General features: G+C 63.4%; 3 protein-coding genes across 24 annotated transcripts; all 3 read right to left on the bottom strand.

The window, feature by feature from the left end:
• Positions 1–4,027: 4,027 nt before the first annotated feature.
• Positions 4,028–13,500, bottom strand: MBD3 (methyl-CpG binding domain protein 3). Of its 3 annotated transcripts, none has more exons than XM_032847055.1 (7): positions 13,401–13,500; positions 8,862–9,021; positions 7,671–7,808; positions 6,951–7,041; positions 6,387–6,564; positions 4,707–4,910; positions 4,028–4,604 (listed from the first exon to the last, which is right to left on the bottom strand). In XM_032847055.1, the coding sequence occupies exons 1-6, from the start codon at positions 13,412–13,414 to the stop codon at positions 4,712–4,714; spliced, it is 780 nt and encodes a 259-aa protein (XP_032702946.1). In that variant the 5' UTR covers positions 13,415–13,500; the 3' UTR covers positions 4,028–4,604; positions 4,707–4,711. The 3 variants fall into 3 exon arrangements, with proteins under 3 accessions (XP_032702946.1, XP_032702945.1, XP_032702944.1); XM_032847054.1 differs by having other exon boundaries at positions 4,028–4,393; positions 13,305–13,429; XM_032847053.1 differs by having other exon boundaries at positions 13,305–13,429.
• Positions 13,501–18,893: 5,393 nt separating this feature from the next.
• LOC116860808 (cytochrome b-c1 complex subunit 10) lies at positions 18,894–21,275 on the bottom strand. 2 transcript variants are annotated; one of them, XM_032847073.1, is made up of 3 exons: positions 21,144–21,275; positions 19,679–19,823; positions 18,894–19,058 (listed from the first exon to the last, which is right to left on the bottom strand). In XM_032847073.1, the coding sequence occupies exons 1-2, from the start codon at positions 21,191–21,193 to the stop codon at positions 19,703–19,705; spliced, it is 171 nt and encodes a 56-aa protein (XP_032702964.1). In that variant the 5' UTR covers positions 21,194–21,275; the 3' UTR covers positions 18,894–19,058; positions 19,679–19,702. The 2 variants fall into 2 exon arrangements, with proteins under 2 accessions (XP_032702964.1, XP_032702963.1); XM_032847072.1 differs by having other exon boundaries at positions 18,894–19,107.
• Positions 21,276–27,589: 6,314 nt separating this feature from the next.
• TCF3 (transcription factor 3) lies at positions 27,590–58,047 on the bottom strand. Of its 19 annotated transcripts, XM_032846943.1 has the most exons (19): positions 57,920–58,047; positions 56,140–56,253; positions 53,083–53,155; positions 42,153–42,226; positions 41,866–41,944; positions 39,800–39,867; positions 38,589–38,718; positions 37,892–37,941; positions 36,741–36,843; positions 36,503–36,666; positions 36,292–36,424; positions 35,809–35,867; positions 35,622–35,700; positions 34,796–34,869; positions 34,297–34,458; positions 34,092–34,215; positions 30,737–30,872; positions 30,112–30,347; positions 27,590–27,812 (listed from the first exon to the last, which is right to left on the bottom strand). In XM_032846943.1, the coding sequence occupies exons 2-19, from the start codon at positions 56,209–56,211 to the stop codon at positions 27,670–27,672; spliced, it is 1,959 nt and encodes a 652-aa protein (XP_032702834.1). In that variant the 5' UTR covers positions 56,212–56,253; positions 57,920–58,047; the 3' UTR covers positions 27,590–27,669. The 19 variants fall into 19 exon arrangements, with proteins under 19 accessions (XP_032702834.1, XP_032702841.1, XP_032702835.1 ...); XM_032846950.1 differs by lacking the exon at positions 57,920–58,047 and having other exon boundaries at positions 36,825–36,843; positions 56,140–56,461; XM_032846944.1 differs by lacking the exon at positions 57,920–58,047 and having other exon boundaries at positions 34,297–34,455; positions 56,140–56,461.
• Between the last annotated feature and the right edge of the window lie 9,287 nt (positions 58,048–67,334).

Consider the following 67,334-nt stretch of genomic DNA (forward strand, 5'->3'; position numbering starts at 1 on the left):
ACCAGCTCCACTCTCCCCGGTCGACACCCTGGGCGGTTCTGTCGGCCCCCGTGTTGGGCCGCCCTGCGCCGCCAGCCCCTGGGACCAGGTTGGCCTCCTTCCGGGGCTTCACGGCGACGGGCTGGCTCTGCGGGGTCTCCCGGCGCACGGTCGGCACGTTTCTTGAACTCAGCCTAAGTTAATTTTTGTCTTTTTTTAAAGATCCCTGGCCGGGCAGCTGTGTGTCGGCGCTGCAGGCCGCTAGCTCCCCCTGTAGCCGTGGCGGGGGACCCTCCGTCTCCTTCCTAAGCGGCTGGGGTCTCTGCACACGCTTTAGGCTCCCGAGACCCCGACGTCTTCCAGTCGTTGGAATCGAGAGGTAATTCGTGTGCATCCCAGGTTGGCCTTTTTAATTAGTTGAATTTACTTTTTAGTAAATTCGAGAACTTGTGTGATCACCAGACTGTCGACTTTAGAACATTATCGTTATGCAGACAAGAAACCACGTCCCCATCGGCAGCGCCCCGCTCCTAACCCCTGAGCCCTGGTGCCTGCGAACTGGCTTTCTGGCTCGGTGGATTGACCTGTCCTGACCTCTCATGCACAGGGTCGGGGGCGTCCCCGGGGAAACAGAGCGGTAGACTCAGGACAAGGACACTGGCTCCCCGGTTATGGGTCGCGCTGAAGACCCGAGAGGGTCTGAGGCGTGACCAGTCCTCATCCGTGGCTGGGGCCGTCCGAGGCAGGACCAGGCGTTCGGCTCAGCTTGGGGAGGGGGAAGCGGTCTGCCCTCCCTCCACCTCGGGTTGCATTCAGGCCCCCGGTGGCTGGAACGGGTGCCCACGTGGACCAGCAGAGGTCTCCTCTCCGTCTGCTGAAGAAAAGCCCATCTTCTGGGCGCTGGGTGGCTCAGTGGGTTAAAGCCTCTGACTTCGGCTCAGGTCATGGTCTCAGGGCCCGGGGATCGAGCCCCACATCGTGTTCAGCGGGGAGCCTACTTCCCCCCCTCCACCTGCCTCTCTGCCTACTTGTGATCTCTGTCAAATAAATAAAATCTTAAAAAAAAAAAAAAAGAAAAAAAAAAAAAGAAATGCTCATCTTTTTCCAGAAACAGCCGCGGGCACCCACAGAACTCACGTTCACCAGCTGTCTGCGTGTCCCTCAGTCTCAGCAAGTGACATAAAATTAACACCACACTGGAAAAAAGAAATCACAGTGGCTTTCTGTGTCTGGGTCTCTCCCCAGGCGTCGTGGGCTCGGGGTCAACCCCCGGGGCAGCGATGGGCGCCTCGCTCCCACTCACAGCCGAGTTTCCGTTTGTTGAGACCCTGTGGTGGTTTCCGCGTTCTGAAGGCCTGAATCTGGACCAAGCCCTACGGGATCTTCCAGGCAGCGTCTGAGCGGCACCCCCCACCTCCCGGCTCTGGCCAAGGCTGAGAGTCCCTGGTTTAGAACGGTACTGGGCAATAGAACTTTCCAGGTGATGGAATGTTCTCCAGATGCTGTGTCTGGTCTAGGAGCTGCCAGTGCTGTGGGGGGGGAGGGTGTCAGGTATTTTGGTTTTAACTAACCGAAACGGAGTCCTCTACGGCTGGTGGCCATCCTGTTGGACTATTCTAGAAATCGGAGCAAGCTGGTCCCTCTGCTCCAGCCCTTCTGGCCAGGTCTGGACCAATAAACTCCCAGCCTGTTCTGTTCATGTCACTGCCTCCTGTCACCCCTAGGGTCCCTTCCTCCTCAATTCGGTGGATCCTGAGCCGACCGGTTCCCGGGCTTCTGAAGCAAGTGCTCACACCCTCGAGGGGCCAGCACGGGCAGAGGACCCAGGACATGTCCCCTCCTGTGGCAGAGGGGCCTTGTCACCACCCCGAGGTGGGGGTGACCCTGGGTTCCTGGGGTGCCCAGCATCCTCACCAGAGGGAGGCAGAGGGCGGGGGTCCCAGAGATGGGCAGACCCCATGCTGCTGGCGGGGAGGATGGAGGGGAGCCGCGGGCCAGGAAAGAGCAGGACCCGGGTCTCCCTGGGGCCTGGGTGGGGGCAACCAGCCCTACCTGCGCCACTAGGACTTCCGAGCCCGGAACTGTGAGAACCCATCCGTGTGGTTTCAAGTGGCCAAGTCGCTGGAGGCTTGTCGCCACAGCCGCGGGAGGCTCGCACAGGTGAGGTGTCCCAGGACCCTTGACGGCGTCGGGCGGGGGGAAACATGGCCTGGAGAGCTCTGTGCCTTCCCTGGGAGTGGGGGTGACTGGGCAGACCAGGCAGGGACCGGGGGTGGTTCTGGTCTGCGGTCCCGGCCCCCAGCATGCGGCGCTGGCAGACACTGAAGCTGGATGCAGCAGGGGACCGGGCTGTCTGGGAGTCCCCTCCTGGGCCCTTGCCGCCGGGGTCTCTCTGGGAAGAGAGTTTGTGTGGGGGCCCCAGCTCAGGGGTCAGCATGGGCTCTGGGGCGAGGGTCCTGTTGTGGGGGTGGGGACGCCAGACCACTGTCCTGTCCACTGTGTGGCTGGACCCTTGGGCTGGGACCCTGGGCCCGTCCTAGTTTCTGAGGTTCCCAGGATTCGTGGCCCCTCAAGGCCTCTCTGGGTCTGGACTTGGGGACTCAGGGAGACCCAAGTTCTCAGCCAGAATGGTCCCTCCAGCTGGGGCCCCTGGGCAAGCCCGGTACCCTGAGCCTGTCTCCCTTCCGGGAGCTGAGCCCCTCCAGGAGGGTGGGGCTGACTGCAGGGTAGAGCCCAAGCCTGGGAGGAGTTTGGGGAGGCTGGGGCTGCAGGCCAGGCTTTGACCGGCTGTGAGACGGGTACAGAAGACCTGCTGGGTCCAGGCAGCAGACCCTCTGCGGCCTGTGCGTGGGCAGGCGGCAGCCAGGCACTGGGCCCAGTAGGGTCACTTCCCTACGGGCGTCCTTCCCGGTCATCCTGCCAGGGCCGGCCCCAGGGGGACCCTCACTGCAGACTCGGGGTGGATGGCACGCGCGCCCTGGGGGCTCTGAGCCCGGTGCTGGGAGCTGAACCCCATCCTCCCTGGGAAAGGCCAATTGATCCCCCGGGTCCCCTTTGGTCGTCCAGCTCACGATACGGTGACCGACATGAAACCGGGTGCTGAAGGCTGGCCTGGGGTCCATCCCCCCAGACACAGCGCTGCGGTCTGCACAGTGAAAGCTCCAAACCGCACTCATGGAGACGGCTTTATTCAACAGTCGCCCGCAGGACACGGTGCCTCCCGGGCCCCACAGTCCCCCGCTGGGCAGGGGCCCCCCGCACCTGGACCTCAGGCCCACGCAGGGGCCAGCCCCAGACAGAGCTCCCTCAACAGCTGTGACCTCTGAAGGGCAGGAGGCCATGTGGCCGCAGGGGAGGGGCCCTCCTGGGGGCCGGTGGTGGCCCGCGCCCCCCTGCGGGCCTGCACGCACTCCCACGCTGGTCCCGGAGGATTTGTGCTTTGATGGGCCGGGCACCATGCTGCCGTGTACCGAGCTGGGCCGGCGTCCTTGGACCGCCAGGTGCCTCCCACTACCTCCCCGACCCTCCGCATCAGCCAGGGTGACAGCCACACACGCAACAGCCCAGGTCCCACACAACAGTCTCGGGCTGCGGGCCGGGGCTGAGCAGGGACAGGAAGGCTCCCCTCACCCAAGGCACTCCGGCTAAGAGGTGGCAGGCGGAGTGACACGGTTCCAACAGCCTCCGCACCCCGAGCTCCTCCGAGGCCGCTGCTCTGGGCACCAGGTGCTGGAAACGCTGGGCCCACAGAACACAACCCAGGACAGGACGCCCGAGAGGCCGTGGCCCCAGCACCAGCTCTGGCCCTGAGCGCCGGGTGTCACCGTTCCCGCCACCGGGGGAGGGGGATGAGGAGCCCTGGCCGGTGGCACAGCTGCCTCGGAGCCCCGGCCCGGGACGTTGGCCAGGAGTTGGCTGGTGTCGGTGGCCGGCTGACCGCGGGCAGGGTGGGCTGCGCTGTCGACGGTGAGCTCCCCCGACACAAAGGCAAAGTTCGCCTCCACGTGCAGCAGACACATGGGCTGAGCAGTCGAGCGGACGTCCAGCCTCGTTTGTACATGGGTTTATCGAAGGAAAACGTCTGGGCTGTGCGTTTGCCTTCAGATGAGCTCGGAGCGGTCATGGCCTCGCCTGCCAGTGGGCGCGCAGGGCAGCCTTCCCGCACCCCCTTCCTGGAGGGCTAACGTGCGGACCCTGGAGCAGCGTCCCTCACACGCTAGGAGCAAGGAGCAAGACTGTTCCAAAAAACATTTCTCCAGCCCCTTGGGGACCCTCACAGGCCGCCCCGCGGCAGCTGTCCTGTGTGATGTGGCCGTGGGGACGAGGCCGGCCCCGAGTCCAGGGTGGGGGGAGGGCTCCAAGGAGGGCCCACTGCAGCCAGGCCCAGGGCGACGGGCGCTTCTGGACCCAGACCCTTCAGAGGAGAGCAAACATGGGGGGCCCGTCAGGCAGGAACTGTCCTCCAGCCGTGCCCCCATGGACCCGGGGGAGGGGATACGCCTGGGAAGGCCTAGGAGGGGCTGCCATCATCCCCGGCCTGGTGGGCCGGGCCCCAGAGCCTGGTCCAAGTGTAGAGACAGCGGAGTCTGCAGGGGGCTCCCCGCATGCAGGCCTCCACGGAGCCTCTGGAAAGACGGGGAGAGGGCGCCGTCAGCACCCTGGCTGGGAGCCGCCCCCCCGCATGGGGCACGTCCTTCCTCCCCGTGGCCCCGTCCAAGCGCCAGCACCTGCTTTACACGTGCTCCATCTCCTGGTCCTGGTCGGGCTCGTCGTCGTCGTCGTCATCGTCGTCGTCGTCGTCGTCGTCGGCACCAGCCTTGTCCAGCGGTGACTCGCCGTCCCGGGCCAGCTCCTCCACGTGCGCCAGCATGTCGGCCATTAGTGCCTCCTCGAGCCGCTTGCGCACCTGCTGCACCAGCTCCTCCTGCTTCCTGCGGACACACGGGCTGCGCTGGCCAGGGCACGCGCCACCCCGGGAGCGTCGTCTGCCCTCACTCCCTCACCCCGGCTGCACAACGGCCTGCGCACAGCCCGCGGCCCTCTGGCTCTGCTCCTGGGCCCTACACTCCGCCTCCGCAGGCGGACACTGGGGGCAGGGGTCCCCCCACCTGACTGCCTCCCGTGGCTGCCCAGCACACCTGTCTGCCGTCCACCCGGGGCCCGGTGCATGGGCATGTGTGACACCCCTCACTGTTGCTCGAGCGCGGTTTGCAAAGAGAAAAGGGACAAAGGTGCTTGGTCACCACAGCTAGCCAGGGCCACTCATCCAGTGAGTGGCAGAATTTTGGTGGAGAATTCTAGATGGGGAACGACTTTCTTGGGTTTTTTGCCTTGTTACAGCTGTCTAGAAGGCCACCAGCCTAGGCCGTGAGACCCTCCGCGTTCCCTCCCTGTGGCCGAGACCCTCAGCAGAATAGGAGCCGGCACGCTGTCTGGCGCCAGGCTGGGCCGGCGCCGGCTCCATCTTCCGGCAGCCCCCCATCTCCTCTCCAGACGGGCCCAGACCCACTACCTAACCCATGACGTGACGTTCTCCTTTCTGTGGCTTTTCCTATTTCTAGACATTCTCCTCGGCTTTAAAAACCCGCTCGTCTTTGCAGACAGTTGTGTTCTTTTCCTACACTTTCCATTCCCTGGACACGAGCTCCTCTACGGGCTGGTGGGTGACTCTGTGTCTTCCCCACACGGACACGGGAGGCACATTCACCTATGACCCCAGCTGTGAGCCACTCCCGGCCATGGCGCCGGCGCTCCCAGCCCTTCTGTGCGTGGGCTCCGGAAAGCCATGAACTTGTTCTGAACTCAGCGGTGTGTTGACACTTGAGCTGTGAGAACACATGTCCCTCTCGGCTGGAGCTTCTAGAGGTTTCTGACCCTGCTGCCAGCTCACACTATCTCCTCCCCAGGACGTCTTCCCAGATGGCTCTGGCACGTGGGGGCCTCCTGCCCAGAGCCCACCTGCACCAGGCTTGGCTGGGAAGCCCCTCTGAGGCCCAGCAGCCGCAGGGTCCAGCCTAAACCTGGGCTGGCATTCGGGGCCTGAAGCGTGTCTGGTGGCACCCCTCTCCCCACTGCTCCCCAGAGCCCGCCCAGCAGGCACCTGCAAGACCTCATGAGCCCAAGGACGGGCAGGCCACGCTGTGAGCCTGTCCGCACAGGTCAACAACCACTTTCTTGTCCCAAGAACGTCCCGAGAGAACACGCACGCTTCCCATTCCCCTCTGCAGGCCGCCTTGCCTCTGGCCTGCCCCGAACTCAAGACTCGCGGGAAAGCTCCTGCCGGTGCTTTTCAAATCTACCCTCGCTGTGGCCACGTCCGCTCGAGACCCGGAGTGCGCCGGCACAGACGCGGGACTGCGGGAGACGGGGGCGCTCACACAGGGCGGGGGACGCATGCACGGCAGTACCTGATGTCCTCGTCGGTCACCATGAAGGCCTTGCAGAGGGGCTGGGCCGTGTTCAGCCACACCCCAGGGTTCTTCTCCACGGCGGCGGAGAGCTGCCCGGTGATGGGCATGGTGCTGGTGTGCAGGGCGCTGGCGATGGCCGACAGCAGGGTCTCGTCCGTGCAGCCTGGCCCCACGCCTGCCGGCACAGCGGGATGGTCACCACCAGGCACCTCAGGCCCCTCTCCCAGAGCCTCGGGTCTGACCCCGATCTGCTCTTACGGACGCTCGGCCCCCTCGCGACGGAAGCAGAGCCCGCCCATGACAGCGCGGCAGTGTTTCCACGGTGCGGAAGCAAAACCACATGTGCCCCGTCTTTGCCGGCCGCCCCCCGCAGCCCGTGCGCCGCCTCCCACCTGTGCCGCGGCAGGCCCGCCGGCTGGTCTCCAGGATCGGGGGCCCGGGGCCCGGACCAGCCCCGTCCTGGACGGAGGGGAGCCTCACCCCTGCGGGGCCAGACACTGGGCCCCCCACCCGTCTGCCTGTAGGCGCACTTGCGCCTGGCACCCTCGCCCCTGCGGTTACCTTGCAGGCCCTTGGGGAGGTCCATGGTCTTGACGAGCTCCTCGGCGATGTCGAAGGCATTGAGACCACTCAGCTTCTTCTCCCAGAAAAGCTGTCACCAGACAGACAGACAGACAGAGCTGACGGGCGTGTTCCCACAAGCGGCCGCCCTGGCCAGTCCCGACGAGAGCGGAGCCCTCCACACGTGGGGCAGGGGTCTCAGTGCGACCTCTGACCCCCCCATGCCAGACCCACCTGCCTAGGAGCGAGGGGGCGGCGGGACCCGTGGGATTTCCCGCCAGACCCGTCCTCCGAGGCCACAGAAACCGCGACCCGGGCTGTCAGCCCTGCCATCGATGCTGACCATCGACAGCTCCCAAACCACGGCGCAACCCCAGGGACACAGAACCCCCTTCAGGCTGAAACTTCACTTCTCAGTCCACCGTCCACCCAGGGCTGAGCTGCGAGGCCCCCCAGAGACCACACCACGGCCGGGCGGCACGTGTGAGGCAGAGGACGCCGCGGCCCCACAGAGCGAGGAGCTCACACGCCCAGACGGCACCGCGGGACTCTGGGGACAGCGTGCGGAGAGGCACGGTCCAAAGCGTGGGAGCAGACACACAGGTCTGACTAGTCATTTAGGTGGTGATGCCCCGATGACCCTGGGGGGACACGAATGACACGGGACCCCACCACCCACAAGGACCCGGCCTGGGGCTGTGCACGGGGCCTGGGGCTCACCTGCCGAGGCTGCTCCACGGCCTTCTGTGGGTCACTCTTCACCTTGTTGCTGGGGTGGTTGGTGATCTTGGTCACCGGCTGCTTGAAGATAGACGCCGTCTGTCTGACGGGGAGGGCCGTGTTCAGGTCCGGCTTGCCCTGTGGAGACATGGAAGCTGGCACGGCGGCCCCGGGCCTCAGTGGGCTCTCCCAGGCAGTGGGAAGACCCCTCCCTGTGGGCTTTGGTGAACAGACCCCGTGCCCCTCAGTCACCAGTGTTCCCCGCAGCGTCCCCAGAGCCAGGGGTGACAGCATGCGCAGCCCAGTCTCCTCGCTGCCCACAGTGGGGGCGTGCTGGGGCTCTGGGCGAACCCCACCCGGCCTCCTGTACCACGCTCTCCCCAGAGCACGGTGCAGAGGGGGCCCTGCCACGACTGTCCTGCAGCACACACGCCCATCAGAGACACAGGGTCCCTGGGCACCTGCGTGTGGCCCACCGGCCACTGAAGACGGGCTGCCCTCCAGTCCTTGCAGGGACGCCAGCACGGCCAGGTTTGGGGGGACAGAGGGACAGGCACACCGGGGACGGCCAGGGGCCGCGGACCTGTGGCCTCTCCCAAGGACGGAGTGAAGGTGGGTGCTCTCCTTCCTTCTACTTTTCTGTAGCTTCCAAATTTCTCTCAGCAGACAGAGACGACCTTAGTAGCATGACAAACTGAATCGTGGAAACCTCTCTCTCCACCCAAGAGTAGAGTTGCTTTTTTTTTTGAAAGATTTTTTTTTTTTTTTTTAATTTTAAATTTATTCATTTGAAAGCTTGTGCAGTGAAAGCAGGAGGGAGGGGCAGAGAGAGAGAGAGAAGCAGGCTCACCACCGCGCAGGGAGCCCGACGCGGGGCTCCGTCCCAGGACACTGGGGTCACGACCTGAGCCGGAGGCAGACAACCAACCACTAAGCCACGAGGTGCCCCAAACATTTACTGATCCACGAGGGAGAGCCTGGGCAGGGGGAGAGGGAGAAGCCGACTCCCGTGCTGAGCACAGAGCCAGAACCCTGGGATCACGACCTGAGCCGAAACCAATGGTCGGACCCTCCACTGACAGGGCCCCCCAGGCGCCTTCATTTGTGGATCATGTGTTAAAGCGATCCCTGCGCCCGCCAGCCCGCGAGGAGGGCCGCACACCGGCCGCCCTGCCCCACCCCGCGGCTCACCTTGGCCTGGCTGGCAGAGTCGTAGCGGACCCTCTGGCGGCTCCGGTTCATCTTGCTCACAAGCATCTTGCCCGTCCGGAAGTCGAAGGTGCTCAGGTCCATGGAGCCCCCCAGGTACCGCGCCAGCTGGGGTTTGCTGCGGAACTTCTTCCCACTGGGGCTGCGGACGGACGGGCGGTCAGTGGCGGGCAGGGCGCGCTGGGCCGGCCCCTTCCCTGTCCCCAGGGCTGCCTCCCGGCCAGAGCCCCCAGCAGACCTTAACGCTGAGAGCGGGGCTCAACACCCTGATGCAGAAGGGTGGGGCCCAGTCCCAGGAGCCTGGCTCGCGTTTCAGAACATTCCAGAAACACAACTAGGCCACGTTCTTGTGAAAGACCCCAGGATCGCAGGTGGCTGAGGGACAACCCCTAACCAGTCTCCTCCCTGGGGGTACCATGGATGGACTAGGGCATCCTGGGGGTGCGGTCAAATCTCAGGTTAGGCTTCTGGGCCAGGACCCCAAGAGCTGCTCGGCAGGACCTGCTGGGAAGTCCAAGGCCAGGTATTCTTAAGTGGGGACGCTCGTGATCCCGCTCAGCTTGAGGACGGTGTGGGCCTGTCTCTCGGGGATGAGCGCCGACCCTTGGGGGCCCTGCCCAACGCACCAACAGCACCGGCGGGCGTCAGTAACCGCTGGGCGTGCCGCCTGCCGCTTGGGACACGGACGGCACGGCAGCCCCGCGCACCCAGCGACCTGACGGGAGACACCCGGTGTTCAGAGCGGCGGACTCAGGGAGGGCGTGAGGTGAAAGCGGCCGAAATGTGCACTGGGATGGGGAAACGGGTACACACACGGTCCCCCATGCACAGGAGCGTCCCTGGCCGCGAGCGGGAGGGAGGACGGACCATGGGCCCACAATGCACAGGGAGGGAAGCGGACACAGGCCATGCAGGGTGTGAGTCCACGTGTGTGACATGTCCACGGACGGGAAGGGGGCTCGTGGGGGCCAAGGGCTGGGGAAGGGGGTGGTCACCGCTAATGGGGACGGGGCCCACCTGGGGAGGGGGAATGTCTTAAGGTTAGCCCTGGTGAGGACTGCACGACTGTGACATAGGGCTCAGCCGACCTGCACGCTTCCAGCGGGTAAACCACCGAGCTGCCAGAGAGAGCACTCGTGTGGGGCCCAGCAGGCCCAGTGCCTCTAACCCGGGCAACAGCACGTCTGCCCCCCCAGCCTCCCAGGGACCATGGATGGCAGCGTGGAAGCGCAGCAGAAGGAAACCCCTCCTCTCCAGCACCAGGACCCACGCAGCGGCCGGCTGCACTCGGCTCTGGCACCCCCACCAGGGCCTCTGGACAAGCAGGGCTGTGGCTGCAGGCCGGGCGATACCCTGGGGCCCGGGCGCCTTTGCGAGGACCAGGAGCCCAGCACACAGGGCCTCGGACTCCTGGCTTCGGGACGACTGGCTGCTCCACCACACCGGGCCGGCTCGCGGGCACACTGAGCCTACGTGCCCAGGACAGCAGGAAGGCACCAGGGTCAGATACGGCCACAGAGGAAGGAGAGGACCCCCCGGAACGCGCCAGCCTTTCTCTGCCTCCAGTCACCCCCGCCCCCCGCTACATGAGAACAGCAAATGGACAAGGAGCACAGGTAAGAGACCGTGGATACAGGGCACTGGCGGTGAAGGGTCTGGGGCTTTCGGGATGAGGTAAATGTGGAGGTGGCCACACCTGTCTGTGAAAGTGCTAGAAACCGGTCAGTTGTGCACTTCAAACGGGAGAACTGTCCGCACGTGAATCGTTCTCTCAATGAAGCTGTTCAAGAGAGAGAGACTAGCTCCCGGGGGCTGGGGCAGTGATGCTAATGGACATAGGGCTCATTTTGGGGTGATGGAATGTTCTGGAGCTAGACAGAGGTCATGGTTGCACAACTCTGTGGGTGCACTAAAAACAGCACTCCATGGTGCGCGCTGCTGACAGAGCGCGGACGTATCTCAACTTGCGAAAGCGGTTCGCGGCCCCGCTCTGACGCCGGAAGACGTCGCTGCTGGCCCACCGAGAACCACCACCCCGCATGGCTCTGAAAGCGCACGTGTGGAAGTAAGAGCACTGTGGCCTCTCTGGGAGCGGGGCCGAGGCTGGAGGGCACACACCAGCAGCCAGAGGTGGGGGGACGCAGGGCTGCGGCTGGCCCGTCAGGTGGCCGGTTGAGGCGCGAGGAGCTGCGCCCCAGCCTTGAGCCCCAGCCCTGGAGATGGCTGCAGGGCGGACGCGCAGCCTGGCCTCCCATCACAGGAAGGGCTGCTGCGGGGGTCGCCAGGAGCAGTGCACGGGCACCCACGACACCCCAGCAGCAAGGTACAACCTCAGCCTGCTGCCCCAAGGAAGGGGGCCACTGTGCTAAGTCCCTCCTGCTCTTCCTGAGTATGGTTCTACTTCTAACATGAGGTTCCCTGGAGAAGGCCTCCCTACTCCGTACCCCTCCAAAGACCTATCCCCGAGGTCAGGGTACTGACCTGCCACAGCCCCTCAAACTCCTGCTGGACAGAAGACGTCAGACACGACTTTCACCAAAAAAATGCACAGTTGCAGACCAATGTTCCAGCCCCCCCGAAACAATCTGTGGGGTCGCTCCGCCTCTCCTGCATGACAGTCTTGCCAAGAACACACTCCCTTCCCCCACTCGCTCTATGGACCCAATTGAGGCCCACGTGCTCCTAGGGACAAGGCTTGGACCCCATGCCAGGTCTGCTGTACTCAAGGCCCTCGTGCCCTCCCTCCCCTCTGCACTGAGAACGAGGAGAAACCATCCACGCTCCTCCCCAGCCGCCTCGCTCAGCCGGAGCTCCAGTAGGTGGAGAGGCCAGAGACCCACGTTCCAGAAAACACCACGGTTCCAGGTCACACCCCGAAACCTCCCACCCAGCAGGAGTGAAGGTGACACCCCCTGCCTGGTGGGTCACCCAGCTCAAAGACTTGGGAATGGGAGGAGACCCTCCCGACACTTCCTCCCACTCAGTGGTCATGGGAAAGCTGGCAGTGTATCTGTACCCCTGTCTGGGGCTTTCCCTTGACAGACCCCCATGCTCAGGTCCAGGGCCTCAGAGGAAGACCCCACTGGGCTGAGGCCCGGAGAGACGCACACACAGGTGGGGACGGAGGCAGAGCAACGTTCTCAAGGTGCTTCCACCCCGCTGCCCTTGGCTCAGCCTCGGGGGGCCTCTGCACAGGACGCCTGCGCCAGGACAGCCCCTCCCAGCTCCACGGCCCTCCCGGACCGGCCCCAGCCTCACCCAGCACCCCATGGCTGGCCCGCACAGAGCCCTGCACTTCTCAGCGGATGTCATCACCTGCAACCATGGGAGCAACGGGCAGCCGCCTGCCGCAGCCGCAGCCGCCCAGGAGAGGAAGGCGCGGGTCTGACTCCAAGCGGCACAGCCAGGACCTGGGCCAGACCCCCAGCGGGCGCAGCTGAAGGCTGGAGCCGGGGAGACCTGCCTCAGCCTTGCGCTCTGACAGGAACACAGACGCGCGGGCACGCGCGGGATCAGGGGGTCTCCTCACGGCCCCAGCAGCACAGAACCACCGCAGCCAGCACGGCAGGGACACGACGGCCAGCAGCGAAGGACGGGGACCCCGAGAGCCGCTGTGGCGGTCACACTGCTTCAGTGCCTGACATGACAGGGTCCCCGATCTTCCAGGGACCAGAACCCGCACCGGGGTCGTGGCCGAGGCGCCGGCCCTTTCTTTCCCGCCGGCTTCGTTCCTTCCCCCAGGCGGCCAGCAAAGGCCCCGGAGGGACCCGAGCGTGGGGTGGGCGGGACAGCAGTCCCGCCCCGCCTCGGCCTGGCCCGGGCGGTTTCTGGGTGCTTCAACACGTGGCGGGTGTCCGCGACCTGAGCGCGCCCCAGGCCGCTGCAGCAGGGGCTCAGACACAAAGCGTCCGGCCGCGCTCAGAAGGGAAGAGGAGGGGGAGGGCAGACGGCAGGTGGCCGACTGTCCGGGTCCGGCCCGCCGCCCCCCACCAGTTCTTCGTCCCACCGACGAGCCCGCGGGAGGGGCGCTCACGGCCCCGCGGTCCCCCCGCCCCCGCTCCCGGCGCCCCCGCAGCGGGCTGCGCGAGCGCCCCGCGTGATCCAAGGGACAGCCCAGCTCCCACCCCCGCCTCCCAGCGGCATCTGGCCCGCGCCGGGCGCCCCTCGCCCCGCCAGCCGGTGTTCCGCGGCCGCCGAACAAAGGCCGCCGCCCGGCTCGCGCCGCCCCGCACTCCACGCGGCCGCGAGGAAGGGGGAGGGCACGCACGCGCACTGGCCCGGGACCGCCGCGCGCCGGCACGCACGCACGCACGCACGACGCACGCGCGGGGCCCAGGCCGCAGCCCGGGTCGAGGCGCCCGGGCCGCCGCAGAGGCCGCTGGGAGGCGCCCGTTGGGGCCCTGCCCGGCCGGCACGTTCATTCACCTATAGTAAAAGACATCCCTGTGGCCGGCCGACAGCCCCGACCTTCTGGGCACTTCTTCCCTCTCCCAGCCCTGCGGGAGCGCCGGGCACTCCCACCTCTTCCGCTCCATCGCGCCCGGCTCCTCGGCCCGCCGCCGCCGCCGCCGCCGCCGCCCGGACCCCCGCTCGCCGCCGCCGCCTCAGCTACCTCCGTCGCCGCCGCCACTTGCCGCGGCTGTTCCGGCCCGCGGGCCCCCGCCCTCCGCCCCCAGCCGGGCACGCGCCGGCTTTGCCGCCCTTTCGGCCCCCTCCCCGCGCTCGCCAGCCCCCGCTCGGGGGGCCCGCTCCGCCCACCCGCCCGCGCGCGGGGCCCCGTGCTGCGCAGGCGCCGCGCGGTCCCCTCCCCGTGGGCGGCGGCCCCGCCCCGCGGCGGCCGCCCCAATCGGCGTGCAGCTAGGGGGCGGGGCTGATAGCGGCGAGCGGCCCGCCTGCCGACCCGCCCCGCGCCTGCGCTCTGGGGCCGGCGGGCCGCGAGGGGCTGATCTGCAGCGTGGTTAGTTGCCGCGCTGTGATGTCGGGGTCCTGCCTCTTGTCCCGTTGCCCCCGGGTCCCCGTTCAATCTCGGGTTGCCCGCCCAGTACCGGGCCTTCACCCACCCGGCCAGCTCCGGCCCCCCGTCTCCCAGCCTTCAGGCGTGGTTACCCGCCGCCCTGCGCGCCCCGATCCCTCCCGAAGCCTGGGAATGAGGGATGACCCCCACCCCCCCGCGCCGCCGCAGTCCGGCCGCCTTCCGGTCCTGGGCTCCCGGACCTTCCTAAGAGACGCCGCTCCTCAGCCGGACAGACCAGCTACCCGCCCCGTCGGCCCCTGCCCTCCCCGGCGCAGGCCGGTTGCTCGGGAGACGACGATGGGGCGAGCGGAGGGAGCTGCGGCCGGTGCCGGAGGGGCGGCCGGACCCCCTGAGCGGCCTGTCCTGGCGTCCGGTCCCGGGCGGCCGAGGAGCACGGAGATGGCGATGGCGGGGTTGGGCTCCGCGGGGAAGCAGAAGTTGGCCTCCCCTGCAGGGGTCTTCCCAGCTGCGGTCGGAGGCCGGTCCTAGCCGGGGAACCTAAAACCGCCGCCGGGAGCGCAGGTGTAACTTTTTGTTTTAATGGCTTCAGGCCCAGAGTGTCGCTCCCGCAGAATCACAGATAAAGGGAACAGTGGGCAGACGGGCCCCCTGACCCGAACCATACAAAGCTGGGCTGGGGCACTAGATTCCTCTCTGGACGGTTCAGGCCAATGCCCAGGACTTCAGGACCCTGACCTTTATGCAAGGCAATCCTGGTCACTACTGCGCTTGTCTTTTACCAGCTTGTATGATTTTATTTAATTGAAAAACTATAGTTACATATGGACATTGGGAAAGGTATGTGCCATGAAGTGTGTAAACCTGTCGATTCACAGACCTGTATCCCTGGGGCTAATAATACATTATATGTTAATTAAAAATTGAAAATTAAAAAACGATAGTTACAAAGATAGGTTTATTGCAGTCAGTGAAACCACACGAAGACCTAAAGGAAAAAGTGTTAACCTTCTCAGGTCGGATCCCCAAGGACCACTCTCTGCTCCTGCTCTCAAGTCTGGGTATACCCCAAAGTGGAATTGCTGGGTCACGTGGTAATTCTATGTTCAAATTTTTAAAAGATTTTATTTATTTATTCGAGTGCGAGCACGAGCAGGGGGAGGGGCAGAGGGAGAAACACACCTCCTGCTGAGCAGGGAGTCTGACTCGGGACCTGATCCTAGGATGGCAGGATGGTGACCTTAGCCAAAGGCAGGCGCTTCACTGACTGAGCCATCCAGGCGCTCTGCTCTCTCTGTTCAGTTCTTAGAACTGCCAAACGGTTTTCCTGCGTGACGCCTGCCCCAGTTCACATTCCTGCCAGTGGTGAGGAGGTCCGGCCTCCTGGCACCAGCCCCAGCTCCATCGAGGGGAGGGACAAGGGAAGCCAGCTGGTCTCTGGTGGGGAGAGGACGGGGCTGGGGGAAGGCTCCCGTTTTGCCACTTCTTGGTCAACGTTTGTTGTCTCCCGGTCCCCGCTAGCTGCACACCGGTGGGTGCGTGGTGCTGGACCCCAAGAGCTGACCTTAAGAACCGCCATCCAAAACGCATCCTAGGGGCCCCTATCCATTCTCAGGCATCCACCCTGCGGGCCCTCACTTGCTCCTGGGGGCGTTTGACCCTCTTGGGCCCCAGCTGTCTCCAGTGCAGACAGCCAGCCTTTGAGCACAACCTGGGGTAACCCCGGGGGATGGTCTCCTGGGGGCTGGCCCAGGTGGACATGATGGGGTTTTGCCAGCAGAGATGAGAGGCTGGGAGCCCTGGGAGCAGGTGGGGCAGTCGTTGCCACCCCCCACCCCACCCCACCCCCGCTGGTTTGCTGACACTTAGAAGCTCCCTTTCCTGGACTGGCTGTCTTGGGGCCGAGAAGACACCCTCTCCTGCTGTCTGCACAAGGTTAAGAAATAGAAACGAAATCAGGTGATGAGAGGAGTCACTGTGAGTGGCTGAGTGACTGTCTGAGGGCATCCTGGGCACTGCGGGGGACTGAGGATCAACTCTGACCCTGCTCACTCCATCCCAGGACTCCCCCAGTCTTGATCACAGATGTCCCCAGACAATGGTCCCTGAGTTAATACGAGGCAAGCACGGCACTCCACTGGGGCACAAATATATGGGGCACCGAAGACCTCAGTCATTAAAGTGAATGGCATTTAATACAATGCTGTAACAATTTAAAATGAATGTAAAAGATCCATGATAGTCAAATTTGTGTTTTTGGTGGCACCTGGGTGGCTCAGGTTGTGATACCAGGGTCCTGGGTTCAAGTCCTGCATCGGGCTCACTGCTCAGCAGGAGTCTGCTTCTCCGTCTGCTTGTTCTCTATCAAATAAATAAAATCTTTTAAAATAAATAAATAAGTAAAAAATGTTTTAGATTTGTTTTGTTATTGGTTTTTTTTTTTAAAGATTTTATTTATTTGACAGAGATCACAAGTAGGCAGAGAGGCAGGCAGAGAGAGAGAGGAGGAAGCAGATTCCCCGCCGAGCAGAGAGCCCGATGCGGGGCTCGATCCCAGGACCCTGGGATCATGACCTGAGCCGAAGGCAGAGGCTTTAACCCACTGAGCCACCCAGGTGCTCCCAAAATGTTTTAGATTTGTAATAAAAAAAAGATTTTATTTAGAGGCAGGGTGAGCTGGTGGGGGGTGTGCAGAGGGAGAGAGAGAATCTTTTAGATTTTTAAAAATTTGTGTGTGTGTGTGTGTGTGAGAGAGAGAGAGAACACGAGCAGTGGGGACGGGCAGAGGGAGAAGCAGGCTCCATGCTGAGCAGAGCCCAATACGGGGCTTCATCGCAGCACCCCAAGACTACCACCCAAGCTGAAGGCAGGCACGTAACCAACTGAGCCACCCCGGTGCCCCGGAGAGAGAATCTTAAGCAGACTCCATGCCAACGTGGGGCTTGATTCCACAACCCTGAGACCATGACCTCAGCTGAAATCGGGAGTCTAATGCAGGGCACCTGGGTGGCTCAGTCGTTAAGCATCTGCCTTCGGCTCAGGTCATGATCCCAGGGTCCTGGGATCAAGCTCCATATTGGGCTCCCTGCCTGGCGAGAAGCCTGCTTCTCCCTCTCCCACTCCTCTGCTGTGCTCCCTCCCTCTCGCTGTGTCACTCTCTGTCAAATAAATAAATAAAATCCTTTAAAAAAGTCAAATGCTTAAACGATTAAGCTATCCAGGTGCTCCCAAGCTTGTATTTTTTTAAGATTCTATTTATTGACAGAGAGAGCACGAGCAGGGTGAGTGGCAGGGAAAGGGAGAAACAGGCTCCGTACTGAGCAGGGAGTCTGATGTGGGGCTCTATTCCAAAACCCCAAGATCACGACCCAGGAAGACTGAGTCGCCCAGGTGTCCCTTATTTACTTTAAAGTTTACTTTTTCTGTAATCTTGCTACACCCCACGTGGGGCTTGAACTCATAACCCTGAGGTCTACAGTCTCACGCTCTCCTGGTGGAGTCAGCCAGGTGCCTCCAAAGTATCAAGTTTTGAAACAAAGGGTTTCTTGGTGTTGTGCCGAGCCATTTGGAACCCCAAGACAAAAAGAGACATGATTCTTTTACGTGTTTTTATGTGGTTTTTAATGGTTAACTCCTCCCCACCGCCAGAACTTAAAGTGGTTGGAAAAGTACTAAAATACTGAAAAGTTGTATTAAAACTCACAATAGTTTAAGCCTCAATATTGTATTTATAACAGCATCTGACTTGGAATTTTACTTTTCTAACTTTTATGGATGCAGGCTCAGTTGTATTTTCACTGAAACTGTTAAACATTATAAAATCACATAAAACTGTGGGAAGAGGGCCACATGGCCCCACATGGCCCCACATGGCCCCAGGGGCTGTGGGGCTGCGGGGCTGCCCAGCCCTGCACCGGGATGGGAATTGTTATGCCATGTCAAAGCGGAGGACCCTTCCCGGGTGGTGTGGCCCCCAGGAAAGATGCCTTCGGTAAGAGAATGACGCGCAGGAAGGGGAGTCACAAAAGCCACCGCTGGTGTTAAAGACAGAGACTGTTCCCTGCGTGTCTTCCCCCGCCTGTGCCTCAGTTCTGTGCTGATGCCCTAATCCCTAGCGTGGCTGCAGGAGCCCGGGCCTCAGGACCGAAGCATGGGAGGGGAGGCCCTGTCCCCATAGGATCAGAGTCCAGGGACACGGAGCGCACACTGCCACCTCCTCCCTGTGCCGTGTGCTGGGGGGGAGCCAGGTGAAGACGCAGCCAGAAGGCAGGATGTGGGAACTCACCAGAAGCAAACCCCGTGAGAACCCTGATCCCCACTCCCAGCCAGCACAACGGAGAAGATCCAGTCCTGCTGTGTGAGCTGCCCGGTCCGTGGGGTCTCCTGATGGCAGACCAACACAACAGCCGCTTTCACAAATTTGCACGTGCATGCGTACACCCCCCACCCCGGCAGGGGCGGGGACAGGGAACTGGGAGCCACAGACCCCGTGTACCTGCTCACTGTTGTGCCATTCATGGGATGACTTCACTTTTCTACAAGTTCTGATAGTTCTCCTTTCAAACCAGAGCCTCGTTCTCATCCCCGAGTGTGGGCTACATGTGGGGATGTGTTTTCTAACAGGGTGGCTTCTGGGTAAGGTCGCAAGACACAGGATGCAAGGCGGCTCCAGGAGCGCCCCGGAGAGGCCCCCGCAGTGTGGGGGTTGCTGCTGGCCCCTCCCACCCAGCGCAGCCCCTGGCTAGCCTTCTGAGGAGACAGCCCCAGCTGACACCCTGCCCGCGTCCTCCTGAGGGAGCCGGGGCCAGGACCGCGCAGCGGAGTCACTCCTTAATTCTTGCCCACAGAAATCGAGAGGTGTTTGCTGTTTTACACCCCCTGGGTGTGCGGTAACTTCTCGCGGTGGTGATTACACTGCACAGGTATTACGCATTCAACACCGTAAGTGACCGGATTCTGCCCCAGCCACGGACCCCGGGTCACTCACGCCACCGCGGCGGCAGTCAGGTTGCCAAGTCCCTACACGACCACGTCCAGGTGGACCAGGTTTCAGAGCAAGTTTAATGCTGTGTGCATTCAAACAAGGAAACTACCGTCAGAAACAGCCCTCAGTCACGCTGTCACTTTCCTCAAGGCCCGTGCTGAGGGCGTGGGCTGGTCCGGGCACCGCAGGGGCTCCCAGGGAAGGAGACAGCAGCAGCAGACGGCTGGAGGGGGGACAAGGCAGGGTGAGCACCACTCCTGGCTCCTGTTCTCCTGGGAAGGGAGGTGCTGATGAGGTCCTCTGCAGCTGCAGCCAGGCTCCAAAACCAAGTCTAGCTGGGCCGCCCAGTGGCCGCATGGCCTGAGGTTCAGCTGCAGAAGGAGGCAGGAGGCACACGCACCCCGGCCTATCATGTGGTCGGCCCGGTGGACAGCCCCGTGGGAGATGAATGGAAGAATCCAAGGGGCTGTGAGGCTCAAGCTGCGTCCCCAGATGCTGGCAGCTGTAGTCCATCCTCCACTGTCCCCATCTGTAAAATGGGTCACCCCTCCGACCACACCCAGGGCTGGGCAGACTGGGATGACAGGCACGGAGTGGGGCCTACAGTCAGCCTCCGGGATGGAGCGCCCCAGGGCACTGCCCCTTCCCCAGGCCCACAAACCAGGGACGCTGGCTGGCCGCTCTGTGTTGACAGGCAGGATTCTCCCCGGGGAACAGGCCAGGTGAGCCGCCCAGACCCGCCTCCCCAGCCCTGGGGGTGAAGAGATCTAGCCTCATGGAAGCCCCAGTCCTCAGCCACGTGGGAATCACAGGATTCACCTGCTAAGAGCAGCCTAAACTTACCGGAGGGGTCCGAGGGGGGCCGGTTTAATCGTCCTTCTTAAACTTGCCGTTGATGTAGGGCACCCAGTCCAGAATCAGCCGCCAGTCCGTGGCCCACACCAGCCCCACGGTGCCCACGGCGCCCCACATGCCTGCTGTGGGCATCCTGCCAGAGAACAGCTGCGGTCAGATCCTGCTCGGGGTCACCCTTCCAGATACATCTCTGGGTCTCTCTCTGCCCCCATGCCCAGCTTCTACTGCACACCTGACCCTCCTGCCCAGTGTGTGGACACACCCCCGATGACACCACAGGGTGGGCACAAAGCCGGAGACCCTGAGGCGACTTCACTTCCACCTACTTTCACACTAGGATCTTCTGGAGGTTTTTGGGGGGGATTTGCTCAAAAAAATTTTTTTTAACAAACCAAGCTCATTATCACCCATTCACAACACCAACCATGCAGTTCACAGCTGACCTGGGACAGCTACTGGTCTGAGGGAGGTGGCAGGGTCTGGGTCTCGTAGAGAGCACACGACACAGAGGAACAGGCCACCTCCCCAAGGACAGGGGGCTGCGGCACAGCACAGGGCTGAGTCTCCCTCTCACCCAGAACGGCTACCCCTCACTTACGCCGTGTGACGGGTCAGCGTTCACAGCGGCTCCAACAGCCCCTCCTGACGCTCCCAGCCCAGTGCACCCCTCCCTCGCAGTGCCAACGGGACCCAGTCTCTGGTCCCTAATGAGCAAAGCTCGCAAAGGAGAGCTCAGGAGCACCGGCTTCCAGGGCGCGTGCCCGGGCTAGCCTCTCCTCTGTGGGAAGCCGGCTGCCCCCTGAGCGGCCCCACAGGGGGTCTGCCAGCAATCGCGGGCTAGCTTGGAAACCGCCCCCAACCCAGGTAGAGCCTTTGGAGGAGACTGCGGCCTCCTGAGTCGGTGTGGCGGGCCCAGCTCGGACGTGCCCGCGGTCCTGACCACCCAAACCGCGAGGGAATACGTGTCTGCGGTCTGAAGCTGTGCGGGGCGCCTGTCCCGCTGCCACGGCTGACCACTACAGGGGCCGTGGCCGAAGTGCGGCCAGATCCCGGTCAGCCACGTGCCTGGCAAGCTACAGCGGGAGGGTGGCCAGCGCCACTTCCAGAGGGCACGAGCCACCACCACGCCTCCCACCTGCCTCCCCAGGGGCAGCCGCGGCCGCAGCCCCCGACCTAACGCCTGGGCGGACGCCACGCTTCCGGAGGGACCTCCCCTGCCACCGCGCCACAGCTCCGAGGGCCGGTAACATCCCAGGAGCCTTCCCGCCGTCCTGGTCCGCCCCCGGGGAGCCCGAGCCGAGGGCGCTGGACTGACAGCCGGCGGCGTCGGTCCAGGTAGGGGTGAGGAGCGGACTCGGACGTTCTCCCCGCCGCTCTGCGCCCGTCCCATCTGGGACCCGGCAGCATAACGGGTGCCGACCGGGGACAGCGGGGGCGGGGTGCACATGCTCACCAGTATTTGGCCAGCTCGCGGTAGCGCGGGCCCAGGAACCTGCTCAGCATTGCCGCACGGTCCGCAGCTCAGGGTGACCCCGACTGTCGCCGCGCTGCACTACGCAGGCGCGGCGGCCGCAGCGCGCAGGCGCCTGGGGAGGCTCCGCCCGCGGCGAGCAGCCCGCTGGGCGACAGGCGTCTGCGGTTGCTGCGTGCGCAAACCCGGAAGACCTTTCAGTCATTTCCGGGCAGGGTCGGAAGTCGATGGTCGCGGCCTCGAGGGGGCGGGTCTGGAGCGGGGAGTGTCCCCCGCAGCGCGAGACCGGGCGGCGCGGCTGGCGTCCCCCCGCCGGCGGTCGGGGTGGCTCCCTCGGCGCGGCTTGCGGCAGCTAAGTACAACCGCCGCCCTCGGCTGGTGGTTTTGTGTCTTTACCGCAAGCCGAGGCTCTATTTGCCGTCAGGGAAACTGCGGCCCCGCGGGGCAGCACCTTGGCCGGAGCCGCACGGAGGGAACCGCGTCGGGGCGGCGGGCCGCGTCCCCCCGCCTCCCCTGGAGCGGTCGCTCGCATCCCGGCTCGGCCAGCGGACCGACCCCCGGCGCGGGCGGGGCCTGGCCGGCCGCGGTCACCGCTTCTAGGGCCGCGGCATCGGGAGCAGGCCCGGGGGAAGGGCGGCCGGCGCGGGCTCCGCTCCCGCCGCGCTGTCGCGGTCCCTGCGCCTGCGCCTGCGCCTCCCGCGGGGTGGGGAGCTGCCGGGGGTGCTGGCCCCGACGGCGAGAGCCCGCTCCCGGAGCGGCTTTGTGGCTGGACGGGACGTTGTTTCTTGGCCTTCGCGGGCGCTCCGGGCCGTGAGCCTGCGGCCAGAGGGAGTCCGTGGGCGGAAGCCTGAAATGGGCGGCGGAGCCCGTGGAGGTGGCCGAGAGAGGAGGGAGGCGGAGTGACGCTGTCTGAGGAGTGGGAGGGGGCGCCTGGCTGGCTCCGTCAGTCAAGCGCAGGACTGTAGGTTGCAGCTCGGGTCCTGATCTCAGGGTCGTGAGATCGAGCCCCAGGCTGGGCTCGTGGCTCCGCGCAGAGTTGGCTTGAGATTCTCCCTCTGCCTCTCCCTCCGCTCATGCTCCCCGCCCCAACCCTGTGTCTGAAAGGAAGGAAGGGAGGGAGGGAGGGAGGAAGGAAGGAAGGAAGGAAGGACTCTTTTAAACAATAAGTAGAGATGGGCATAGAGGCCTGAGGGCTGCAGGTCCTGGATCCAGCAGTTCCTGATGCCCTGCCTCATTGCTCCTTCTGCTTAATGTACTTCAGCTCATAAGGCAGAATGTTTTCTTCGAAGCCATAAAATACGAAAACCAGTCTAAGAGAAAAGGAGTTTTATGGCATGTTGGATGGCTTCAGGCACGGCTGGATCCAGGAGCATAGCAATATTATTACGAATCTCTCTCTGCATTTCTTAGCTCTTCTTTCTTCTGTTGTCCTTGCCCTCTTGTGAGCTCTCTCTGAGCAGTGGCATGTGGAAACTCTAGGTCAACATTCCAGCAGCCCTTGAAGGAAGGTGGCACCTCTTTGCTGTTGTGGAAAATGCCCCGAGGCTGTTCTCCTGGGCCTGCTGTGGAAATGGGGCAGAGGTCGCTATGCTCATAAGAGGACATGGACTGAAACTAGGGGAGGGGAGGATCCCCCAAAAGTAGTCAGGATCCTGATATCCAAAACGGTGGTGGATAAGCAGGACCTTGGATTTCCCATGATACTCCTATCCATCCTTTAGGGGAAACTCAGCTCCTACAATTTTTTTATGCTGTGAAATTCACAAAAGTTGTTGCAACCACCACCCTGTCTAATTGCAGGAAATTTTCATCACTTCCAAAAGAAGCCCCATAGGTCTCCCTCCTCCTCCCCCTCCCTCAGCCTCTCCCCAGCCCCTGGCCCCCACGAGCCCCTCTCCTGTCCATGGAAGAGCCTGGTCTGGACGCGTCACACACTTGGACTCACACCCCCTGTGGCCTTTTGTGTCTGGTTCCTTCCCTGAGCTTTGTAGGCTCAGGGTCCGTCCCTGGAGCAGCACGTGGGGGCCCTGCTCCTGCTTGTGGCCAAAGGAGGCTCCCCTGTGTGTGTGTGGGGGGGGTTGTGTTTATCCGTTCACCCGTTGATGGAGTCTTTTTTTTTTTTTTTTAAATCTTTACAACTTATCGAGGAATACTGGACATGCAAAAACGCATGGACTGAGCATGTGCAACTTGGTGTTTGGACGTGTGTGTGCGCCCACCACCAGGACTGCGGGCGCCTGCTGGCCTTCCTCCTGCCCGTCTGGACCCTTGCCGCCCCCTCCCGGCCCCTGTGAGCACTCATCTGTCTCCTGCCGGTTCATCTGCACTTTCCTGACTCTTCTAGCAGGGGGCATACAGTGTGTTCCACTTGGTGTGTGGCGCCTTTCTGCTGCTGCCCAGCGGAGGCCCGCAGAGGGCGAATCTGGGCGCAGACGGCTCACCTGGCGCAGGGCACTCTGCCTGTTTCCAGGCTTCGCCATCACAGCTGTGGCCCATGCCTGGTTCTGTCCAGGTCTTTGAGTGGGTGTGTGTCTTTATCGCCCTGGAGAGGATCCTGGGGGGCCGGCTGGCGTGCAGCGGGGCCCCCGTGTTGAGCTGTGGACAGAACCGCCAAGCTTTCTGTTTTTTCACACTGAGATGTAATGGCTGCGGACGGTCAGGTCAGTGTCCAGGCCCCGGTGTCCGCCTGCCAAACCGTTCTGGAGTAGTTGCGCCTGTTGATGTCCCCGCCAGTGAGACATGGGGCTCCCACCATATTGGGGCGTTGCACCACTTTAGAAAGGACACACAGGCTCCGTGTTCCCCATGGTCATGGTGACAGCTGTGCGCTGGGCAACTGGAAACCACAGGGTTTCACGCTCTGCCCACCTTGGAGGCCATAAGCCCCCCCATGCACGTGTGACAGGGCCGCACACCCGCTGTCCCTCCCACCTCTGCCTCCGTGATTGCCACCTATGTCATGCGGCTTCTCTCTCTCATCAGGGTGCTTGTCACTGACTTGGGGCCCATCCTGAGCCAGGACAAGTTCATCTCAGGATCTGGAGTTCCACTGCAAAGGCCCTTTCCTCGAGCATCCCCAGTTCCGGGGTCAGGCATGAGGGGTCCATGTCCAGAAGCCGCAGCGCAGCGTGCTGTCCGAGGGGCTGGCCGGCATGGCAGGGTGCCTGGGGTTCACGTCAGGCCCAAGCTGTGTCGTCTTCCCCAGAGCAGGGGGGGCTCAGAGGGCTGGCGGGGGCTGGCCGAAAGTCTGGGACAAGCACACAGTGACCTGCACCCTTCAGACATGCCCAAGATGCCATTGCTGCTGTCAAGACATGGGCACGTCCCTTGCACCGAGTTTTCCTCCATCCCTTGCTCCTGCGGCTCCCCGAGCCGGGCCAAGATGTTCCTTCCAGAAATTTCCATAGAGCAGATCCTTGCTGGGACAGGAAGGGGGGGATGCCTCACTGAAGGATTTTAGCGCCTTTGTGATCTATCTTTAAACAGCTTTTTTGAGGGGCACCAGCTGGCACAGTAGGAAGAACATGTGACTCTTGATCTCAGGGTTATGAGTTCGAGCCCCATGTTGGGTGTGGAGAAGACGTAAAAATAAAATCGTAAAAAAAATAAAACATAAACACCTTTAAAGATTTTATTGGCACAAGCAGGGGAGGGGCAGAGGGACAAGCACGCTTCCTGCTGAGCAGGACGCTGGGATCATGACTTAAGCCGAGGACAGCAGCTCAACTGCCTGAGCCACCCGGGGGCCCATAAACTGTCTTGATGGTGTTGACACACCATCCCATTTATAGACTTAATGTGCATAATTCAGTGGCCTTTGGCACATTAATTATAAAAACTAACAGGCAGCCTCTCAGGGAGTGGCTTTCCCCATGAGCCAGTCCCGTGTCCAGATCCCAGAACCTCTTATTACAAGTACAGATTCCCCACATGACCCGAGGTGCTTTGGTTCTAGAATGTGGAATTGCCTTGGGCCCCTTCCATCACTCTGGCTTTGCTGGCCTTGCTCACCATGGCCCCAGTCAGACCCTCGTGGTGCCTGTCCCCCAAAGACTCACGCTCACGTCCTGTCCCCCCGGTCCTGTGAACGGGACCTTATTTGGATACAGGATCTTTGCACGTACAGTCAGTTCAATTGAGGTCGTACAGGAAAGGGGAGGCCGTGAGGCAGTCAATGACTGGTGTGTCCTTGTGACAGATGCACGGGGAGGTAGCCTTGTGCACCCGGGACAGGCACCAAGTGATGTGGCCGCAACCGCAGGGATGCCTGGAGCCCCCGGACCTGGGAGAGGCAGAAGGAACCCTCCTCTGGAGCCCGAGGAGGGAGCGCGGCCCTGCCACACCAGGATCTGGGGGACCTGGCCCCGAACAGGAGAATCGGTCCCGGTGGTTTCAGGCCCCATCCCTGTGTGGGGCTCTGTGACAGCTGCCCCCAGGGGATCACATGCAGGGCAGAGGCCTCAGCATCTGCATGCGGGGCAGAATGCCATGCCCCCTACCTGGCGTGGCACCCCCTTCCGCCTGCCTTCGCCCCCACTGGAACCACACAGCAGCTGGAAGAGCCAGGGGACAGCTGTGGGGCCATATGATGTCACACTTATTGCTGCGGCTCTGTGCTACACAGGACAGGTCTCCAGAGCTGCTCAAGAGAGGGGCCCTTAACACATCCCAAAGAATCCAGCCAGCCATGTTGACACTTGTATAAAATTATTTTTCTTAAAGTTTTGTTTGAAAACCAGGTATCTTAAGGCACTCAGCACGGTTTTCCCTTGTGTCTCTTCCGATTCCCAAGGGCTATTTATGGGTACAGAACAGTCCAGTAGTAGTTGGGGGGGGGGCAGTGGCTCCACGTAGACCGAGGGACACTGAGACAGGACCCACCAGACCCACAGACCAGGGGAGGCACCAAGGAGGGCCCCTTGCCAACGACTCCTCGCCGTCCCCAGAACCCTTTGGGGGGTGTGGGCAGCATCAGTGGGAGGACCAAGGTGACTTCAGGGCTTGGGAGGTGGCCCACAGATCCTGCCTGGTGCTTGCCTTGGGGTGTCCAGCTCCTGGCCTCAGGGAGTGCCAGTCACAGGGTGTGAGGGCAACGGACAGCCCCACTGTTCTGGGAGTGTGGCAGGGGAGGGTTGGGGGGGGAAGTGAACGTGGCCACCTGGGGTCCAGAAGCCGTGTGCGTATGTGTGCGCGTGCGCACGGGCATGCACTTGCGGTGGCGGGAGCCAGGTGGTTACAGGAAGGAGCCTGGAGACCTGCAGGCCTGACCCTGCACCTGGGGGATGCACAGAGGGGCAGCTGTCGGGTGTCCCAGCAACTGCAGGGACCTTTGGTTTAGGCCCGGGGGAGCCCTGCGTGGAGCCGGTTCCCCCTGCAGGCAGGGTACGTGGGGAGGCCTGGGAGCCGGGCCTGGATATGGCCCACACCCTTCTGGTTTTGCAGGTTATCAGGGCCAAAGCCTGGAGCTTTTCAGAGTTTGGGGTCAGTCACTTGGGGTGGGGGTTGGTGTGCTGGCCCAGAGTCTTCTGCCAGAGATGAGAGAACAGGCCAGGGCCCCAAGTCAAAGGAACGAAGGATGCGGTGCCTGGGGACACCCCCCTCCATCAAGCTCCTGTCGTATGGTCCCTGTGCCCAGAAGCAGTGGTCTGAAAAAATCCCATCTGGGGAGGTCTGCAGACTGTGCGGGTCCGCAGGCTGAGGGGGAAGGGCTGGGGAGCAGAGCTGCCGCCCTGCAGACACCCCCCATCCCCTTCCCGAGGGAGAAGCGAGGACGCAGCAAGGGCTCCCCAAGCAGAACCTCCACCAGGGCAAAGGGGGCCCACAGTGTCCCTCCTACAAGAAGCGAGGTAACCACCCATCCCCTGAACCAGCCGCGAGCAGAAGGGTCCGCTATCCCTCCTGCGCCAGCGGCTCTGGGGCTCGGGCTCTCAGGTTCACGGTGGGTCTTTTCAATATGACTTTTAATGACCTGGTTGACTGTGAAATGCCACGCTCAGGTCTAGAAACAGCAGCAGAAGCAGCAAGAGACACGAAACTTTTATACAAAATTGTTGCTTACAAAACATATGCAAAAAAGCTTAAAAAAAAAAAAAAAAAAGAGAGAGAGACCAAAGGCATCCTCCCTGCTAATTTCCTAAGACATTAAAAAAAATCTAACTAACGTTCTTTATTTTCCTTAAGACACAGGTCAGGCGTAGGCACGATTCACGGCTGCAGGAGAGCGAGCCCGTCCCGCTTCTCCCTCCCGCAAGGGGAGGTTCAGACTCTCCCGCGTTTTCTACTTAAGGCATTTTTTCCTCTTTTCGGACAAAGTGTTCATCTCGCTTGCTTCCCGGTTTTGTTTACAAACAAAACAAAACAAAACTGCCCCTTCGGGCCCAGGCCGCGGTTTCAGGATCCATCGGGGCCGCCCCCAGGAATCGGGCGTCGGGACGGTGAGGCCCAGGGTGGGGGCCGTGCTGCCGGCAGGGACCGGGCTGGGTCGCTGGCCCCGGGCCGCGCCCCCTCCTCACAGGTGCCCCGCGGGGTTGTGGGCCTCGCCCAGGCCCGGGTGAGCGGCGGAAAGCACCATCTGGGGGTCTCCGACCACGCCCGACACCTTCTCCTCTTCTCGTCGCTTCAAGCAAGCCGCTTTAGGGTTCAGGTTACGCTCTGGGGGGAGGGGAGAGCCATGTGGGACAGGGTCCCTCTGGGAGCCGGTGGGCGCGGGGCCCTGGAGAGCAGAGCGCCGGTCGGGGGTCCGAGCGCCCCACTGCCTGCGCGCGAGGAGCCCACGGGGCGGGGCCGGCGGGCCGGGGGGCGGGGCCGGCGGGCCGGGGGCGGGGCCGGCGGCCCGGGAGCCTACCTCGCACCTGCTGCTCCAGGCCCAGGATGACCTGCACGGCCTGCTGCAGGATGAGCAGCTTGGTCTGCGCCTTGTCCGACTTGAGGTGCAGCTGGCACATGCGGCCCAGCTCCCGGAAGGCCTCGTTAATGTCCCGCACGCGCACCCGCTCCCGCGCGTTATTGGCCATGCGCCTCTCCCGGTCCCTCAGGTCTTTCTCCTCCAGGGACAGCACCTCCTCCGTACTGCTGGGTCACAGCACCAGGGCCTCCGTTAGCGAGGAGCCGGGCCGGGCCGGGCGGGCGGGTGCCCGCGGACAGTGTGCGTGCGTGTGCGTGCGTGTGCATGTCCGTGACCGTGTGCTCCCCCGGGCTCGGAGCTCCGAGACTGACTGTGTGCGCACCTGGGACCCGGCCGCAGAAGAGGCTGTGTGTGTGCTGACGCCCCAAGGAAACCAACGCAGGAGCGTTCCCAGGGGATGGAGGGTGGGCCCTGAGTCCCCATCAGGCCATCTGTGGGGAGCTGGGGGCACCCTACGCCCCCTGCCCCTCCTGGTACCACCTTCCCGGCTCAGCGCACTTGCTGGCTGGGCAGTGCGAGGGCTAGGCCAGGTAGACCAGTGTGGGCAGGACAGGCCAAAGAGACTGGCCCAGCGGGCAAAGCACCCCGCCCAGCCACCCCAAGAGCTGGATGTGGAACGGCCCCCCACTCTGGGTTGGGAGCATGGGCTCCCCAGGCCTTTCATCACTACCATGAATGCCCTGTGTGTCCCAGCGCTGCGGTGACCGAGCGCCGACTCTGCACCGGCCCCCATCACACACAGGACGGCTGAACGGCTCAGACGCCGGCCACGAAGGCTGAACCCTGGTTCAAGTCCTGCGAAGCATCAGCCACATGGCTCTGCCCAGCGACTTCACTCGCGTCCTCAGCGGGACGCGTCCTCAGCAGGACGCCTGCCTCGCCTGGCCTCAGGGACGGGAAGCGGAGTGGGTGAAGGCCTGGCCCTGGTGTGCGCCCCACTGGCAGAAGAGGAGCCCAGACACCTGCACATGAGCAGCGCCTAGGGGCCCTGTCCGGCTCCCACAGTAGGGGGAGGAGGCTACGCCCCTGTCTGCCCGCCCACCCACCCGGCCCTGGGCCTGAGCAGATCCTGCCAGGTGGCGGTGACCCCCGACCCCAGGACAAGCGCGCAGACCAAACTGACAGGCCTGAGGCTGGTGCACCCCTTGGTCCCCTTTCTTCCCTCAAGTCCCAACTGGGAGACTTTGTGGGGGAGGAAAGACCCCAAGGTCGCAGCCCTGCCATCCGGGGCTTGGGCAGCAAGTGCGAGGTAGGAGGGGCTGCCATGGAAGCAGAGGGGTGGGTGGGCTGGGATGAGGGGAGCTCGAGAGGCAGAGAGCAGAGAGGTGGGCGCAGGGGACATGGCGCGGTGTCCACACCACCACGGAAACACGGAACCCTCAGAGCAGAGGGGACAGCAGGCTGGGGTGGGGGGTGGAGAGGTGGGGCGAGGGCCCCAGCTCCGGTCCAAGCGACAGCACTGCAGGAGAGAAAGGGTTAACGGGCGTGGAGGCGTGGGTGGGTGGGAGGCGTTAAGGAAGCAGCTGAACTGGGGAGCCAAGTCACATGGGGGCCTTTCTGGCTCCTCACCAGGAGATGGGGGCTGATGGGCTGAGGCGCCCCGCAAGGATGTGTCTGTCCGCAGCGACAGTGACCTCTGGCCCTGGCCACAGGGGCCTCAGCCAGAAGGCTACAGCCTCCCTAAGAAAGGAGGGCTGGGGTGGGCAGGGATCCCTGGGGTCCAGGGATGGAATTCAGAGCCAAAGTGCCCAGTTCTGTAGAGCCACGGCTCCCAAGAGTATCCTCCTCCCATTTCCAGAGGGGACACTGGGGCCAGGTTAGGCGGCCCTGTGGTCAGAGAGGGAACAGCGACCGCGGTGGAGGAGCTCACAGCAGGGCAGGACAGTCACTGCAGGGAGAGGAATAGTCACAGCGGGCAAGGCGGTCACTGCAGGGGGAAGTCACAGCAGGGAGGGGGGACAGTCGCAGCAGGGGAGACTGACTCCAGGAAGTGGGGGGAGAGCACGGCAAGCAGTGGCAGGGGAGGGGAGCGGCGCCCCCACTGACCTCGCACCTGCTGCTCCAGGTTCAGGATGACCGACACGGCCTGGTGCAGGATGAGCAGTTTGGTCTGGGGCTTCTCACTGTTGAGGTGCAGCTGACACATGCGCCCCAGCTCCTTAAAAGCCTCATTGATGTCTCGGACCCGCAGCCGCTCGCGCGCGTTATTGGCCACCCGGCGCTCCTTCTCCCGCTCAGCCTTCTGCTCTGGGGGGAGAAGGTCGTCCTCGTCCTCGTCCGGGCTATGGGGCGGGCCCGGGGGGCCAGAGGGAGACAGTGAGGCGGGGGGACAGGCGGGGGACCCGCCGACAGCCTCGCGCAGTGGGCGCCGTGTGCGTGTCTGCGTGCGTGCGTCCTGATGGGCGGGGCAGCCGGAGGCTGGGGGGGGGGGGGGGGGGGGGGGGGGGGCGCGCGTGGGGGGGCGGGCGGGGTGGGGGGCTGTGTGTCCTATGGGCGGGGCTGTGGGGGGGGTGGCGTGTGCGTGTCTGTGCGTCCTGACGGGGGGTCGGGGCGGCTGCGGCCGTGTCTGCGTGCGTCCTACGGGCGGGGCTGGGGGGGAGTGTGCATGTCTGCGTGCGTGTGCGTGCGTCCTGACGGGCGGGGCTGCGGGGGGCTGCGGGGAGGCGGGCACCTGGTCCGAGGCCGCGGGGGCTTCAGCTCCTTCTTCTCCTCCTCAGAGTTGTCGGCCGCCGATGTGTTCTCCTCGTCCTCCTTCTCCTCCCGTTTGATCTCACCGGCGCCCGAGACCGCCCCGGCGCGCGCGAGTCCTGCAACGGGCCTGGGCTTAGCCTCTGCGCACAACCCGGGCCGCCCGACACATGCCCGCTGCCCTCCTGGGAAGCAGAGTGAGGTCTCTGGGGAAAGCCAGGACTTCGTATGCAAAAAAAGAAAAAGAAAAAAAGCCCCAGGGCGCCTGGGTGGCTCAGTGGGTTAAGCCTCTGCCTTCAGTTCAGGTCATGATCCCGGGTCCTGGGATAGAGCCCTGCCTGGGGCTCCTTGCACAGCGGGGAGCCTGCTTCTCTCTCTCTCTGCCTCTTCCCCTGCTTGTGCTGTCAAATAAATAAAAATCTTAAAAAAAAAAACAAAAACCAACAATAAAGCAGCAAACACACCTAGAATCAGAGGTCCCTATCTCACACCACACAATCACCAGTTCCAACAGAGAAAGATCTGAAAACCTTCAGAATAAAGTGCGTGGAAATCCCGCTGTGGTTCAGAGAGGAGGACTACCTCCTACAATACTAAATGAGCTGTTCTTGGAAAAAACAAAAAAACAAAAAACAAAAAAAAAACAAAAAAAAAAAACCACTGATAAACTGGACTATATAGCCTAATTGAGAATTTCTGGTTACCAGGATCCCACCAAGAAGAGAAGAAGATACGCCGCAGGATAGAAAAGATGGGTTCCGAGCTCCTGGGGGGCTCAGCTGCTAAAGCAACTGCCTTCGGCTCAGGTCACCAATCCGGAGTCCGGGGATCGAGTCCCACATGGGACTCCCTGCTGGGCGCAGAGTCTGCCTCTCCCTCTGACCCTCCCCCTTCTCATGCTCACTCTCTCAAATAAAATCTTTAAAAAAGAAAAGACATCACGGGTCCTGTATAAACCAATGAAGATGAAAAGAATTCCCACAAATGAACGCGAAAAGGACTAGGAGCTCAAGAGGAAAACAGAGAAAGCTCCCAGATGGGTGATTCGTAGACGAGGAAGCGGCCATCTACTTCACGGCACCCACAATCCGCGGAAACGCAAACCGGGATCCGGCAAGTAGGGAAGCCGGCAAAGGGACGGGGCCCAGCATCAGGGGTACTGCCCATGGGAGGGAGGTCGGGACAGTCTGGTGTCATCGGGAGAGGGTAGATCCACAGACCCCCAAACCCCACAACCTGGAATCACACCCGAGAAGCTCCTGTGCACATTCTGGAGACACATTCCAGAACGTTCCAGAAAGCACCTACCCCAAGAGTAGAAAGTTGAAACAACCTAATGTCCCACATCAGGGCCCATCCTGAGCCCCCAGCAGAAAGGTGGCCCTTGCTGCCAACGTGACCACGCCAGCCAATGCCAGTTTCAGAAAAGCCCAAGGCCATGTAACGGAACACAGGGTTTGAAGGCACACAGCAGGAAACTCGACACTGTGATAGCAAAAGACACACCGGGAATGGGGCCTGGGCTTGGCAACAGATGAACTGGGAGGGCAGGGGTGACGAGGGGAGGGCAGGACAGAGCAGGGTAGTGGAGGGGAAGAGGGGAGGGCAGGACAGGGGAGGGCAGGGGAGATGAGGGGAAGGCAGGACAGGGAAGGGTAGCAGGGGGGAAAGGAGGAGATGGGATAGGAGCAGAGGGCAGAGAAGGGTAGTGGAGGGAAAAGGAGGGAAGGGGAGAGGAGGGCAGGGCAGGGGAGAGGAGGGCAGGGTAGCAAAGAGGAGAGCAGGGGAGAGAAGAGCAGGCAAGGGGAAGGGGAGAAGCTGGGACAAGGGATTCAACTCAGGGAATGCCGGCCCCACAGCACAAACATCAGGGCGTTCCAAGCACTGTGAGGGGTCAAGCTGCACCCCAGTCGTCCCCCCACCCGAATCGTGGCGACTCTAAGTGCCCCAGAAAAATGCCTTATGTGATAAAAGTGATAAAAAAAATCAAGAAATACACAGCAAGGCCAGCTGTCACACTCAGGCTGGTTTTGAGGGGGCGTGCGGAGGACGGCCAAGGCCCCTGGGCCAGATAAGAGAACCTGCCCTAATGTGGGAGGCGTGGCACGGTGTTCCGGGGGCTCGGGACACCAGGCGGTGTGGGCGCCCGGCCCGGCCCAGTCCCAGCACCCTCTCAGGCCATGGTTGCCAGCACGGTGGCAGAATCCACGTCCCCGTGCCTGGGGCTGGCCGCCACGAGACCCTCACTGGCCCATCACCACCTCCTCCCTGCAGCCTTGTGTGAAGTGCTGTCACCTCCTCGGTTTTTCTCCAGAAAGTCCACAGCCCACGGCCGGTGGCCACGACCCTGACCCCATGTTGCTGCAGCGTGGGTCCTCAACTCTGGCACCTGACGCGTCTGCCCCCCCCCCACCTCCCACCTCCACCTCAGCCGGCACCGTGCTCAGGCTGGGGCTCTGCTCCGCTCCCTCTGCCTGGAGACCCTGCCTGCGGTCCTGGCTCTGGGCTCCACCCGGTGCCCAGTGGTCAGCACGCTCCCTGAACTCCAGACCTGCATCCCACCGCGGCCTCCACAGCTGCAATCCTGTGGCCTCTCTGGCTTGAGAACCCAGAACGCACCCCCACCCCACTTCCTGGACCAGCACAGTCCACTCCCCCCGCCCCCCACGGCTTCAGCGGTCACCCATCATCCTCAGCTGCCACCAGAGGGCGGCTGTGGGCACTGAGTCTGGCAGCTCCAGACCCTGCCCGGAACCCTCCAAGGCTTCCAGGTCCCTTGGGGTCAAAGCCCAAGTCCTCCCATGTCCACAGGACCCTGCACGACTTGCCCTGTCACCTCCCTGACCTCACCACCTCCCTCTTATCTAACACATGGCTCCTCACTACTTCAACACACCAGGCATGGTCTTGCCCAGGGGCCTTTGCACACGCATCTCCCAAGCGCTGGTCTGCTTCTCCTCCACTGCTCTGCCCAAATGTCACAATCTTGCCTGCCATCTTTAAAAGTACAAGTTTCTCTATGCCCTTTCCCCATTTTCCCCTAGCATCCTCCCTTCTGCCTTTAGTCCACTGTTGCTCACCCCCCAGGGATGGGGTTTCTGGTTTAATTCCTGGTTTACTGCCCAGGGCCCACACAGGCCCCAAGCACAGGGCTGACGCCAACCACGTGAAGTGCCCGGGCTCCACCCCCTCCAGGAAGGAACTTCCTGGTGCCGGGTGGAGGGGACGCTGCATGCGGTGAGGGGCCCCAGCCCAGTGCCTGGCAGAGAGCAGTCCCCCAGCCTAGCCCAGTTCCCTGAGCCAGCCACCCCTTCCCAGGCCCCCACACTGAGGCTCACCGCTGTAGGAGTCCGGTGGCCGAGCGAGCTCGGGGAGGGCGCCGGGCTGGCCGGGGAGGGCCACGTGGTTGTGCAGGAGGCTGCTACTGCCCGCAAGGCTGTCTTCCGAGGGGCCGCCTCCCACCTGCGGACAGAGGAGTGGGCTCGGCGGTCAGGGCCTGCCCACCCTGATCCCCCGCCCCGCCCGCCCCCGAACAGTACTCACCAGGCCTGTGTGTCGGCCCCCCAGTGGCATGACGGGGCCGGTAAAGCCCGAGGCCAGAGCCCCATGGCCGGGCAGCAGCCCGTGGACATCCGCCGAGGCGCCCACCGCGTGGCTACGCAGCACGTGGATGGCCTCGTCCAGGCGGTCCTCCATCTTGTTCTGCTGCGGACAGGGAAGGGGCAGGGGTCAAGAGTGCAGGCCCCTGGGATGCTGCATGGCCTTGGGGCCCGGCACACAACCTGAGCCTTCGTTGGCTAGCGAGGCCATGTGCCCCACAAGTGACCTGCCAAGGGGACCCCCGTCCTGCAAATCCCACTAGTCACAGAGCCCGAGCGGCTCTCTGGGGACACGGCTTCCAAGCCCTGTACGCTGGCCACAGCAGACATGCTGAGCTGCCCTCATGGGCCACCTCCCCCGGCCCAAGGTCCACATGTACCATGCCTTCCCCTGGCCACACGCGCCCATGAGGGACAGTGCCCATCCAGCCCGGGAAGCTCACCAGGCTGTGGAGACCCCCATCGTAGCTAGGCGATAAGGCACCAGGGGCTCCTGGCCGGGGCCACTGCGATGTCCCTGGAAGGGGTAGGCGGCATGTCAGTGGGGGCCCCGTAGGCGGGGTGTCCAAGTGGCCCGACTCAGAGGCCGCAGGATCTGCAATGCCCAGGCAGGCCATATGGTGGCCCCCATGCCCGCTGGGCCGATGGAAACCCTGCCGAGGCCGGGCCAGCCAGGCCGTTCCTGGGAACCCACCCAGCAGACGGGTTCCTGTCTCCAGAACTCAATCCCCACGGGGAAGGCAGCCCAGTGGCACATATAGCAGGTGTCCCAGGGGTCAGCCTGCCATACCAGTGGTCCACCCCAGGGGCCCTGTGTGCACTCAGCAAGGCGAGGGTCCCTGAGAACTCCCACTGCAGAAATGAGGCGCTGCGGGCTTTCTAATAAAACCACGCAGCCTTCCAGGAAGCTGACCACAAGCTGACCCCCAGGAAGGTCCTCTTGGGGAGAGGATGACCGGCCCCCTTAGCAAAGCCAAAACCAGGGCACGCCACTGGTGCCTATCAGACACTGGGGGGACAAACGCCAACCTGTCCACGTTTAGTAGGAGTCCGGGAGGGAGTCTGGCCTGTTACTCTGGCTCTTGGACTCCCTGCCCTGTCCCTGACTGTACAACGTAGACTGGACTGAAGAACCCCCCTCCAGAAAGCCTTCCAGATGCCCGCGGGAACCAGAGCCCTGAGGCTGGGGGTGCACCCAGCTCTCCACACACTCAGGGCTGCAGGACCCTGATGCAGCCCCCATAGCTTCCCAGCAACCCCCCCACAGACCTGCGAGGCCCTGGGGGGAGCCCACGGGGGTCGAGGGGCTGGAGGAGAAGTTATTGCTTGAGTGATCCGGGGAGTAGATCTGCAACAGGGATGAGAAGAGAGACAGGGCCACCAAATGGGGTCAGGGGCCAGCCTCGGGCACTTGCCAGCCCAGCCACCCCTGGCCGCCCCATGTCCCACGCCTCACCGAGGCCAATGCCTTCCCCAGGGCATCCCCAGAGCTGCCAGCAGTAGTCCCGCGGGAGCCTGGGGGGTGAAGAGAGAGGAAGCCGAGCTCAGGGACAGTACCACCCCCGCCCCAGGCCCAGCTTGGATGCTGGTGCCCCAGCTGCCTAGCGTGGATGTCCTCACCCAGCACGGGGCAGCCCCATTCCAGCTGGGAATGGCCTGGAGTCCTGCCCCCTGCCACCACGGCGGCTCTAGGAACAGGCGGGCGGGCGGGCAGGACCCGAGTGAGCCATTTCCCCTGGAGAATCTGCTCCCCCAGACGGAAGAATGGGGACCCATTCTTCAAAGGCCCATTTCCAGACATTGGATGTGGCCCACAGGGCCTGATGCAGGGCAGGCCCAGGAGGGGAAGGACGGGAGTGATGAGGGCCCATCCCCCGCACCCAGCCAGGCTTCAAGCTTGGAGGGTCCCCATCCGGAAGAGGGGTAAAGGGGTCGGTACCCAGGAGACTGTCGGCCCCGCTGACGGGGGGCGTATGGCTGGAGACGCCGCCATAGGCGGCCGCGGGGGCTGAGGAGAAGCCGGACGCGGCCGGGAGCCCGCCGTTCACCTCCGTCCCGTGCAGCTGGTAGCCCTGTGGAGGGAACGGGGTCACGGGGGTCCGCTGAGGGTGCTGCCCGCACACCCACCCCTGTCCGTCCTGCAGACCTACCATGCGCTCGTGCTGGTGCAGGCTGCCGAAGCCCGCGCTGCCCCCGACAGAGCCGCCACTGCCTGGGGGGAGGGGCAGGGGTGACGAGGCCCCAGCCAGCACCGGCCCAAAGCCCGCCTGGCCGGAGGGGCTCCAGAGCTCGGCCGCGGGGTGCAGGCTGCCATCTGTGGAGGCGCACATGGTGAGAGGAGGCCAGGGGACCCGCAGCCCCAACCGTCTCAGGTGAGCCCCCACGCACCTGCCATGTAAAAGGGGGGGGGATAGGCGCTGCTGGGGGCCTTGGCAGGTGCATAGGCGGTGCTGTCCCTCCCGTAGTCCTCCCCTGAGCTGGACGGGTACACCTGCAGACGGGCAGGGGCGGTCAGCCAGGAGGGGCCCAACTGTGATGGCGACCCATCCCCAGCCTTGCCCTCCAGCTACCAGCCCCTCACTCTGTGTGCTCTACCCTTCCCCTGGCCAGCACTAGAGGTTCCGGGGAGATCCTTTCTCCTGCTCCTTCTCTACCCTCCGCCTCCCATCCCGCCCCTGCACCAAGTTCCAGCCTGTGCCTCCGAGGCCTCTGCAGACTGGACCCCCGACCAAGGACGCCGTCCCCCTCCTGCAACCAGCCAACTCCTCCCAACCCGTCCGAGCCCAGCTCTGATGCCCCCAGCCCTGCCTCTTCCCCGTTGCCCCGTTTTGAACCCCCCAGGGCCGCAGCCCTAACCCCAGGAGACATGGGGTGCAGAGGCCGGGCCTGGAGGATCAGCAGGCCCGCAAGGTGGCAAACGAGTTCCAGGAGCAGGAGCGGGGAGGTTGGGGGGCTCAGCTCTGGTGCTCCAGTGGCCTGGGCTGCGGGCTCAGACAGGGGAAGCAGGGGCTTGAGGACGCCAGGCAGAAGACCTTCAAAGAGCCCGACCCACACTTCCCGGCTGCAGGGTGCCCGCCCCGACCCTGAACTGGGGTCAGCCCACGGGGGGCGGCACGGGAGCCAGGCAGAGAGGGCGGCCGGGCCGGGGACACCAGCAAACAGCCTTTTCTCTCAGTGACTCCCATCGCTGGAGTGCGGGGTGGTGAGCCCCTCCTGGCCCAGCACCAGGTGCCAGGCAGCTGGGGTGGGGACCCCATGAACCAGACCCCCAGGGCGCCTCCAACCCACTCCCGCTCCCAGGAGCCCATCACACCGTTCCCAAGGTGCCTCGGCCCCAGAGAACATCGGGCCCTCTTGTAACAGGGATCTGAGCTAGACCCAAGGAAGAACTTCCCAGGGCCCTCGCTGCTGGCTGGATCAGAGCCACAGCGTCGGCAGAAGTCACACACAGCCTAGCGCCTCCCCCCACGGCCACGCTGCGCACCCCCTGCAGAGAGGGCCCCGAGCCTGGACCCTGGCTCTGTGGCCACTCAACTCACCGAGGATGGGAGACCCGGCGGCACCTTCCGGACCTTCTTGGGCTGCGAGTCTGTGCGGAGCAAGGAGTTGAGCCCACTAGACCTGCCGGGCACCCGCCCCACCCAGCCAGGGGCGCGGAGGGAAGGGGTGGGGGAGAAGAGACCCCCGAGCTCCCCCGCTAATGACACGACCGGAATGAGGTCGCAGACCCATGTGCACAGGTCTGAGGGCAGAGCTCGGGTGGGGGGTCTGCAGGGGGCCCCTCCCTGCGCTCCCACAGTCACGCCTCCCCGGTGTGGGTCCTGTGCTTGGCAGTTTCCCTCCTCGCTCGGCTCAGGGACCCCAAGTCTCCACCTGCTGGGCTTCCGCGGCCGCTTGGACAGCAACACGCGTGGCCCAGCGGAGGGGGACCGGGCAAGGCCTCGCCTCTCATTCTGGAACCCAGAGTCCTCCTCAAGGGCCACTGAGCATGTTTCTACATGTTTGTGTGTTGTGGAGAACGCTGCCGTTTAAGACCCCCCAGTGCAGCCGGAGGTGCTGGTGGGGGTTCCCAAGCGTGAGAAGGCCATGAGCCTCCAGCGGGCGAGACCGCGTCCAGAGCTAACAGCCCCCGCTGAGCCGGGCACAAGTCACGCAGGTTCCGGGCCACGGGACCCCGACCTGGTACTTCCGCGGGAGCCCGTCCCCCCGCACCTGTACCCCGCCCGCCCCACTCACCCAGTCCGCTCTCCGCGGCTCTGCGCCGAGCGTGGCTGGGGTAGGAGTAATACTGGACGCCGGCCTTGGGGCCTGAAGGGGACAGCGGCCCGGGGCTGCTGAGGGCCAGCTCGCTGGGTGGGAAGCCGGCCTGGGGGGCAAGACAGGGCGGTTGTCAGGGCAGTGGGGGGAGGGGGGAGCACTCGGCCCCGCCCCCATGCCATCCTGCCAGCGCACACACTAGTGTGCAGGCCCCGCTTGGACCCTCGGCAGGAGCTCCCTGCCTGCCCCGCTCGGACATTCTTCTGAGACACGACCGACCACAAGCCACACGGTTCTTCTGAATGAAGGCGGAGAAGCAAGACTGTTGCCACAAGCCCACAGCCCCACTCAAGGGGCTCAGCGTGCAAGGCCCGCGTCCAGGCGCTCCAGAAACCCGCTGGGCTCACGCTATGCTCAGCCTTTTTTTTTTTTTTTTTAAAAGTAAATAGTTTAACTTTGCATATCTTAGTTTGAAACAGGCCTCCTTTCCTCAAGGGCAGAAACAACTGGGGTCCGAGCCAAGGGCAGTCCCATGCCTCAGCCTTCCCGTCTGCAGAACGGGCACAGGTGCCGTGGACACAGACGGGGTGCCCTGGGCCTGGCTGGCGCTCAGCCGTCACAAGTGCCGTGCTCCTATGTGACACGGTGTGCAAATGGGTGGCACCCCCTGGCACGAGGCCTAGCTGCACCAAGGAGTTGCAGGCAGGGGGCCACGGTGGCTGGCTGCTGTCCACTTGCCCCCACAGCCTCCCAGCTGGACCAGCATGGGGAGACTTTCACCTGTGCTGGGCGCCCATGGGTTGGGCTGCCTGGGAGGGTGGGTGGGGGGGCACCTAGGACCAGCAGGGGCAGTAGGGGGCAGGGCCTCAGAGCTACCAGGCTGGCCTCCATGTCCCCGCCTGCCACTCAGGAGTGGGCACATGTCTCTCAGCCGCCCCCACACACACTGTGCATGGTGACCCCCAGCCTGGGCCCCAGGTCTAGGAGCGGTGGCACGGGGGCCATGGCCTCCCGAGCAACCCACCTGCCCTGTTCACAACCAGCTGGACGGCCTGGCCCAGGGAGCCTGCTTCGGACTGGACAACAATCCCAAAGGGAAAGGCAGTTGGGCAGATAAATGACCACAGCCCCCGCTCCGGGGTCAGCAGGATCAGCAGACCCGGTGCCCTGGCCTCCAACGCGGGCCTCACCTGACTCAAGCCGCCAACACCCGCGTCTCTCCCGAAGGTGGTATACGTACTCCTCTCGCTGCCCTTGCCTGGAGGAGGAAAGACTTGCTGGGGGCTGACCCCAGGGACAGCGTGTCCCAACAGGCTGCCCCGGCACCAGGCCCACGCCAGCATACAGTGGGCGCTCTATCAGTGTACAATACGAGTGAACTCCTCTGGGATGCTGGTCTCCCCGTCAGCCTGGGACACAAGCAGGAGTTGGGACAGACACTGCTCCAGGAGGACCTTCAGGAGACTCAGCAAACCACCAGGGTCCCCATATGTCCTGCGAGGTGGGACAGCAGCGACAGACACTGCCCTCCCCTTCCTCCACTCACAGTCGGGAGGCATCTGTCCCCAGGGGGCTGGGTTCCAGAGACAGGCTGGGGGTCCTGTGCACCTGTGAGGTTCAGACCCAGCCAGCGGCTAGCTCAACAAGCACGTGACAGCTCTGGGTGAGAAGGGGCCTGTGGGGACGGATCCTGCCCAGCAGCCCCAGTGTAGATGGGCACCTGGCTCTGGCCTCCCCTGAAGCAGAGTCCCTGGCTCAATCAGGGTCCAGCCGGGTGCTGGTGTCCCCGGAGGGGGGACTGTCAGCAGCCTCAGTGAGAGAGAGGCATTCAGATGCTGGGCCAACTGACCAGAATTACTGCCAAACTAGGGAAGAAAGTCTCTCAGTTTCTTTACCGAGAAGTTACAATTTTGGCTAAGCTCTTGGAGCGGGTGTTGTTGGGGGATGGGCGGGGGGGGGGGACAAAGCTCCACAGAAGGTGCCCCCAGTCCTGCCTCCCATGAGCCCTCGGGGCAGGCAATGCGGGGCACATGGAAGGACCACCAAGGCCTAGAGGCCAGAGGAGGGCTGCCCCGTCCAGAGAGTGACCAGCGGTGGCGGAGGGGGCGGGGAGGTTTTGGTGCTTCCTTCCTCCAAGGGTCAGCATGGGTAGCAAGGCTGGCCCGCCCCACAACAGGTCCAGGCTCCACCCAGGAAGGTGGCTTCCCCTCCCAGACTCTCAGCTCCCCTTGCAAGAATGGGGTATTGAGGTTCAGGCCCGATATACAGCAGAAACCACAGAGGGGCATCCTGAGACACAGGATGGAGCTGACAAAAAGAGGAAATGGAGGTTCCGTGAGGGAACCCCGTGTCACCCGTGAGCCCGGTGGGCACAGAGCAGGGACCGGAATCTGTGTGCTGGGCCCGCACAGCAGCAGGACCCCCCGGGGAGCCAGAGCAGGCTGGGGCCCACAGCGCGGCCCGGGGAGCTCTGCACCGTGCCCACCTCCCCACCAGCTCGCTGGGCAGGCCTGGGTGCCACATGGCAGGCCTGGGACCCAGCTGGGCTCTGGGCTCTGCTGACTAAGCCCGGCTGTGGGAAACTGCGCACATCAGGAAAAAGCGGGAGGAAGGAACAGGCAGAAGGAAGCAGACCCCCTGCAGGGGCATAGGCCACCCCAGGCCACACACGGGATGGGCCTTCACCCTGCTGGTCTGGGAAATGGGCACAAGTTCCCACCACACAGGCTGTCCCTGGCGCCATGCACGGCCCAGCTCCCACCGTGCACCCAGTCCCAGGGACCCTCACAACCACGCACTCACGCGCCCCCACAAGCCACGGTGCCCTGGCAGGTCCCTTCATGCCAGGCCTCACGTGCCCATCTGCAGGTTGGGGAGGCTGCGGGCCCCGGGAGCCAGGCAAGGCCTTACCACGTGCCACACGGAAAATGCTATGAGGGTCCCGGTCTCGCAGTCAGGACACTGAGGCTCCGGAAGGGACAGTCCTCACCTGGGTCCCGGTGGGAGGGACTCAAGCCCAGACTGCCCGAATCCTGACCTTCTCAGCCCCCCTCAGAAGCACCCAGCCCGGCTCGGACTGCCTCCCTGAGCTGCCAGGACTCCCGAGCCCGCTCTCCTGCGGGCAGCAGGCCACGGACGGCCACCCACGTCCTGTGCTCTGGGAGAGCCCGCCAAAGCGCAGGGGCCCTGAGCTCACACCCCACACCCTGAGGACCACAGGGGAGCATGGGGGCGCCGGGGCCGCGCAGACACTCACCTCCAAGCCCGGGACCCAGGAATGTGGATGAAGACAGGCTGCCGTGGGGCTCGCTGAAGTGCGTGCCATCCCCATAGGTCTGTGAAGGCAGAGGCCATGAGGGGGCTGGGGACACGGGCTCCAGAAGGCAGGCATGCCCGTGAGTGCCCAAGTCAGGGCCGGCACCTGCATCTCTGGGCCGAGGAGACCAGGCTGGCCTCTGCCTCCCCGGCGAACCTCAGTTTCCCATGTATTCCCCACCCCGGAGAAGGGAAACCCAGGTCTCGGGCCTCACAGAGGTTCCTTACCCGGCTGGGGTCAAAGGAGGAGTTGTTCTGGTCACCAGTGGCCCAGGAGCCCGAGCTGGGCCGGTCCTCCAGCCCTGCAGGCAACAGAAGAGAGTCAGGGCACCCTCACCCCCAGCCTGTTCCCAAGCCAGCTGTGGCTCCCAGCAGTTCAGGGAGAAGCCCGGGCCCTTTCTGACCCAGCCTGGCCCTCCCTCTGCCCCTATCTAAACTGCCAGGGGGCGCCCGGCGGGCTCCGCTGGGAAGCACGGAGCTCTCCATCTCAGGGCTGTAAGTTCGATTTCTACGTTGGGTATAGGCGTTCCTTAAAAATAGTTTTTTTCTCCCTTAAAGATCTTATTTGTTTAGGAGACACAGAGAAAGATGCAGAGGGAGACACAGAGGGTGATGCAGGCTTCTAGATGTGGCAATCGATCCTGGGGCCCTGGGATCATGACCTGAGCCGGAGGCAGACGTTCAACCAACAGAAACAGCCAGGTGCCCTAATAGTAAATCTTGAAAAACAAGACAAACAGCTTCCATTTGTGGGAAGCACCCCAGACACCCTGGCACTCAGTACACCTTCAGGCCTATAGTTCAAAAAGCAATTCTACTAGCTACATCTGCCAGCAAACTCCTACCCATCCATCAATGCCCCAGCCATGATGCCCATCCTGGGCCGAGCCCTCTCAGAGCCTCCTCCCCGCAGCATCTCGTTTCTCCCTCAGCCTAGCACTGACCATGAGGGACTGGGGGCGTCTGTACCAGGCTCAGTCCCTCGAGGGCACCATGAAATCTCGGGTCTCGGGAAGTGGGGGTCTCTCCCTTCCCATCCCTGACAACGCAGGACGCAGAGCCCCTCCTCTGTTGAAGTAACAACTCAGCTGCCACTACCTTCCAGGGCCAAGCTGGCAGCCCCTTTGGGGTTAAGGGGCCCCAGCGAGGAGAGGCCCATGGCGCAGCAGGAGTTAACTCACAGGGCAGAGGATCGGGTCTGGAGCTCTGGGTGGGGCAGGGTGGGACCCTTATCTCCCCCAGCAGTCCGGGACACCACCCAGGACTCCCCAGCCAGGAGGCACAGCGCCTTCCCAGGCCGGGCTCTACCCTGTCCACAAGAGGCAGCAAGACAAGACAGTGCGGCCTGACAAACACACGTGGGTCAGGTCCTGGGCTCCCGCCGGCCCCAGCACCAGCCCTCTGTCCCGTTTCTCTCCTCTGGAACAGGAGGGTGGACCGCCGCACTCTGCAGGCCCCAAGGCAGCCCGGGGCCGGGGTAGAGGGACCTGTCCCCAGCCCCTCGACCATGCCGTGACCCCACACAGCTAGACTCGGGGAAGGCGGCGGGAACCTTTGGGCCGGCCCACCCCCATCCCGCTCAACCTAATCAGAAACTTCTTCCGAACTTCATGCTGCCGCAATGCTTCTGTGTCAGTCATTATCCCCCCAAACTAGTGTTTAATGGCTGCCTGATTTGCATAATTATGCATATTAATCCCTGCACCTAATGAATATGCATATACCACATTTAGATTTTATTTTCTAATAAAAAATTTCCACCATGATTGCAGCAGGGGGCTGCTTAGTGGGGGTGGGAGGGTCGTGTGCACCCGGCGGGGGCTCCTGTGGTCCCAGAGTCCAGCAGGCATTTGCCACCAGGTTTGCAGAATCCACACCAGGGAGTGGAGTAGTAGCCCTTGAGGCAGGGGTGACCTTGAGCAATGTACCCCCAGCAAAAGCCTCCCTTTCCCTCTACACCTGCTTGCCTGCCACCTCTCTCCTTCTGGAGCGGCCCCCCACAATGTGCCCCTGGAGGGGCCAGGACCCTGCCACGGTGAGCAGGCAGGCCACATGCCAAGACCACAACAGACCACGTCTGAGGGCAACTCCAACTGGGTGCCCGCAGCCTACCCCTGTGTGAAGGGCACCTGGGAGCCCCAAGCTGCCGGCTTTCCTTTCTGGGGAAACCCTCACCGGCCCCCTCCCCTCGAGATGTCAAAACTAGGGACGGCCCCTCCCCCACCACCCCACTCACCGTTATTAACCCCCCCACCAGTTAATCGTACGTTTTAATAACCATTATGAATATTCATAACATCCCTTGTTCGTGTTCTAATTAAAACGTACTAATAGAACCAAACACAGCCGTCGGAATGCGATCTTTTCACGCCTTTCTTCTCCAGAGGGCGTGTTTCTGGGGGCAGTGGAGGCTGTTTGGGGTGGGAGCCGCCGGGGCCGGGCCAGGGCTGAGGGCACTCTGCGAAGGCCCACACACGGCAGGGCCCAAGGGCTTGGCGGGGGCGGGGGGAAGGAGCCGTGCACCTGCCCCTGGCAGCTAGGGCGATGGAGGACCAGGCCCAGGCCGCAGGGTGAGCTGCCCGCCCTCCACGAGGCCCGGGCCCCTCCCCCGCAGGCCTTACCCTGAGACAAGGGGGCTCAGAGGGGCCCCCACACAGATACTGGTGGCCCGTCCTCTGCCAGCAACTGCAGCCCAGATACCATGGCAGCCCCCCCAAAGCCCCCTGACAATCCCTGTGCCTCCCGCTTTCCTAGGGGGTTACTGCCATGCGACCGCGCCCGCTTGTTCCCTAAACAAGGGCAGACGAGCAGCTGGCCCCTTGTGGAGCAGCTCGGCCAACGCCAGTAGGAAGGAAGATTCCTGAAGCTGGCAACACCGTAAGCAGCAGCCCCAACTAGGGACCAGGGACCAGGGCTGGGCTTACACTGTGGGGCAGGCAAAGCCCAGGTGGTCATGAGCCCAGCTCTGGGAGTGCACCTTCCCCCAGATGCCCAGCTGGACCCCCAGAGCGGCTGCCCTCCTTCCTCCCTGCCGCCGGTCAGAGCCGCCCTTCCCTGCCTCCCCCCACGCCTTCCCCGCGTCGACCTGCAGCAGCGTCCCCCACCAAGTGGGGTTTCCTCCCACACTCCAGACCCAGGAACTTGAGGAAGCTCCCTGCCACCCGCCTGCCACAAACCGTGGCTCCGCCCCCCAGCAGCCCCCGTGGCACCGACCACCCTTCACCCCGCAGCTCATCCCTGACCAGCCCCAACCGCAGAGTGGAACCCCCCGTGCACCCCGAGCTCTGCCCCGTCAGACCCCACACCCGCAGACTCCTCGCCCTCCTCGGGGGCTGTCGCCTTCCCGTCCCCTCCCAGCCCAGGGTCCTCTGGGTCTTCTTGGCATGGCCCACGCAGGGCCGGCCCCCCAGAAACAGCCTTGGCAACATCCGGGCCTCCCTCCCTCGCTGGACCTGCCCCACGGGCCCGTCTCCACGAGGGCTTCCGCGGGGCCACGCTGCCTGCCGGCCCGTCCCCACCTGGCGCAGCTGCTCGTCATCGACGTGGCCAGTGTGCGTGGCGGCGGGAAGGACCTTCCGCTCCTGTGTGACTTTCAATAACGTAAATTCAGGTGACCGTCTGCGGCCCGTGGTGGCTGTGCCGGACAGCGTGGGCCAGAAGCGAACCACTGAAAAGGAGCCACTGCCGCAGCTGCCGAGATGCCGTCGGCACCCGGTCGGAGGGCGTGGGAGGGCGGCCACTGCGCAGCTGCTCACGGAACTCCTTCCTCCTCGCGGTTCACCGGGCAGCCCCGGAACCCCACGCAGCCCAGCACTCTCTGGCTCTTCCCGCTCACCATCAGCCGCCCCCAAACGGCGGGCGTGCGTCAGGGAGCCCCGCTGGGGGCGTCACGAAAGGTCTGGTGGAGGGTCACGATCTCTGCGAGGGTGGACATGGAGGCAGCCCTTCCTCCGCGGGGCTCTCCTCCTGGGACTTCAGGATTAACTATTTTTTTTTAAAGACTTATTTGAGGAAGGGCGGGGCTGAGAGAGAGACTCTGGAGCAGACGCCGTGCTGAGCGTGGATCCCGATGTGGGGCTCGAGCCCACGACCCCGAGATCAGGATCTGAGCCAAAACCAGAGTCAGACGCTCATCTGGCAGAGGCTCCCAGGCGCCCCGGGTGTCGACGCTGACATTCCTGTACCATTTCAAAACCTGCGGGGGCACACCAGGCCGTGCCCTGAACCCCGGCTCACTCAGCCCACCCAGCCCACATCCCCGCTCCTCTGCTTTATCCTTTGCCTTCTGCTCACGCACAACAACGCTTCCCTGTCTGGCCGGCACAGCTTCAGAGTTTAGTAAGTTCTCCAGACCTGGCTGCGACCAGAACAGTGAAAAGGGTCAGAAGCAGGTTAGAGGGGCGCCTGGGTGGCTCAGTGGGTTAAAGCCTCTGCCTTCGGCTCAGGTCATGGTCCCACGGTCCTGGGACCGAGCCCCGCATCGGGTTCTCTGCTCAGCGGGGAGCCTGCTTCCCCCCCCTCTCTCTGCCTACTTGTGATCTCTGTCAAATAAATAAAATCTAAAAAACAAACAAACAAACAAATAAAAAAAACGTTAGAGAACATCGCCGACAGCACGAGAAGAGGCAGGTGCCAGGCAGGCCCAGGACCCCGGGCACATCCGCCCGAGCGTGGGGGCAGGAAAGCAGGGGCCCCTGTGCGACCCGAGCGCAAGTGGACTGGAGACGGAAGAGGAAGTGAGTAGAGGCCACGCCCCACCCCTCTAACAGTAGGAGGACCCCCAACCTGGGGTTTCCCGGGTGGCAGAGCCAGCCCCACGTAAGGCGGGTCCCACACACACGTGGTAATTCACAGAGGAACGGGGCCACAGGGCTACGCTGCGGAGGGCGCCCTCCCTCCCCCTTCCTGCGAACTTCAGGAAGATGCCCGACCAGTTTCAGGCTCAAGGGTGCCCGTGTGGAAGCCGAGTGTGGGGAGGGGAGGACCTGTCCCCAACATGAGCCCAGAAGCCAACCTGGGGCTTCCAGGCAAGAACGGACAGAAGACAGAGACACGCCAAATGTGGACGGGGGGCCCGGATTTGGGGTGTATCTTGCAAACAGACCACCCAAGGCGGCAGCCACCAGGCACCCTTAAGGGAGTCTGGGAGCAGAAGAGACTTGAGAGAAAGAGTGAGAAAGCAGAAAATGCGAGCCGAGTGGCAGCCCCACCAACACGCAGGAGACTCGGACGGGCAGCAACGGAGGCAGCGGCGTGCAGAGCGGCCACGTGGCAAGGGCGTCCACCACGCAGCTGGGGACAGTCGGGGCTCCCAGAGGATGGGCAGCCAAGACCTGGTCTAACCCCACAGCCTGCGCAGCTGACGGCCCGTGTCCGAGCCCGTGGACAACCTGAGAAAAAGGAACGAGAACGCGAAGAAGGGAACGAGAGACGCACACACGTCCTGACATCAAGGATGGCTGGGGGCAGGGGCCCTCGGGCCAGTGAGCCGCAGCGGCCGCCCTGCTGTTCCACAGACGAAGCAGCGGCGGGAGCGGGGAGAGGCCAGGTCACCTGCTCGGGGCCCCCCCGCCCCGGTAACCACTGTGCCCAGACTCTCGCCGAGAAACGTTCCCCACGAGGGCGATCTGTCAGGTGGGGAAGCGGCTCATTGCTCTGCTTTCCTGCAGGAAAGGGACGTCTGATTTCCCCTGGGGGCTGGGAAGGCCACATCGGGAGGTTCACACGCGTTACTTAAGACCCCGAGAGAACCCCCAGCAAGGCTGCGGACCAGCACGGACCCCCCACCCAAACCTGCTCGGGAAAACGTGTGGCCCACGCGAGGCGGCGAGGAAGCGTACAGACGGCCATGGCCGGGCACCTCGGGAGGCCACGTGTACACGGCACGCGATGTGAGCAAGGAGTCAGATGTCCACGTCCAGGGCCCAGTCGGGGCGGGGGGAAGGGCTTCACGGAGGACAGGCCGGACGGAGACAGCCCCGCTGACCTGAGCTCTGGGAGTCTTGAAACCCAGCACCCCACCCCCGGCACACACAAGCCCTGGGGGGTGCGCAGGGAGCACCTCGGGGCCGCGGCTCTGCACTCTTGACCTCAACACGAGATGGACAGACGCTGGCCCCTCCTGGAATCAGGGCTCTCTGAAGGAACGGGACTCAGCGAGAACGTTCTTTAAAAAGAAGTATCAAGTATCTCTGAAAAACGGACGGCCACGTGACCACGGTCACGGCCCCCAAGAACACAACGGGACAGAAACACGGGCCCCGCAACACCAGGCCCCAAGCGGAGGTCCACAAGCACAGCAGCCCCGCGGCCCAGGGTCAAACAAAACCACCCGCCACAAGCTGGAAAGAAGTCGGGGAGAGAGGAGCAGCTGGGCGGATGCGCACCGGTGACGGACGCCTGCTCCGCTGTTCCCGGGAACGACGGTGAGTGAGAGAGAGATCGAGGTGGCGGAGCCTCGGACAGAGAACAGAGAGGGAAAGCCGCCAGACGTAGAACCGGAGCGTGGGCTCTGCCTCCCGACAAACAGGGACAGGGGACTCTGGAAGCCGCAAAGTCCCCACTGGCCACGTCACCGTGTGTCCCGACCGAGAATTTTCTCCGCAGACCACGCCAGAGTTGAAAGGAGGCGCGGACAAAATCATGACAGGCATCACTGCGGGGAGAAAGGGGCTCGAACACGAACAGGGAGGCGGGCCGGGTCCCCCATGCCAGAGACCATTCCCCAGAGCCGGGTCCAGAGTGTGCAGAGGTTGCCCACAGAAGCCCCTGGCCACGCGACTCGGGAACCACGGGCACAGGGCTGGGCCGGAGTGGGCCGGTCCTGGGGACAGTGCCAGGATGCGGCGGCGAAGGAAAGCTGAGACCACGCTTGTGGTGGACGCCACGTGGGACCCGAGGGAAGGGCCCTGGGTGTGATACACGCACACCTACGGCAGGAGGGACCTCCAGGTGACCACGCGCGTCAGGCCTAGTCCTGCTGACGGTTCTCCCAAGCCCAGGAGCACACACCTGCGGTTCTAGAAACCCCGGCCACTGCGGAAAGGCACACAGCGTCTGCATGGGACATGGGAGGTGAGGGGCCCAAGGACGGCTGGACAGGTCAGCGGGAAAACCAAGCCAAGGGACGAACACGAACAGGGAACGGATGTCAGGAGGCCAGCAGGACGGAGAGGGCCCCGGACCACGGCACCCTCACTGGAGGCTATGGGACAGAACGGAAAGGGACCGTAGAAAAGCCAAGGGCCTCGTACCTCAGTTTCCATAGTTTCTCCTCGAAACCCCACGGCTCAAGACAAAGAACCTGAACCAACGGGGGAACACCGGGTTCTGGCTTCAGGAAACAGTGTGGTGGAGACGGACGGCTCCTCCCAAAGTCAGCTACGCAGTGGACACTGTGACACATCCCTACAGGGTCTGCCTCCAGGGCGGTGGGTGAGACTGCACCCAGACCACAGCCCAGAATCGCAAGTCTGAACGGGTGGGGGGACCCCGTGGAAGGACCGCAGGGGCAGGGGCAGGGGCAGGGGCAGGGGCAGGGGCAGGGGCAGGACAGATCACGCAGCCGCTACCCCTGGGGGGGCCAAGGCAGGAGCAGGCGGGAAGGCGGAGGAGGACAGAACTTCACGGCCATCTGGCACCCCAGGAGGCGCCCTCCACCCCCCCACAAGGCGGATATGGACACAGCCCCGCTGTAACGTGGACGCTCCTTCCCGGCGCTCTCCCCCACGCGCCGCACGCAGCTCTGCCCGGACCCCTCGGCTCCGTTTCGGGCCGCGTTCACACGCACACAGAAATCCCGCGATCTCCCAGCGCTCCGGTTTCTTACTTTGTTCTGATCTTTGGCCCTTTCTTCCTGGTTTTCGGCCCCGTTCTCCCGGGGTACGGCGCGCACTCAAGTGTCTTCTCCTCCGTGTTAGACGTTTCCCCGGGGACCACCAGCCTCTCGCGGACATGGGCGTCTAGCGAGGACGGGTGCCCCCACGAGCCCCGGTTTCGGGCCCGCTCCCAGCCACGCCAACAGCTCAGGGCAGCCCCCCGGAGAGCGCATCGTGCGCACTGGCCGGGAACGGCCGCCCACACGACAGCGACCGCTCCTCCGCCGAGACCCTCGCCCTCCAGCGTGTTCCTCCCATCCCTGCTCTGCACACTGTGCCCTCTGCCGTCTGCCGTCTCTTCCCACGCCCTCCTCGCTCCTCGGCCTCGGGTAACAGGCAGCAGTGGCCCTCGAGAGCCTCCCACCTGTGCCACCGAACGAGCAGCGTCCCGGGACTCCTGGGGGCTCTCCAGAGCGGCCCCAAGGCCAGGATGCCACAAGCAGAAAGACCTGACAGCGTGAACGTGAAATCTAGGAAACGTCAGGACCAACTAAAAACCTCCGTCTTTAGCAAGTCATAAATGAAATCCGGAAACAGCCGCAACACAGATCGCAACAGACGAGCACCTTCCGACGGGAGGAGCCGCGGCAGAGCCATGACCGGGAGCGGCCGGGGCTTACCCGCGACGGTCACAAAGCGCGACAGCAACGATCCTCCGCTTAGTCCCCGCCCTGTGAGGACAAACGACTCCCACGACCCAGGGTCGGTGCCTGGAACGCGGAGCTCGGCGAGAGCGAGACAGTCCGCGGTCAGGACTGGTGCTGCGGTTGCCGGGAGCTCACCGGGCAGCGACGGGAAGACACCGCCGGCACCCGCGACAGGCATCCAGGGAGCCCCGGTCAGCGCGAGGAGCCGACCTCGGAAGGTCCCGCGGTCTCGCGTGGTTTCAGTGTCCTTGACGTTCTCAACTGGACAAAACACCAGAGCTAGAGGACAGTCGGTCAGCGGCCGCTGGGGTGAAGGGCGGCAGGCGGGTGTGATGCGGCGGCAGGCGGGTGTGATGCGGCGGCAGGCAGGGACAGGTCGGCACTTGGACTGTGATCACGGGCTAATGGCGCTCCAGGCGGGAGACAAGCGTGTAGACCCCCCCAACACACAAGCAGACGCGAGCCGTACGGCGCACGGGACACAGAAGATCTGAACCACGTCTGGACGCTACCAAGGTCGGCTCCCAGGCTACGGGCGTGCGGGTCACGGCTGGGGAGGGATGCCCTTGACCTCCTCCTACGGGTCTCTTCCTAGCAATCCAGGACGATTCCAAAGACAACGGTCAACTCCAAAGAGGGGTCAGGAGTGGGGGCTGCATTTGCTCAAGACAGTAACGAAAACTCATCAGAAAAGAGCTCACGGCCAACAAACTTTCAAAAAGGTGTCCACCCACGATGAGCGACCTAAATGCCCCCAGAAACGGCACAGTCCTTGTCACCCGCCCAGTGGGAGCAGACGCGCAACAACCTGCAGCGGAGAAGGCGCTGGGCCAGAGAGGCACGCTCAGGGGACTGACCTCCACGGGACCCCCGCCCGGCCCTGGCTGACTGGGTCGTCGATGGAGTCCCGAGCGGAGGGATTTCGCCCCGAGCGGAGGGATTTCGCCCCGAGCACGCCCTCCGTTCACAGTTCTAATGAGAAAGCTGCAAAGACGACAGTGTCCTCTGCCCGTCCGTGCGTGGCTACGGATGTCCGGTGGCCTCGGACCCCGCGGTCCCTGGCAGACGACACGCCATCACCCGGCTCTGAGCCTCACAGTCTCTGGAGAGCGCACACGGGAAAGCTTCCTCCTCTGGAGCATTCTCCGACTCAGGTGCAAACCAGGAAACCGACGGCGCACACGGCTCCAGGTCCCCCCCCCCCACCGCTGGAGCGGAGGGCCAGGCAGACCCCCCACGCCGCCCACGGAGCCATGGCCCACGCGCAGGGAGCTTGCACGGGGAGAACTGGCTGACTTGGGGACGGGACGGAGACCAGGACGCGTGAGGCCAGCCGGCCCGGAGGACGCACGAGGCTGGCGGGGCCCAGGAGCGCCCGGGAGCCCGCAGGGGAGCTTCCCGGGCCCACCTGCCGAGGACCAGCCCCACCAGGCAGAAGAGGGGGGAAGCAAGCTCAGAGCAGGGAGACCCCACGAAGGGCCAAGCCCAGGCCTGAGACTGCGACCTCACGGCAGGGCCAGGAGGGCTCCTCCTGGACGCACCCACCTCCAGCTTCCGAAGCCCTCAAGGCCGCGGGCTCGCAGAAGCACCTGGCGGGCCGTAGGCACGCGTCCTCTTACAGATGAAGAAACAGGCTCACGGGTCTGCCGCCTGCCGCAGGCGACACAGTGTCTCCTGCCTGGGGTGGCAGTGAGGAGATGCCCTTCAGCTCCGGTCCTTGGGTTCCCGGTCCCATGTCCCCAGCCACGCCAGGCTCGGGTGGCGCTGACGGCTCGAACAGACCTGGGTGAGGAGGCCCCGGCTGCAGACCCAGGACGGGGGCCTCCCAGGCTGGAACGAGCACACCCTGTCCCCATCCCAAGTGATCAGGGCAGGGCCGCAGATGGCACCTCCCCCAGGAGCTGCGGCTTTGACTCGGGGTGCTGGCCCCAAGTGGGCACCGGAGGAGGGAAGACCACCGGGGCAGAGGCCCGGGGGAGACCAGGGAACGCCTGTGCCGTCTCCTCCAAGAAGACCCCCAGGGCCTGGCCCTCTGCCCAAGCCAGACAAAGGGTAGCACCCCAGCGCCTGGGAGGTATTTCTGGGGGAGGCGGCAAGACGGCCTGTGGGGATTTCCAGCTCAGACACAACTCGGTCAGTCTGCGGCTGCTTCCTCAGGCACAGGGGGGCCAGCATGGGGAGGGGAGCGGACATGACACAACGTCCCCCCTTGCGAGGGTGTCTGAGCACCACCCGCCCCTGAAAAACCCCTTCCTTCCCCAGCCAGAACACACTAGATGCCCTGGGGCACTTATAAACGACTCCCAGACAAACCCTTCCATCCCAAATCCCAGAGTCACAGAAAGGCTCCTCCCCCCCCGGGGTAAAAGCCAAGACCCCAAGGCCCTCCAGGACCTTCCTCGCTCCCCCTGCCCTCCCTACCCCCCACTCCCTCTGCTCCTCCTCCAACACGCCAGCACCGGCTCTGCTCCAGGCCCTTGCACAGGCTGTGCCCCTCGCCCTGAACCCCCCGCATGTCTCCACTCAAACAGCACCTCCTCGTAGACGGTCCCCAACCACCTCCGCTTTGTGACTGCCTCCCCCCTGCCCTGCTGCCTGACCAGCCACCCGCTGCCCTGAGCCACAGGATCCTACCTGAGCCTCCAAACTGGGCGCCGGCCAGGGAGGTGGGCCGGCCCTTGCCGTGGGCCGCTGGCAGGGGGAACATCTGTAGGAGAGAGAGAGGAGCATGGGTTCAGCTCTGCCTAGGGAACCATCTCACGGGAGACCCCAGGCAAGAAAAGCAGAGAAGGGGCCACACGGCACGCAAGGGAGCCCAGCCCGCTGCTAGCAGTGCCGCTGAACGGACGGCTCTTGATTTTGGGGACATGAGTGTGATCCACACACCATGTGCAGAACTTACTTAAGTGGTAACACAAAAAACAACTCTGCTGTTTGCAGCCGAGTAGCCGGTGTCAGCACTGGAAACTTTCTACCTAAGCTCAGAAGCCAAACGAGATTTTCCTTAAGTTCCAGCTTTAGAAAACTAAAGTACTGCTCCGGGGACCAGCAGTAAGGGGGACTGTGCACAAGGCCCTCGCCAGGCCAGAATCCCCCCGTCCTGCATGCCCCAGACCCTGAGTGGCAGCATGTGGGGAGGCCGCGCCGCCCAGATGCTGGGATGGGAGGAGGGTGACCTGGGTCAAGTGGCCCCCACGTGCCAGATTCTGTATCCCATGGTTGCCTGGGGACCCTTATCACACCGGCCCCTCAGGAGAAACTGAGGCCCAGAACCCCAGGAAACTGGAGGAACCTGGGAAAGGCAGTGCCCACCCCCCAACAGGTGACTGGGAGGTTGTCCTGGGTGCTGTGTGGGCCACCCCCGCCCCACCCCAGTTTACCCAAACCCACCATGCTAAGTCCCTCAGGATTAAACAGCTTAGCGGCATTAGCCAAGAAAACCCAACACCAACAAACCCTTTTACCGCACAAAACAAAACACATCCGGACCCTACCCCCAGAGTCCAGGTTTAGATTCCGGCTAGGGTGGCTACAATCGGAGCCAGGGGCTCACTGGGAGCTGCTGACACCCCCAGCCCCCACCACCACCCAGCTGAGGACACGGAGCCTGTGGGCGGCACTCCTGGGGCAGCGTCACCAGCTGGGACAGTCCTAGGATAGGGAGCCATGTCCCCACGCCCCATCCTACAGGAGGGAAACACGGGCCACATGCTCACCTGGCCACGGCAGGCCAGGCAGCAGGGGCTCATGGGAGGCGGGGAGCCCGGCAGGAGGCAGGTTCTCACTGGGTCTGCACCCCTGCTTGGGGCGTGGCTGTGCTCGCTCAACTGGCCCAGCCTCCCCAGGGCCCTGTTCTCCCACATGGGGTCCTGGCCCATGGGGGCAGCGGACGCCTGCACCGAGGGAGGGGCTGGCCGAGCCACAACCAGAACCCACTGGACCCCAGGCCTGGGGGTCGGGAACCAAGCCCCTGGGGGTGGGAGGGTTGCATTCCAAGTCTCTGTTTTGTCCCCGCGGGTACCAGGGGCTGTGCTGACGTGGCATCGCCCACAAGGGGCCCTGGCCCTGTCCGTCCCCACACGCCCGCTCACACCCTGCAGCAGCGGCCTGCTCTTCTGCGAGAGGGACCCAGGGCCCTGACCACATGGCACACTGAAAGCCAGTCCTGCACGTGCCCTCCGCGCCCCGACGAGCCTCCTCACCCCCTTGGAGAATTCAGGGCCCAGCAGCCCTTAGCACCGCAGCCAAGCTGTCCCTTGCACTGTCCCGACAGCGGCGTCTCCTGCACAGGAACCTGGCCCCATGAGCACTACCCCTCCTGAGCCCTCCTCAGCCTAAAACCAAGCTGATGAGAAAACAACTGCACCGGGTTTCTCTGGGGCAGGTACGAGGGAGCCGCTAAGGAAGGACGGCAGGGGACGGCCGAGCTCTCAGCACCCCGGGACCAGACCAGGCCTCTCTCCTCGTGACAAGGACGGTGAATGGAAAGGCAGCTCCGGGTGCGCCCTGAGAGAAGACACAGGGCACCTCACCCCTCAGCCTCAATTTCCTCATCTGTGAAATGGGTTGGGAGCTGGGGCGGAGGAGACGGTCGGACGCACCGGAAAGAAGGGAGAGGGGAACGAGGGTTCAAAGCTCTTGGCCAGAAGAGGCGAAGGGGCCCACCCCCCTCCACCCCGGCCCCAGTCTGTTCCAGCTCAGTAGCCCGTGACCTGTCAGTTTAACAAGAAAACAAGTGAGCCGCGCTCTGGGTTACTCAGCCGGGGAAGCAAAAATAAAACGGGGCTTAAAAATGGCTCAGAAATACCAGCGTGGCCCTTCCGGAGCCGGAGCCCTCTGTCCTGCGGCCGTGTTTTTCCACAGGACGGCTAGTGTCGTTTCAGTTTGGGGACTTTTGTTTTCGACAGGCCTCAGTGGTCTGCGCCGCCTCCTGCCAGGGGTGAACTTCAGACTGAAAGCACCCTCCCCCCCAAGCGTTTCGGATCCCAAGAGCGCTTCCTGGCGGAGGAGCCCGAGCAGGACTTGGGGAAGTGTTTGTAGCAGGCTGCAGGCACCCAGAAGACACACGGACCACCACACGCCGGTGGCAGATGAGCCACTGTACAGATGAGCACACTGAGGCCGCCGCTCCCACCCCCGGGCTCGGCTGAGCTGCGTGAGGACCGGGAGCCAGCAGCCTCCCCAGAGCTCTGTCCAGCCAGGCAGGAGCCACGCACTGCAGGGCCCCTGGAGCCACGGGAGGGACAGGGGCAGCTCCCACCCATCTGGAGACGCCCACACTCCCGAGATCTGCCACGGCTTCCTGCCCGGGCCCCCTGGCTCCTGACCACCCGTCGCACTAGCCGCCATGTGGCTGAGTCACTGAGGAGGGGACCCTCACTGGCCACGCTCTCTGCCCCATACCGATCATCTTGGCTCTCGGTGGTTCTTTTTCCTTCCTCCTTCTTACCCCCACGCCAACGCGTAAGCCTGATCACATCCACTCTCCAGATCAGGAGGCCAAGGCCACTGCTGGCCCACAGCCCACGTGCCCCACTGCCCCCCAAATCCTCCAGCCCCTAGCCACCAGGGACCCTTCTAGCCAGCCAAATCTGAGGTCTGGCTCTGGGCTGTTGGGGTATTTCTGGCAGATGCTTCTGCCCCAGGAAGCCTGGAGACGCAGGCCGGCACCCAGGCGGGGCCCCGGCTTACCATGCTGAAGTCCAGGAGATCACTGAGCTCCTTGTCTGTGCCCACGGGCGCCATCCTCTGTGGCTGGTTCATCCTCCAGGACCCACAGGAGGCACCTCAGGCCTAGAGACGGCCCTACAGAGAAGGAGACAAACACACGGGGAGACGGAGAGCAAAGAAGAGATCTGAGTGATGGTGGCAGAGGTGGACAGATGGGGAGTGGGAGAGCCCTTCTTCTAACGGCCCTGAGGGCTTGGGTCTTCCCAGAAGGAGCCCCTTCCTGACCCTGGGGTGGGGGCAGAGCTGCCAGTACTCCCTGCTTTGGGCCCCTAGGGACCTCTCCCCAGAGCCCTCAGGAAGTTTGAACACTTGTGGGGGGAGAGGGGAGAGTCCGCAAATACACATTCCCTAAAGCCCTCCAAGACCACCAAGGAGTCAGATGACAAATTTCAAAGGGGATGCAGGGTGGGAGTGGTCCCTTCCCCAATGCGTCAGAACCCGCCCTTCTCCCCCCCCATCTCTCCTTCCCAACAGCAGCACCCCCAAGCGTGCCACCGTCATGGAGGAGGGAGGGCAGCCCAGGCCCCACCCCACGGGAAATGTCGTGACCCCCGCCCCCCAACAACTGTCCCAGCCTGTTGAAAACCAGGTCGCCCCAAAATTCAAAGCTAAAAACAAGCTCAACGGTCTTCCCGAGTCCCCACGGGAAGGGAGGAGGGCGCCCGGTGCAGGGACCTGCCTACTAAGCTCCCCTCCACCCCTCACCACCTCCCCACGCAAAGAAAACAACCCAGCTCGGACCGCAGAAAAAACCGCCCCCAGCTCGCTTTATTGTCACGATGTATCCGGGAATTATTTTCGAGCAACTTTGAAAACATCCCTCGCCCGCCGCTCCGGGGTGGGCTGGGGTGTCCCCGAAGCACGGCTTCCCCGGCCCGGCCGCAGGCGCTTCCGTTCCCGAGCGCCGGTGGAGGCTCACCTGCCGGGCCCGCCGCCCCCTCCGCCGAAGAGGCGGAGCGCAGCCGGGCGCGCACCCTCCGGCCTGGGCCCCGGGCTCCGCGGCGGCGGCGGCCCCCTCACACGCGGGGGGACCCAGGGTCCAGCCCGAGAAGCCCCCGCTCGCTCGGCCAGCCCGCGGCGGTAGCGGGACGCGGCCGGCCCAGCGCCCCTCCCCCGGCGTGCGTGCGAAGCTGACTTCGTCGGGCCCGAAACCACTTTCTGGCGGGGCGGCTGAGACCGACGCCGGGGCGGTCCGAGGCGTGGGGACGTGGGGCTGTCGCAGGGCTCCGAGGCCGGCGCCCGCCGCGGAAGGAGGGGGAGGCGCTGCGAGCGGCCGCCCCGGCCCCCCCTACCCCCCCGCCCGCCGCGGCCGGTGCAGGCGGCGGCCCAGGAGCCTTTGAAGCCGGCCCGCCGCTGCCGCCGCCCGGGGCCGCGCTAACGCGCAGCAGATGTTCGCGCCCCGGCCCCCCCGCCGGCCGGCCCCAACCTGCGCCCGCAGGCCGCGCCGCCGCACCTTCCCCGCCAGACAAAAGGACGCTCCCCGCCCCCTCCGAACTCGGCGCCCGCGGAGGGGCCCCCGCCCGCGCCCGCGCCCCGCGCCCCGCCCGCCGCGCTGCAAAGTTTCGCCAAGTGCGGCCCGGCGGGCGGGGGGCGCGGAAAGTTGGAGAACAATGACGCCCGAGCCGCGGCGGGGCGCACCCCGGACGGCGCCCCCGCCCCGAGGTCCCGGCCCGCGGCCGCGGGGGGAGGGGGCGGGCGGACTTCGCACAAAGCCGCGGGCGCCGGTGTCCGGCGTGCTCACCTGCTCCGCGCGGCCGGGCCCGCAGCGCGCGGGGGGCGGCGGCATGAACGGCCCCCCCGGACAAAGGGGCGTCGCGCCGGGCCCCCGAGGGTCGCGCGTGGGCGGCGGCGGCGCGTGGCCCGGCCCTCCCCCTGCGGCCCGCCCCGCGGGGCCCGTGCGCGGCCGGGGCGCTGGCTGAGGCGGCGTTTGCGGAGCTCGCGCTGCCCGCCGCCAGCGTCGCTGGGCTCGGTCCTGCCCGCTACGCCCGCGGCCGCCGCCGCTGCCTCATCTTCCTGCGGCGGGAGACATGTTCCGCCCCCCGCCCCGCGCGCCGCCCCGCCCCCGACAGGCCCCGCCCCGCGCTCCGCCCCGCCCGGCACCGCCGCGGATCCCTCCGCCGCCTCCCGCTCGCGAACCGCGCGGTTCGTCTAGCTGCGCGCCCGCGGGAAGCGGCGCGGGCCTCGTGGGAACTGGGGCCTGGGAGCAGGGGGCGCCGGCTAAGGGCGCGGGGAGGGGGCCGGGACTATCTTCCAGCGCGGAGGCGCACGCGGATTGGCAACGCACTGGTGACGCAAGAAGGCATGCACCGTGAGACGGGAAGATAAGGCTGGACAGCGGTGGCCAATCGAAGGGTGCGACAGTTTGATTGGCGTGACCGGCGGCCATTCGCGATGCGGCCCCGCCCCCTCCCCGCCTCTTCCGCGAGGTTCAGAGAAGAAAGAGGTGGGACTCTCGGGGCGTAAGTCCCCGAGAAGCGATGGGGGAGGGCTTTGCGGTTTTATTGTCAGGTGTGCGGGCCCGCCCGCGCGGCCTCTCGGAGGAGGTCGAGTCTCAGTTCCTGGGGCTGGCCCCGGTGCTGGGTCTTGAGAGCGGGCATGTGCGCCTTTGCTGGCAGCGCGGAAGCCGGCGCTGTTTCAGGGTCCGAGAGGCCCACGCGCAGCTCGCCCTGTGCCTCTGACTTGCTGGTGCTTTCTCCTACCCGAGTCTCGGCGTGCTCCCCCCCAGTCTGGACCTGCGCCTGGGCAGGGCTGAGGCAGGACCCAGCTTTCTGATGGTCCATGGTCTGTTTCCTTCGACGTCCGACATTCTTCCCACATCCAAGGGCTCCTCGAACCGCACAGAAGGGAATAATCGAATTACAAACGAAGGAACCGAAAATACCGGAATCTTAGGGCGCCTGGGGGGCTCAGTCACAGAAGGGAATAATCGAATTACAAACGAAGGAACCGAAAATACCGGAATCTTAGGGCGCCTGGGGGGCTCAGTCGCTTAGGCCTCTGCCTTCGGCTCAGGTCATGGTCCCCGGGATCCTGGGATCGAGCCCCGCATCGGGCTCGCTGCTCGGCGGGGACTCTCCTCCTTCTCCCTCTGTCTCTGCCTCTGCTCATTCTCTCTCTCTCTCTCTCAAATCAATAAAATCTGGGGGAAAAAAGAGAGAAGAGAGAAAGAAGGAAAATACCACCATCTTTCTTGGTTTCCTGTGTCCCCAGAAAGCCACCCTCCCTTCCAGGCCTGGGAAGAGGCCACCATCTTCCTGACACACTAGACTCTGGCCACCAGGTTCTCTTGGTGTTTTAGAACCTGCCTGGCTCATTCTCACCTCCAGGCTGTTGTCCTTGCTGTGCCCTCTGCCTGGAATGCTTTTCCACTCATACCTGGAAACTCCAAATCACCCTAGTTCAGTGCTACCCCCAACCCAGGAAGCAAAGTGGTGGTCCAGGGTGAGGAGTGAGTGAAGAAGACTAAAGAGATGCCAGAGGGCTGCAGGCCTCCCAACGAAGGCACAAGCCCCCCCTGCTGCACCCAGAGTAGGCTGACCCTCACCCTGACCCTTTCTGCCTCAGAGAATTCCCCTGTGTTGCACGCCTGGAGAGCAGGTGTGGGTCTTGGGGCCTGGGTTCGAATTCCTCATTCCTTCCTGCCTCACTGTGGCCTCTTGCAAATTCTTGACACCCTCCGGGCCTCAGTTTCTGCGTCGAGAACACGAAGGCACAGCGATGGCTACAGAGTGGGTGCCCATGGCTTGAGCCTTCCTCGCTCAGCCTCTCCCCACTGATGGACTCGTGTCCCGGGCAGCACAAAGGCCCGTTCAGTCCCCTGCCGTTCCCTGTGGCCCAACCTTGACACTACAGGTCTAGACCTGCTCCAGCTTCCCCCCAACCTGGGGAGGTTTCTCAAGGAGCAGGCTGGGGCCCAGGCCTCTCGGGGCCCCCAGCCTCACGCAGACTGTGTAAACAGCAGCTCTGGGGCCACTGTGCCTAAAGAGGCCTCCACAAACTCACGGACCGCACGGCTATTGACTACCAGCTGTGTGCCTCGCTCGGTGCAGGACACTGGGCCAGTGGCATCTGTGACCCGCCCCGTGTCTGCCCTCCAGATGGGCCATCAGAGGCCCCCCCCCTTTGGCTCTACAGGTGACTCTTTGCATCCATACATTTGGCTATCAGGTCCCCATGACCGAGAGATTAGACCCATTGTACAGATGAAGAAACTGAGGCTTAGAAAGGCCCTCTCTGGGTCCAGGGCGCCCCAGGGCTCACACCTGCCAGGAGGACCTCCTGGCACCCACAGGTCACCACTGTCCTCCCTGGGGAGGCCCAGCCTGGACTGAGTCACTGGGTGGAGCCGCCCGTGGGGGCCCCCGCATGCCTGTCACCTCTGCCCAGCCCCGAGGGTTGGGTGAGCCCCACAAGGCCCTGGCATGGGGACAGACCGCCAGTGGCAGGTGCCAGGGGCCCCTTGAGGCCGGCCTACAGCCCGCCCACCCCCACCTGCCTGCTTGCCTGTGGCCTTTGTTCTCCTCTGGGTGCTGCCTGCCGGCTTGGCCTGGGCAGGCAGGAGCCCGAGTCTGACTCCCCCACTTGCTTCCTCTTTCCACACAAGCCACACCTGAGCCCTGGGCCTGGGTTGGGGACCCCATGTGCAGGAGAAAACCCCATTTTTGGTTGGAACGACGAATGCCAAGAACAGATTCTCGCCAGTGGTGGTGGTGATGGGGGGAGATGAGGGACAGAACACAGACGAGGGGCAGGGGGGACAGAAGCTTCCGGAAGACACAGTAGGTGTGCAGGCCAGGGTTGTCCGCGCAGAGAGGATGTAACGGAATCTAGGATCCTAGGGCCGTCTCCTGACATCTGTTTCCATTTGTCTCCAAAATGGGAATGTTCCCTTGGGGTGTGAGCGAGGCCCCCCTCCACAACACGCACTGCTCCTCCCTGCGTTTCATAAGCCCTGGTGGGCGGGGCACATCTCCCTCCAGCCAGACCCCGGCTGGGACATTTCCCTGTCCCCAGTGGCGCCTCTGGAGCTGGGGGCTTCTTGGTCCCTGCGGCCCCCACGGAGGGGCCTGACCCAGACCCGCACGCTCACTGGGGTGTTGGGGCTCATTTGTTCATTCCTTCATTCACTTTCCCTGGCTTCTGGGAGCGAGGGTTCTCGAGGGCCTGCTGCTCGGGCCTAGGGCCGGTGGGTCGTGCTGGATACGGGACGCGGAGGGGGAAAGGGCTGCTGCCTCGCCGGTGGGAGGCAGGACGGAAGCGGCAGCCGTGCCACCAGCCCCTCAGGCCGGGCTTGTCTGGCCCTCGCAGCTCTAAGCACGAGGAAGGGGACCTGGCGGTGCCTGACCCCTGCCCATCCAGCCCAGCCGTGTCCCGAGGAGCCAGGGGGCCCGGAGAGCTGGGAACCGGGCTGAGAGCAGCCAGCACCCCACCCTTGTGCCCCCATTGCCGGGCACCAGACAAAGAGGCAGAAGGGCTCTGAATGTGCTCTCGCAGGACCCGGGCCTCGGTGGGTGCGGCCCCGGGGCAGGGACACTGGGTGTGACCAGAGGATGAGAAAAGCCGGGGGGGAAGTGCGGGGACAGAGCTCGGGAGGTGGGTCTGCGCATGCTGTACCTGGTGTACTTAAGGGGACTTTGAGGCACGAGGCCTAAACCCAGGGAAGTGGAAGGGAAAGGAGCCAAGTAGGGGGGGGGGGGGGGGGGGGGGGTGGGGTCTCAGCAGCGCGAGCACCAGGGAGCCCTGGCAGGGACTTGAGCAGGAGAGGGGTGTGGTCCATATGGCTGCTGTGCAGAGGAGTGTTGGGGGGGGCGTGGAAATAGATATTAGGGGGAGAGGAGGGCTGGCCCCAGGGGACGAGGAGTGCGTGGACTGGGGATCGGTTTGAGGGGGACCGGGGGCTTGCGAGGGGTGCGGGCATGAGCAGACAGCCACCCGTCAGGGCTGGGTATGGGGCTGGGGGGGCTGGGGGCAGTAACAGTGGTGCCCTTCTCCCAGCAGGGACGTCTTAGGGCTGGGGCAGGAATGAGCGGCCCACAGAAGGGCCCTTTCCTGCCCAGACCCTGCAGGACAGAGCCAGCCCTGGCCGGACAGTCGAGCACCAGGGGGCGGCAAGTGGGCAGGTGAAGTCCTGACCCGGGCCGAACCCTGACCCTGGACTGAACCCCGTGCCCGGGCCTAGCTCCCAGCTATGGACTGAACCTCTTTCCACCTGGGCCCCCCACTTGCCTTGTGCCCGGCCACCCACAGGACCAGCGCCACCTGCCGAGGGCGGCCCTTCCCCCTCCTGGCCCAGTGCCTGTAGCTCCTGACTCAGGGGCCCCCAGGGCCCGTCCCGCCACATTCCCGGGTGGCCTGTGCAAACACAGGGTGCCTCCCCAGCAGCCCCCATGGCATTGTGTGCCCTAGTTCCCGGAGTGGGGGTTGTGGGTGGGGGACAGGGAGCCCGGCCGGGTACCCGCCACCTGCCCACGCACCCACCCACGGGGCATCCTCACTGACCTGTGCCTGTGGCGCCCGGGACGCTTCTGCCGACCTCACCACACCAAGGGCAATCCTCGTCTCCTGGCGTTGTTCGCGCCCCCGAGCTTCGCAAATGAGCCAGTGCAAATCACCCCCACTGCTCCAGTGGGGAAACTGAGTCTCGGGACCCCGCCCCATCCCCCTTCCTACTGCTCCTTAAACACCTTTGCCCTGGCCGTGTGCCTGGCTATCACTTCCTCACCCTTCGTTAGTTCTCAGCTCGGGGGCCACCTCCTCCAGAAAGCCTCCCTGGTCCCCAGAGCTCGCCAGATGCTCCCCAAGTCTTGGAGCCTCTCTTGCTTTCTACAGTTTCCGGTTACCCCACTGTTCACCAGCTCAGGCCCCCCAAGGGCAGGGAGTGGGCTTTTCTTACTCTATGAGGCGTGGTACGCAGCAGGTGCCCAGAGGCTGGGTGGGTGGCAGTGAAGACAGAGGCAGCTTGGTGCTGAGGGCTCCTGGTTCTTAAGGCCAGGTTTGGGGGCCTGAGAGATGGGATCTTGGGGAAGAAACGAGCAGGAACCACTGGGCCTGCCTTGCCAGCAGAACTGGGTTCAAATCGTAGTTCCACCATCTTGTGACTATACTCCTCGGGCAGAGGCTGCCCCCTCAGGCCTTAGTGTCCCCTCCGAAAATCAGGGTTGGGGCTGGCCATCTTCCCTGCGCCTGTCATATTGGATCTCACTTTGGCCCTGGGAGGTGGGGACCATTATAAGGCCCATTTTGCAGATGGAGAAACTAAGGCTTAGAGGGAAACACTGATCTGACCAAAGTGACATTAAGGGTTCAATGCCCAGGACTGGCCTAGGGAGAGTGTCTGGGTGGGTGTTTACTCCTGTTCATCTTTTTTTAAAGATTTTATTTATTTATTTGACACACACAGAGAGAAATCACAAGTAGGTGGAGAGGCAGGCAGAGAGTGGGGGGGGAAGCAGGCTCTCCGCTGAGCAGAGAGCCCGAATCGGGGCTCAATTCCAGGACCCTGAGATCATGACCTGAGCTGAAGACAGAGGCTTAACCCACTGAGCCACCCAGGTGCCCACTCCTGTTCTTTTTAAGATTTTGTTTATTGGACAGAGAGAGAGAGATCACAAGTAAGCAGAGAGGCAGAGAGAGAGAGAGGAAAGCAGGCTCCCCGCTGAGCAGAGAGCCCAATGCGGGGCTCGATTACAGGAGCCTGAGATCATGACTGGAGCCGAAGGCAGAGGCTTAACCCACTGAGCCCCCCAGGAGCCCTGTTTACTCCTGTTCTATGGGAGGGGCAGGTCAGTGGGGTCACCAGGGCGCTGGCTTTGTGCCTGGTTCGGTGACATAGTTTGTTATGCCCAGTGTCCCCTGCGATCTTCCCACCAGCTCAGAGTGGGGGGCCGTGACTGGCCCCATTTTGCTGAAGAGAACACTGAGGCCCCCCAAAATGCCCGACTGCATATTTATAGAGAAAATGAAAAGGTTATAAACGCAGGTCATCCAAGAGGCCCAGGGAGGGAGGCAGCCCCTGGTTCTTCCTCTCTGGGGTGACATCCAGCCCTTTCTGGGTTCCCAGGCACCTGGGCCCAGGTCTGGCCCCTACTTGCCCTTGTGCAAGGAGTTTTCAAATGGCTGGCAGGGAGTGTGTGAGGCGGGATCATGGGTGGGAAGTGCTTGGACTCATCTGAGCTCCCTAGAATTGGAGGTATCTCCAAAAAGGCAGGCGTTGTATACCCTTTCCATCCCCTCGTCCTCTTCAGGGGCGGAAAAGGCACAAAGGTCAAGACATATAAAAAGAAAAATCTTCATATGGGACTATATAAGAACACAACACTTCTGAATTAAACAGACACACAGAGGAGGTTAGACAACAGAAAGTATTGGCAACATAGTAACAGAAAGATGTATAGCCTCCATATGCAAAGAGTTCCTACATATCAATGACAAAAATAACCATACAGAAAACCAGGCAAAGAAATGAACATCAGCTCATACAAGAAGAAATAAGAATGGCAGTTAAAGGGACCGAGAAAAAGAAACTTGAAGTCACTCCTGATGAAAGAAATGCAAATACGCCAAGAAGAAAACACTCACTGACCTCACAGTTGGCAAAATGGTAAAAGACTGGCCATATTGGGGCGCCTGGGTGGCTCAGTGGGTTAAAGCCTCTGCCTTCAGCTCAGGTCATGATCCCAGGGATCTGGGATTGAGCCGGGCATCGGACCCTGCTCGGCAGGGAGCCTGCTTCTTCCTCTCTCTCTGCCTCTCTGCCTGCTTGTGATCTCTGTCTGTCAAATAAATAAATAAAATCTTTAAAAAATTAAAAAAAAAAAAGGCCGGCCATATTCTGTGGTGATGGAAAGGGGTGTGGGGGTCCACTGGAAGGTATGTATTCCAATAAAGAAAATCTACTACATCCCTTTGAACTTCCCCTCCAATTCCAGTCCTAACACTGATAAACCCAATAACAATCATAGCATCTGCAGGAACATTGAAACAACCCATGCCCAGCAAAAGGGGTCACACAAGCAGATGACACCACCATCTTAGGAGGAATGCTGTCCCCCTTACAGTGAAGGGGGTCTGCATGCATATTCTGAGCAAGAAAGAAGTTGTGGGCGGATCACCGGAGAAAATACAAGTTTGAAACCCACGGCACCATTTTGGGGGTAGAGATTTTGTGAAGGAAAAAAAGCGCTTTTCGAAAAAATGCAGGAGGAAACGTCCCCAGGGTTCAGCGGTTACTCTGGGTGGGGGGGAGACTTTCAGTTCTTACTTTGTATTTATATTTAAGAAGTGGAATTAGCTGAGAAGTTGGACTTTATTTTCTCCATGTGTGTATGTGTGTTTGTACTTTTTAAGTTAAAAGAAAGTTTAGTTTTCCACGTCACAGCTGAAGTTCTGTGAGCCTGCAGAGTCATGGAATGGAGACGGGTGTCCACCCGGGGGTAGCCCAAGCCCTTCAGTGACAATGCGCACTGGGCATTCCCTGGAGGGGACAGGTCTCCAGCTGCCAGGGACCCTCTGGGGGAAACCCTCATGTTCCAGGGAGGTCCCCTCCCAGGGCCATCCAAGAGTGAGCAGAGTCTGAGGGGCACTGCCTGGTCCAGTGAGATCATCCCCCACCCAACTCAAAGCCTGAGTTCTCATCAGTTAAAGGGGATCAGAGCCCGTGCCAAGCACCAGAGGGGATGTTGGGCCTCCTGGTCTCCGTCTGGGCCGGTGCTGGGGGAGCATGGAGGGACAGTCCCTTTCCTGAGGGCAGGGAGAGCCCCAAGCCCTGCACAGGAGGAACTGGGTCATGGGGGGAGGGTTTCAAGGATCCTCTCCTGTGAAGGTCGCTAGTCTCAGTTTCCCAACTTGCACCAAGGCTGGAGGAGAATCAAGACTCTGCGTCCAAGCCCTGTAGGCCTGGCCCTCCACCTGCCGTCTGGGGAGGGGCCTGGTCCCCTCACAGTTTCTGCATTTCCTCCCACCCCCAGCTGGACCCAGGGCAGGGCAGAACTCTGGGTCCCAGGCCGGCCCCTGACTTCTTTGTGTCTCATTTTGATAAGGTCTGCAAAATGGACACAAAGAAGAAGAAATTCACCCACCAGCTCCCAATTCCTTCCCTGCCTGTGGTTTGGCTGTGTGAGCAATGCTGGGGCCTGGGGAGGCCTGGAGGGAGAGGGGAGAATCCAGGGACAGGAGCAATGACTGGAGTCAAGCACCCAGCCTGTGCTCTGGTGTGCTCCCCCCAGCACTTCTCCCGCCTGCTCCTCCCTTGGGGCCTTTGCACAGCTGGGCCCCTGCCAGGAACCCCCCTCTCCCTCAGTCTACAGCCCGGTATGCTAGTTGATTAGCTTTTCTCGCACCTACCAATATCCATAGCTTTCTAGTTGCTTGGGCCCCTGCCCCCTCCCTCCCACCCCCCCGCCCCATTCCACCAGGACAGCCTGGTGGCCCGGCCTGGCCACTGCTGCATCCCCCGCACCCAGCCTGGGCCCCTGCACACAGCAGGCACTCGATGGATATTGAGGTTGGAGAGGACGGTGGTCCACATTTCACAGGTGGGGAAACTGAGGCTCAGAGGGACGTCCTGAGACCAGATAAAGAGTGGTGCCTGGCCGAGTCAAAAGCATCTCCACTGGCCCCGGGGGGCTGCGGGGGTCCTGGGACAGCTGGTGGGGCCCGCCACAGCGGCCTGAGGGCTGGTGTGTGTGGCAGCGGCAGCTGGGGCTCCTCTGGGGCCCAACCCCCAACCTGCATGCAGGAGGGAGGGGGAGGGAAGGAGGGGAGGCAGCAGCTGGCGGTTTTGGCCTGGGGCCAGCTCCATCCTCTGCTGGGAGGGGCCCTGCGCTGGGGCGGTCTCTCTGTCTCTCTGTCTCCCCTTTCCTGCACTTGGCCCCCTCAGGCTGTCAGGGTGGAAGGCTGGGCCCACTTGGTGGCATTAGAAGCCCCCTTCACTTTCACCTGCCTGTGCAAGTGGACAGGACCGTCCCTGCCTCTGTGCCCTCATTATGGTCTCTATTCCTCCCCCGATGGGAGGCACCTCTCATGGGCTGGGGGACCCTGAGCAAATCTCCCCGTTGTGAGCCTCAGTGTCCCATCTGTAGAGTGTCTGTGGGCACCTGGGACTGGATGCGCTCACTGGACACAGATGCTCGGTGGGACCACAGGCTGGAGGTCCTTGT

Source organism: Lontra canadensis, unplaced genomic scaffold, assembly GCF_010015895.1.
Source record: "Lontra canadensis isolate GAN:19392208 unplaced genomic scaffold, GSC_riverotter_1.0 scaffold184, whole genome shotgun sequence".
Taxonomy (NCBI): domain Eukaryota; kingdom Metazoa; phylum Chordata; class Mammalia; order Carnivora; family Mustelidae; genus Lontra; species Lontra canadensis.

Bases quoted from the DNA above. Each gene is read 5' to 3' on its own strand.
- MBD3 (XM_032847054.1), bottom strand. From the start codon at position 13,414: ATGGAGCGGAAGAGGTGGGAGTGCCCGGCGCTCCCGCAGGGCTGGGAG. The intron at 7,809-8,861 runs GTGAGCCGCGGG...ATGTCTCCACAG, and splicing joins ACTCTGCCAGCCAGGCCAAG to GGCAAGCCGGACCTGAACAC. The intron at 7,042-7,670 runs GTGAGCCCCAGG...GTCTGGTGACAG, and splicing joins CCGTGGAGCAGCCTCGGCAG to CTTTTCTGGGAGAAGAAGCT.
- LOC116860808 (XM_032847073.1), bottom strand. From the start codon at position 21,193: ATGCTGAGCAGGTTCCTGGGCCCGCGCTACCGCGAGCTGGCCAAATAC. The intron at 19,824-21,143 runs GTGAGCATGTGC...GTTCTCTGGCAG, and splicing joins CGCGAGCTGGCCAAATACTG to GATGCCCACAGCAGGCATGT.
- TCF3 (XM_032846943.1), bottom strand. From the start codon at position 56,211: ATGAACCAGCCACAGAGGATGGCGCCCGTGGGCACAGACAAGGAGCTC. The intron at 41,945-42,152 runs GTAAGGAACCTC...CTGCCTTCACAG, and splicing joins CCTCCTTTGACCCCAGCCGG to ACCTATGGGGATGGCACGCA. The intron at 30,873-34,091 runs GTGAGCCTCAGT...GGCCCGTTGCAG, and splicing joins GCCACCGGACTCCTACAGCG to GACTCGCGCGCGCCGGGGCG.